At 46.7% G+C, this 72,089-nt stretch overlaps 1 protein-coding gene across 1 annotated transcript; it reads right to left on the reverse strand.

Annotated features, from left to right (window-relative positions):
- Positions 1-14,620: 14,620 nt before the first annotated feature.
- Positions 14,621-28,782, reverse strand: EREG (epiregulin). Its single transcript, XM_084857455.1, has 5 exons — positions 28,597-28,782; positions 21,492-21,578; positions 17,708-17,831; positions 16,381-16,533; positions 14,621-15,069 (listed from the first exon to the last, which is right to left on the reverse strand). The coding sequence occupies exons 1-5, from the start codon at positions 28,643-28,645 to the stop codon at positions 14,976-14,978; spliced, it is 507 nt and encodes a 168-aa protein (XP_084713581.1). The 5' UTR covers positions 28,646-28,782; the 3' UTR covers positions 14,621-14,975.
- Between the last annotated feature and the right edge of the window lie 43,307 nt (positions 28,783-72,089).

Here is a 72,089-nt window from a genome sequence, read left to right on the forward strand (position 1 = left end):
TTTTGGAGAACTGAAAGAAATTTGTAGCTTCATGTCTATGAACTTTCTATAAGGTTGCCTATTTGACATGCATTCCTATGATGCAGGAGTTTTCAGGCTAATATATCCTTGCTGTCAAAACTATTTAATATTATATACAGAAAATTAAGATCTCATTAATCATTCAGTTTGCTCTTGGAATGCGTGAAATGTATGAACTGAAAGGAAGTGAAACAAGTGCTTACAGATAGAGTACTCTAGCTGTACAGATGAGAACTGGAGTTCCTCGGGTGTGGCAGATGACTGACCTGGGTATTCAAACATGATTTATCCTTCCTCACCATCCCAATTAAGGGCTCATGACACAGAGGAAACCTGCTAACAACCGTGACTCAGAATCAGAGCTTGTCTGGGTGCTGTTTTAGACTTTCACTTAATTTTCCATTTCTTCCATCGTTTCCCATTTCTACCATCACATCTTAGGTAAAATAGCTTGTGCTCCTAATTTTCGGCTGCACAGGACGGCCCCCACCTGCAGCAGTCCGTGTGAGGAGGGGGAAGATGGCCAGGCCAAGAGTGGGCGTGGTGCCGCCTCCCCCACCCACCACTCCCTTTGAAAATGGCCAAGGTGTGCAGTGCCCAGGGAGCATTCTGGGTGTTGCAGGCCTGAAAGAGATCGCACAGTGACTGAGAACTTCCAGTCATCACAAGAGGAGTGTGGGATTTGGGAAATCTCACAAGGCACAAGATTTCCTAGCCTCCTGAGATGTGGAACATGATTTGGCAAGGTCTATATGAAGCCTCCTCACTCGTTGCCAGGCAGATTGGGCCTATAGTCTAAGTACAGCAGGGGTCCCCAATGTAGCACTTGCTGGTGCTCCAGCACCCCAGGGGGACACCCCATGGCACCCATGAGACTTTCCACTCCCTGCCCCCTTTCTCTGCTCCAGCCTCTTTCCACGCTATTTCTCTCCCCTGTCCCATGCCTTTTCTTTCTCCTCGCCCAGCCTCTAGTCTTGCTTTTTCTCTCCCCTCTACCTCTTTGCCTTGCTATTTCCGCCTCCCTCCCATCCTCTAGCCTCACTGTTTCTCCCCCCCACACTTCTTAACTCATTGTTTCTCCCCCTCCTAGCCTCTAGCCTTGCTCTTTGCCTTGCTGTTTCCCCCATCCCAGCCTCTAGCCTCACTATTTCTCTGCCCCACTCCCACCTCTTTAGCTTACTTTTTACTAGCCAGGCCCCCACAGCAGCCATTATGTGATTAGCCATATCTTCCATGGGAGCCATTTTGTGGTGGTGCCCACAGCAGTTTCTCAAATTCCCAAATGTGCTCACTAGTCCAGAAAGGTTGGGGACCCCTGAAGTACAATGGTCATCTTTCCTTTGCCAATGGCAACTTCCTTCAGATGCTGAAAAGGGGAGCGGTCAGTTGGACACGACTTAACGACTGCACAACAACAACAACAACACCTCCAAAATCTGGAACACTTGGCTGCATCATGATAACTTTTCACATGCTGTCATGTATAAGGGGTGTAGGGGGAGAGTGTGATTGTGGTGGGAAACCCCACCTCCTGCCTTTCATGCAGTAGACTGTATGTACAATTCCTCCATGTGTACGAAACGCCAATATATCTTGGAGACTATCCTGTTGGAGGAAAATTACGTAGATTACGTAGACTACGGCGAAAATAAGGGCAACGCTATTTGCGTTGCCCTTATTTTTGCCGTAGTCTATGTAAAGATTTACGTAGACTACAGCGACCAAATAAGGAACGCGAATGGCGGCTCCCTATGGGGGCCGCCATTTGTGTACGCGTTTTTTTTTTTAAGTCACCCGTGATAGGCTATGTGACGATTTACGTAGCCTATCACAGCTGACTTTGCAGATCTAGCCGTGATAGGCTACGTTAATCGTCACGTAGCCTATCACGGGGGCGGTGTTTTTTTTTTTAACTTTTAAATTCGCGGCCGGGCGAGGCGCCTCCTCCCCGGCCTGAATTTCGGCCGGGTGAGGCGGGAAGCCTCCCCCCCAGCCTGAATTTTGGCCGGGCGAGGCGGGAAGCCTCCCCCCCCGGCCTGAACTTCGGGGGGAGAGCAGCGAAGCGCCTCCCCCCCACCGCGAAAAGCTGCGAGACCAGGTAAGTGACTTTCGTGCACCCCTACAACACACCCATTGTAAGATGCAAAGTCCGTTCATGGAAAAAACGGCCCGCAACCCGCAGCAAAACCAAAAGATCACAGTAAAACGACTCCTTGGAACTCTGCTTTTTCCGGGCAAAAACCGCAGATGTCTGTGAAGTCGCAACTGCGTCATCTATCATGACAGACCTTGACTCACACCCGCCCCAGAGAAAAACCCAGTGTAGATGGGACCTCAATATCATGAAAATCCATATTTAAACAGACCCACCTCAAAACCTGTTTTTATGTAGATTGGCTCACACATGCAATGAATCTTGCTTCTTGCCTTCCCTTCCTGGGCAAGGTGCTTGAGCGGGTGGTTGCAGGACAGCTCCAGGCCCTCTTGAGTGAAACGGATTCTCTAGATCCATTTCAATCGGGCTTCAGGCCTGGTTTTGAAACCGAAACTGCCTTGGTCGCCCTGTGGGATGACCTCTGCCAGGAGAGGGATAGGGGAAGTGCAACCCTGTTGATTCTCCTGGACCTCTCAGCGGCTTTCGATACCATCGACCATGGTATCCTTCTGGATAGGTTGTCTGGGTTGGGAGTTGGAGGCACTGCACCACAGTGGTTCCGCTCCTACTTGGATGGCCGATTCCAGAAGGTGGTGCTGGGGGATTATTGCTCTGTGCCATGGCAATTGTGCCATGGGGTTCTACAGGGCTCTATTTTATCCCCCATGCTGTTTAAAATCTACATGAAACCGCTGGGGGAGGTTATCCAGAGGTGTGGGCTAAGGTGCAATCAATATGCAGATGACACCCAGCTCTACCTCTCTCATCAAAACCAGGTGAGGCAGTGGCTGCTCTGAATCAGTGCCTGGGCATGGTAATGGACTGGATGAGGGCCAATAAACTGAAACTCCATCCAGACAAGATGGAGGTACTGTTAGTGGGTGGCTTGTCTGCCCGGCTAGGTGATGTTCAACTTGTTCTGGAGGGGGTAGCACTCCAGAAGGATCACGTTTGTAGTTTGGGGGTACTCTTGGACCCAGAACTGTCACTTGAGGCACAGGTGAACCCAGTGACACGGAGCACCTTTTAACTTTTATCAGCTTAGGCTGGTATACCAACTATGCCCTCATCTGGACAAAGACAGCCTAGCTACGGTGATCCATGCTCTGATAACTTCTCATCTGGATTACTGCAGTGCAGTACGTGAGGCTGCCTTTGAAAACAGTCTGGGAACTTCAGCTGGTCCAAAATAGGGCAGCAAGATTGTTAACAGGGACTGGCCAACGAGCTCGTATTACGCCAGTTCATTTCCACCTGCACTGGCTGCCAGTCCATTTCTGGGCCTGATTCAAAGTCCTGGTATTAACATTCAAAGCCCTTAACGGCTTGGGGCCAGGTTATCTGAAGGATCGCCTCCTTCCATATGTGCCTGCCGGGACCTTAAGATCATCCTCAGCGGCCCTTCTCCATGAGCCCCTGCTAAAGGAATTGAGGCGGGTAGCTAGTAGGAGGAGGGCTTTTTCTGCTGTGGCACCCCAGCTGTGGAATGAGCTCCCTAGTGAGGTTCACCTGGCACCTACATTGTATTCTTTCTGGCGCCAGGTGAAGACCTTTTTATTTTCCCAGGCATTTTAGCTTTTTAGACTTTTAACTTTGCTGTTTTAAATCTATTTTAAATCCCTGCATTGCTGCTAGGTTTTATTCTGGTTTTATTATGGTTGTATTGTTATACTGTGGTTTTAATGTTTCATATATTTTATATTGTTTTATTTTGTGTTCTTTGGTTTTAATTTTTGTGAACTGCCCAGAGAGCTTCGGCTACTGGGTGGTATAGAAATAAATAAAATGCACACCTTTATTTTATTTCTGTTTTCCAGCTAAATGTAGTTTTTCTTCTGTAGAACACGCAAAGTTTATCTTTTTTTTAATCTGATTTTTAAAATCCCATGTTGTTAACTCACATTTTTGCCAAAATCCAGACAAATTGTCTGAAAAAAACTGGTTTTGAATTCTCGTTAGAATTCAGTAAGTTTTTTTTAATTGAATGCTGACTTTTCTGAATAAAGTTGAAAAGGCAGCACTTACATATCTATTCCTAAGAAATAATCCTTTTAGAATTACACTGTGGGTGCTTTTCCAGTTGCAATTTCTTGATTTGACTCAGCTGAATAACTGATTTCTGGTCTTTGTCTACCCTCCACCCATACATTGTATAAATAGGCTCTCGGCATGCCTGAGAACAATCAATGCCATGCCCTTTCCTCTATTTCATAGCAGATGCTGGCAACATACGGTATTACACCAAAATTGCACCAAAAACCTACTTTGACAGCCCTTTCATCAGCCCTACCCAGGAAACAAAGTCTCTTAAGGTCAATTCCAAGGCTGACCATTGAGAACGTCATACGCTAAACGGAGAAAGGATTCATTGAGAGAAATCCCCAAAGAAGTATGGACATGTTGTTTATGAGGGTTTCACAATAAATTATAAACAGAGCATTGTGTTTAAATGAAGAGGAAACTATTAAAAAGGCACTGCAATGGTGAAGCACCTGTTTTGTTTTTCCCAACAGGACAAATACCACCTTTAAGTGTCTGTTGAGATTTAGGGCTCCTTCACATGGAGCTTTTATCCTGCTATTGAGATTGCTCACTCACAGAAGTTTGCCAGCCCTTTAGATGACATTGTAATCCTCCAGAGCATCTCCTGCATGAAATAATCTTTATTCCATTTTTAAATAAATCAAAGATAATGAATTATCAAATTACTCTGCTTGTGTTCTGCTTGAGTTCCCTCCTGGAAAAGAGGCAAAAAGAGGAGCTAGATCAATTAAACATATGGAAGACTCAAATAAGGGGGAGAGGGGAGGGGGGAAAGGAAGCATGTGTAAAGGGAGCCCGTTGTGACCCTGTGGAAGCAGAAAGCCCCATTTTAAATGTGGGATTTTAGGCTGGTGTAGAGATGCTCTTAGATTGGGAAAATGGCATGAGAGGAAGAGGTTACAACAACATCCCTCACCTGTGCTATGCCCCCTATCCAATTTGTCCCCCTGCCCCCAGCCTCCTTAAGGCAAAGGATCCTGTCACTGATCTCCCTTGTCTCATCTCATCTAGCCCCTAGTGACATATGAAGCCCAAAGCTAGACTTTAAAGAGCCACGAATGTGCTCAAAGTTCATTTGAAATGGAGAGGATTTTCAAAAGCAGCCTGTGATGAGGGTGGCATGGGAGGCAGTGGGATCAGTCATTCAAACGAAAAAGTCAGAAGTGGCCCTGGGCAAGCCGAGCACCTTGTATGAACCTGGGCAACAACTCTTCGGTTTCCAGCCCTGTTCATCAATATATAACAGCTGAGCACTCAATTCAGGATAGATTGGTTAAACTTGAGTTACGCAAAGCTTTGCATAACTTCTCTACTCAGAAGTACGCCCCACTAAGTTCAATGGGACCGTGCATAGGAGGATTGCAGCCTGAGTCAGGCTGTCTGGGTCACTGCAAACGGTCAACTGAATGGCTGGGAACCTTAACAATTAACAGTGCAATCTGTGCCTATAGCCTATTTACTCAAAGTGTAGAACTGCAGCCTAAAGAAGCTGAATGGTCCTTTATTTATCATTGATGTAGTTATATGCTGAAAATGAATCTCCTGTAAATGAGTTTTGGCCCGATATGATTATAAAAACTCTCAATATTTTTTAAAGCAATATACTTGAAATTGTAGCTCACATGGCTGATTTTAATACCTAGTTTGGTAGATTTTTTGTGTGACCTTGGATAGCTCCTTTAGAGTTCTGCCTGGTTCTAACTGAAACCTGGAGCGGATTCACTGCTCCACTGACATCGGAGCCACCAGCCTCTACTGCAGAAATCCAGATATTGCCCTAAGTGAATGCAGCTTAATGCAAGCTTGCAAATGGTCATTCTCTCCTGGTCACTATGGTCACCAAGAACCACCTCCAGACAAACAGGAAGAACACCTTTACAAAAGTTGACTATTTGTTCTTTTAGCCGCAAATGATTACAGAAGAATATTTGGGCAGGTGGACCACTAAAATATGATAGGCTAGTGACTTTTCTGGCTTTATTTGCAAGGCTGGTTTAATACCATTGGAAGCAAAGGAATTGACCAATGTAAAACTATCTGATAGGCCCATGGAAGAACAAATCAGAACAACTCTGTGCATTAATAAACAGATTCTGATTTTCCTTTTACACAGGCCAGTTGTATGAGTACTATTTGTCCTTTGACTTCAGTGAAATTACTTCTGGTTCACATTGCTTCATGTGAGAGCCAGATCAGGATTAGTGCTGCAGAGCCACCTTATGACCACCTGGATGCTACACTTGAATAATGGAGGACTGTTGTTATCGCGAATGGAAAACAATTGTAAACCAATAGTCACAAGAAAATTATGGCTCCATTGATGACTAGTATATGCCACTTGAACATTCCAGGATGTGATAAATCTGAATGGGTTGGATGCAGGATCTGTCTTGTGTGGACAGAATGGCTACACTCTCAGAAGGTGCCTCCACCCAATTTGGGGGGGATTGCTCCTCACCCCCACCCCACAGCTCACCCCATTCAGCAGGTCCCCCGACCCTCTGTGTTGCATTTTCAGGGGGGCAGGATGGGCTTCCCTGGGGAGGAAGGGGCACGGAAGTCTCCTTCCACCAGCTCTTCTGCATGTGTCTGAATCTGGATCCAACCCCACTGGTGTTTTTAAGTTGATGTTTAAATGTGATACACACTTTCCTTTTTGAAAACACACACACAGACACATATTCAGACTTAATTTTAACCTGCTGAATTTTATGTGCACAGAAACTATGTCGCACAAAAGGAAGCCTTGAACAAATACAAATTCCTTTCCTCCCTGCTCTTTGCCAAAAGAGATTTTTGTACCAGGTCTTGCAATGTGCAAGCCTCTGTAGAACAAAGCCCAGCCAAGTCTGTAGGCATAATGATTACACACATCTTAGAGGAGGTTCTCCTCCTCTAAACAATGAATAAATGAAGAAACCCGTTAATAGGTTTTATTTTTTTGGTTGCTGGCATGTTTGTTATGCCTCCTCGGAAATCCTATTGTTTGCTGGGAACACCTGATATTGCTGTTGCTCTCATGATGTCAGCAGCCTTGAAACAATTTTGCCACAGCAGTAGGAAATGTTCCACAATGGGAGGTCCTGCACCCTGGTGAGTTTCTGCCCAGCATGAAGCCAGGTTAACCTTATTTCTTTTATTTGAAATATGGAGGGAGCAATCCTATGGCCGCTAGGCAGCGGCTAGATGGCCACAGGATATGGTGTTTTCCAGGAACCGACCTCGGAGCCCACACTCCGAGGTCAGTTCCCAGAGAACCAACCTCCCCCCACTTCCGCGCTGCCTCATGTTCTCTGCACTCACAAGGGGAGTGCAGAGGGGCCGAAAAAGGCCGTGGCTGGGGGCATTCCAGGGCGGGGAGGGCAGAACTGCCTGTACGACACATCCTATGTGTCGTAGAGCAGCTTCCTTCCCTGCTCCATGCTCCCGCAGCTAGGCAGCCACAATCGGCTGTCTAGCCAAACATCCAGGGCAGGAGGAGCGCGGAGGGAAGGATCCCTTCTGTGCTTCTCCTGCCCTGCTTTGGATAGGTGGTCGCCTCCGAGTTCAGAGGTGGCCGCCTATCTCGATGGGATTGCGCCTGTAGTTGCTTTCTACTATGTACCCAAGGGGCTTACAACATATAAGAACATAAGAAGAGCCATGCTGGATCATACCAAAGGTCCAATACTAGTCCAGCATTCTGTTCACACAGTGGCCAACCAAGCTGCCCATTGGGAAACCTCTAGGATAAGCAGGACATGAGTGCAAGAGCACCCTCCTGCCCATGTTCCCCAGCCACTGGTGTACATAGGCAAACTCTCTCTGATACTGGAGATAGCATATAGCCATCAGGACTAGTAGCCATCGATAGCCTTCTTCAGGAATTTGTCTAACCTCCTTTTAAAGCCATCCAAACTGGTGGCCATTGCTACATCCTGTGGTAGCGAATCTCATAGTTTAAATCTGTGCTGTGTGAAGAAGTTCTTTTATCTGTCCTGAATCTCCCACCAATCAGCTTCATGGGATGACCCCGTTGGGTTCTACTCTTATGAGAGAGGGAGAGAAGTGCCTCCCTATCCACTTTCTCTACACCGTGCAAAATTTTGCACACCTGTAGCATGTCTCCACTCTCACCTTTTGTGTAAGCTGAACAGTTTCAGATATTGTAACCTTTCTCATAGGGGAGTTGCTCTAGCTGATTGATCGTTTTAGTTGCCTTTTTCTTCACTTTTTCCAGCTCCACAATATCCTATTTTAGGTGCAGTGACCAGAACTGTACACAGTATTGCAAATGTGGTCGTACCATAGATTTGTATAGGGCAGTAGGATATTAGCAGTTTTGTTTTTGATTCCTTTTCTCATTACATGGAATTTGCCTTTTCGTAGCAGCCGCACACTGGGTCAACATTTTCATATAACTGTTCACCACAGCCCCAGGATCTCTTTCTTGGTCAGTCACCACTAGCTCAGATCCCATCGACATTTACGTGAAGTTGGGATTTTTTGCCCCAGTGTGCATCACTTTACATTTGCTTACTTTGAACAGCATTTGCCATTTGGATGACCATTCTCCCAGTTTAGAGAGGTCCTTTTGGAGCTCTTTGCAACCCCTTTTGTTTTAACTGCCTTAGATAATTTGGTGTCATCAGCAAACTAGGCTACTTCACTGTTCACTCCTAATTCCAGAATCTATGAATAAATTGAAAAACATTGGTCCCAATACAGCTCCCTGTGGGACCCTACTGTTTACATCCCTCTGTTGGGAGAATTTATCATTTATTCCTACTCTCTGCTTTCTGTTCTTTAATCAGTTACTGATCCCTAAGAGGACCTCTCTGATTTCATCACCTCTAGGTTTGCTCAGGAATTTTTGGTGAGGGATTTTATCAAATGCCTTTTGGAAGTCCAAGTAAACCATGTCTACCAGATCACCCCTGTCCACATGATTAGTGACATTCTCAAAGAACTCTAAAAGGTTAGTGAGACAGGACTTACCTTTGCAGAAACCACATTGATACTTTGTCATCAGGGCTTGTGTATTGGCCCCAGGAGCGTAGCCAAGTCATTTATAGTGTTAGAGGGGCCTAGAGATCCATAATGCTTGCTTAAGTTCATTATTGGTGCAATTCCCAAGCTAGTAAGCCTCTGAGCATGTGCAGATGAGTCAAAAGGCTGACAACTTCCTTCTCAGTGCATTCCTTATCTGCCTGGGAAGCAAAGTTTGTTTACAGGTAGGGAAGGCGGAGAATTCCACCACTGACCCCAATGAGGCTGGATTCTAAAAAATTTGGCCCCCGGGAGTCCGTGTAGGGATGTACGAAAGTCACTTACCTTTTCGCAGGGGTGCTTCGCGGTGGGGGGGAAGCGCTTCGCTTCTCCCCCCAAAGTTCAGGCGAGGGGGGGGAGCCGTCCCGCCTCGCCCAGCCGAAATTCAGGCCGGCGGGGGGAGGCTTCCCACCTCGCCCGGCCGAAATTCAGGCCGGGGAGAAGCGCCCCGTCTCCCCGGCCGCAAAACAAAGTCTAAAAAAAAACAACAACCCCGTGATAGGCTACGTAACGATTAACGTAGCCTATCACGGCTAGATTTCCAAAGTCAGCCGTGATAGGCTATGTAAATCGTTACGTAGCCTATCACGGGTGACTTTGGAAAAAAAAAAAGCACGTACGCAAATGGCGGCGGCCTATGGGCGCCGCCATTTGCGTTCCTTATTTGGTCCCGGTAGTCTACGTAAAGATTTACGTAGACTATGCTGTAGTCTACTTATTTGGTCCCAGCGAAAATAAGGGAACGCTATTTGCATTGCCCTTATTTTCGCCGTAGTCTACGTAAATCTTTACGTAGACTAGATGTGCCAAAATAAGGAACACAAATGGCGGTCCCCATGGGAGCCGCCATTTGCGTACGCGCTTTTTTTTTTTCAAAGTCACCTGTGATAGGCTACATGACGATTTACATAGCCTATCATGGCTGACCTTGGAAATCTAGCCGTGATAGGCTACGTAAATCGTTACGTAGCCTATCACGGGTGTGTGTTTGTTTGATTTTTTACTTTTCGCGGCCGGGTAGACAGGGCACTCCTACCCGGCCTGAATTTCGGCTGGGCGAGGCGGGGCGCCTCCTCCCCCTCGCCTGAACTTCGGGGGGAGAACCGAAGCGCCTCCCCGCCACTGCGAAGCAAGCTGCGGGACGAGGTAAGTCCCTTTCGTCCATCCCTAAGAAAGCGAAGAGGATCTAAAGAGCCTCTTGTTGAGGGTGAAACAGGAGAATGCAAAAGCTGGTTTGAAACTCAACATTAAAAAAACGAAGATCATGGCATCTGGCCCCATCACTTCCTGGCATATAAAAGGGGAAGAAATGGAAGCAGTGACAGATTTTATTTTCTTGGGCTGCAAGATCACCGCAGACGGTGACTGTAGCCATGAAATTAAGAGACGCTTGTTCCTTGGGAGGAAAGCCATGGCAAACCCGGACAGCATAGTAAGAAGCAGAGACATCACCTTGCTGACAAAGGTCCGTCTAATCAAAGCTATGGTTTTCCCAGTAGTAATGTATGGCTGTGAGAGCTGGACTATAAGGAAGGCTGAGGCTGAGTGCCGAAGAATTGATGCTTTTGAACTGTGGTGCTGGAGAAGACTCTGGACTGCAAGGAGGTCAAATCAGTCCATCCTAAAGGAAATCAACCCTGACTGCTCATTGGAAGGACAGATACTGAAGCTGAAGCTGAAATATTTTGGCCACCTAATGCGAAGAGAAAACTCACTGGAAAAGACTCTGATGCTGGGAAAGACTGAAGGCAAAAGGAGAAGGGGACGGCAGAGGATGAGATGGCTAGATAGCATTACCGATGCAATGAATATGAACTTGAGCACACTCCGGGAGAGAGTGGAGGACAGGAAGGCCTGGCGTGCTATGGCCCATGGGGTCATAAAGAGTTGGACACGACTTAACGACTGAACAACAACATTTAGTTTAGAAAAACGTCACCTGTTGATTTCATAAGAGCAGGCAGTCTAGGCCAATTTCTTTTCCAATCAGTTGGCAATCCTAGAATACACTTGAAGGTGCATCTATTTTCAGATCACCTGTCCTTAAGAGCTGAAATATGCATGCTCTATAAATACAAACAAAGCAAAAATTATAGGTCCCTACTAAATATGCTGACTCACAAAATGTGAATGGAGGAAGGGGGAAGCATCATGAAACTGTTGTGGACTGGGTAGGTTGCAAACCAGATGATACATCTCTAATAGTGAGTGCTTGAATCCTTTCATTTCACAATCATTCACACTCAATCATTCTGAGCCTTATGTGGCGCAGAGTGGTAGGTGGCAGTATTGCAGCCGAAACTCTCCCCACGACCTGAGTTCGATCCTAGCGGAAGCTGGGTCCCAGGTAGCTGGCTCAGGTTGACTCAGCCTTCCATCCTTCCGAGGTCGATAAAATGAGTACCCAGCTTGCTGGGGGAAAGGTAGTCATGACTGGGGAAGGCAATGGCAAACCACCCCGCTATAGTCTGCCATGAAAACGCCAGTGAAAGCAGCGTCCCTCTAGGAGTCAGCAATGCTTGCACAGGAGGAACCGTTCCTTTCCAATCATTCTAGCTCTAATCCATTTTTATTTTGTCTGTTCTTGCTCTGATGTTGCAGCAGCCTCTAGTGGAGACATTGCAGGCTGGCTTCTCTTTCAAGCCTCTTTTCTGCTGCAGTCTGCGAATGGTCCTCAGTAATGCCAAAGTGTGACTGTGAGATGGTCACTAAGCTCACGGGACGTGGTGCAGGTACAGTAGCAGAGAGGAAAGTCGAACTTACCTACCTCACAGGGCTGTTGTGATAAAATGAGAAAGGCTTCGTGTATGGCAATGTGAGCTCCTTAAAGGAAGGGTGGGGCACAAATGAGATAAATACTGGGACTCAACACTATGAAATGGTGTTATATGAAGCACAGTCCTCTTAGTTTAAGGAGCAGGGGAGTGTAGCATATTATCTGTGATTTGTCTCCAGTCACATATTATATGGACGAGTTGTAGTAAGCCCTGCACTGTGGTTGTTCCTACTGTACTACCACCGTATATGGCACCAGCAGGTAGTGCCTTTCTTTGGCTCTAAGATGCAAGACAGCCCATGTACAAGACACGCAAGGGGGTGACATTCCGCAGAGGAAGAAGCTCTTGAACCATGTGAAACCTTCCCTCCTCTTAACCCCCAACAGCTGAAGTTTGGGATTGCAGATCACATCCTTTGAGCCCACTACTTCCCATCATCCTACACTGATCTGGGAAGAAAAAACGGGATTTAGGACAAGCTACTGTTTTGTCCCAATGAGGTTGCCCTATGTGTGATTTAGGAGCAGGTCAGAAATTCCCTGTTCTTTTCCTCTTCTAATTGTGCTGTGGCATTAGTGGTTCAGTCCACAGATCCAAGCATGCTATTACATCATGTAAGCATATCCACATACCCTGTGGAACAGGTGGCTGGTGTTGCATCGGGCACCTCAGAAGAAGCATCTCTTTAGAAGTACCCTCCCCGCAAATTCAGTTAATCTGAGAAATACACTGTTAAGCAGTCATTGTAGTTAGGCATCAGATTAAGAGAGAGGATAATACATAAAAAGTTGCAAGACACCATATGCCAGAGAAACAGATCAGGGTGTCAGAAAAATGGCACCATTTCCAGAGCAATCTTTAATTCACAAATTCTTGTATTAAGGGATATCCAATGTGGTGTTCGGTTATGGAGAATAAAGGATTTCAACAAAGGTGTAATGTTCTTCTGTTGGACCATCTTCCATTGATATACGTTGGAGTTCTACATAATATGTAATCAAGAATTCCCCCACCACACAAATAACTGTCAACACAATCATGTATGTAAAGCACTGAAATTTAAGTCCTATTGAGTTCTATGGGCCCTTCTCCCAGGTATTAAGAGTGCTATTTGCATCACATATAAGAATATAATGGACCATATAAAAGTATCAAAGTAACTTTAGGGGACACTCTCTCCTGCTTGACATGCTTTATGTCCAAGGTCTCTGAAATTCTGTCCTCGGATTGTTCTGCCTAATTGCTCTTCCAATGTTTCTATAAGAAGCTCTTCCTCTGTCTCTCCGCTGCTTTCTCCTGTGGTTCTGTCCTTGACCCTCTGGTCTGCACAGTGTCCCTGGGTGACCTCATCAAATCCCATAGCTTTCAGTACCACCTGTACACAGATGACACCCAGCTCTACTCTCTACTTCCAAACGTTCTCCCCATCCCCTCCCACATCTCCAGTTGCCTCTCTAATATTTCCACTTGGGTGATTCATCATTGCTTCAAACTAGGGACGTACGAAACACCTACCTGGCTCTGCGCCGGGCAATCCGCGGTGGGGGGGAGGCACTCCGTCCCTCCCCCCGGAATCCTTGATGGGGGGGGAGGCAATCCGGTCCTCCCCGCCGGAATCCTGCCCGGCCGGCTCCGCTCTGCAGCCAAGCCGCAGAGCCGCCAGCCGGCTCCAGCCGCCTGCAGCCGGACATCCGGCCGCTGGGCAGCCCTGCAGGGACGCAAATGGCGGCTGTCATAGCTGCCACCATTTGCGTCCCTGTATTGAGCCGTGATAGGCTATGTAAATATTTATATAGGCTATCACGGCAGGGAGAAAAACCCCAGCGTACGCAAATGGCGGTAGCTGCTGCCATTTGCGTACACTGGGTTCCCCCCCCCCCCGCCGTGATAGGCTACGTAAATACTTACGTAGCCTATCACGGCCTCCGCAGGGACGCAAATGGCGTCCGTGCATTAGCCGTAATAGGCTACGTAAGTATTTACGTAGCCTATCACGGCTATGAAGACGAAGCGAATGGCGGCCGCAGGACGGCCGCCATTCGCAAAGCAGTGCGGACGGGAGCAGGTAAGCGCTCCGTTTTGCGCGCCTTTTGTGGGTTGGGGGCGGCGGGGACTTCGTTCCGCGATGGATTTTGGGGGGCCGAATGCACTGGCATTTGGCCTCACCGAGATCCGTCACAGAATTCTCTGACATCCCTACTTCAAACACAATGCATCTAACTTCTCATCCTTCCTCCAAAGCTATCCTCTCCTTGTACAATTTACTTAACTATTGACAATGCCCCCAGCCATCCTGTTCAGCTGGCTTTACCTTTGACTGCTCTCTCTCCTTTGAATATGCGGAACAATCTATTGCCATGTGTTTGCCGGTTTTGCCACCTTTCCCTGTACAACACTGCAAAAATAAGGATCTGATTCTTTGCTCATTCAGCAAAAACTCTGATTCATGCCCCAGTCATGAATGCCTTGGTTATGCGTTGTCACCTTGACTACTACAATCTTGGGCCCCATACATCTATCCAGCATTCTAGATTTAAATGCACAGGTTAATGATATGCCACTTGCTGCATCCAGTTATAAGGAAAAACAACATAATTAGAATGTTAGGAATATTTAATCCTTACACAAGTACTGAGACTTTCTTCAAGTGAACAAAATACAAAAGTATGTATTTCACAGTGCATCAAGTACAAGCGGTGAGAAAACCACATTCATATACATGAATGCAAGACTTCACTACATTACATTATCAAAATGTTGCACAGAAATAAAATAGAATAAAAAATAAAATAAAATAAAAATAAAAATATTATGTATAAAAAAAATAGCCCCTTTGACCTGTACACGTAATCTGATCAGCATCATCTTGACATTCTTTTGCTTTGAACATAAATATTATTCATAAAATAAGTATTTAATATTAAATAAATGGGTTCTAGAAGACTCTTAATTCACACATGAAGCAGCGTAGGGTCTTTTTCAGTATCTGTAGCAACTTCTTCATAGTTTCTGCTTGCAGCAAGTCTCCGCCTCTCGTTCAAGTACCTGTGAAGTTTACAGAGAGAAGGAGCATCTTTAGGAGAGTATAAGATACATTATAGGCAATGGGATCTACCAGTATCCACTGAACTAATACCTCTTGTTTCTTCAGACCATTAAGCTGGTAGAAGAACTCCATGGAGAAAGGCAGAGGAGAGACCATGGATGAGTGGGGTCCCCTGTTCTGTCATTGCTCCGTGGTTTTGCCTCTGCTCCATTTTCCATCCTGCTTGCCTTGTTTAAGTTGGAGAATTTTTAAAATTCATGCTGGCATTGGGGCATGCAATGTTTGTGGCAGTTTGGGGTGTTTTTTTTGTTTTACCAATGTGCATTGATAATATCCAGTTGTACCAAGATTTCATTTCATGCAGTGTTTTAATGAATGCACATATGCATTCACATACATTATAATAGTAACATGTTAAAAAAGGATAGATGTGAACTGAAAACTGTGGCAAATTGCACATGTGTAGTGGGCTGAATAGAAATAAAAAACAAACTCATCCAGCAATGCTATTCTTCTAGTAAGAAGTTCAAATGGGAAGAATTCCGTAAGCACCCTTGGGGAGAGTTACTACAGTAAAGACCTGTAGTAACCCTCCACATAGGAGTGCCACTTTTTAAAAGCTGACTTTGCTGCTGTCCATTTAACAGCATCTTAACATGCAGATAGCAGGTGACGCTTTTGTGATTTTATGTTCATACCAGGAAAGGTTTCACCTAGTTACTTTCTGCAGGTCACACTGCTGATAAAGACACAAAAGCAAAGGCAGGGCAGATAAAACTGTGTTTCAGGACAAAGAGATGCAATGTTTTTATGAACATTTAGGGTTGGATCCAAATTTAGAAATACATCGAGCAGACCCATTGAAATCAATGGGACTTCAGTCAGTCATGTCTAATTTAAGTTCCACTGATTTCAACGGGTCTACAGTTAAGTATGACTGGATCTCACCCTCAGTTGCAGAGCTGGTCATATTTCAAAAGTATAAGCTCTTCACAGGCTTATGGGTTATGTTTCCCTGCAGGGTCACTGCATACATTACAGAGCAACAAACCCAGGTTTGCAGTACAGTTTAGACACCACAAGGAGCTACTGCTGATCCCAGATCCCTCAGAATTATGCCCATATGATACATACGTTTGCTGCATTCACCTTTATGATTATTTTGGCGAACAATTAAAAATATAGCGTGAAATTCCCTAATAGGATCTGCAAAAGTAACACAGCTGTGTTACATGAGCTACGGTTGCACTAACGCTCTGGAGGAATAATATGAAAACAGAGGGGGGAGGGCAGTGGTAGTGTGTGCTTACCATGCATAGGAGAAGTAGATGGCAACTGAAACTGCAACGAAGCAAATCAGACCCATGAGAACGGTCAGTGCCAAGTATTCATTGCTCAGGGGCTGTTGGACAAGCTCCAAATTGGAATGCTCACACCGGGCACCAAAATAGCCTCTATCACACCTGCAATGGGGAAGCAGGGAAAGAGAACGTGTTAGACACATTCCTATATTCTGGCCTCAAACAGACTGCAAGCTGAGAAAGCACCAGAAGAGGAAGGGTTACACAAGCTGTGTTTGCACTACTGACTTATACAGGTTTATGGTAATTCCCCAGGGAATCTTGAGATTCCCAGGAGTCTTTGAGGAATACCATAACAATTAAATTGAAACAGGTTTGTCGTGCAGATTCACCCGCAGTGCTCAGAAGGTGAATGTAAGAGTTACATTCCTATATGGTTATCCCCCAAACACAACATGGTTATTATACTCCAAACTAATTATAGTTTCTTTTATTTGGAAAGAAAAACAGAGACTACGTCTTCCATGCAGTTACTGCTGGGCTGTTTGTCCAGGTTATGTGACATAGGGCACAATCCTATGCATGTTTAGACAGAAAAAAGTCCTACACTTCCCAGTATTCCGCAGCCTGCACAGTGGACTTTGTAGGATTTAAAACAAAACCACTCCTTATAAAAAAACAGAACTTTGAACAGATATACAATCTCCTTAACTAAATAAAGAAGCACAGCAATCCTGCAACAACACAGGCAGGGGTAGATCGTCACTTGTAACAACAGATCCAGTCAGTACAAGGGATGGAGCAATAGCAGCAACTACAGAAGAGGTCAAAGCCAGCCAGAGTTGTCTGTATTGCTTTGCTTTACCATTTAAGACACGGGTGGGCAACTTGTGGCCCTACAGATGTCTTGGCCCACAACTCCAATCATCTTCACCATTGGCTATGCTGGCTAGGGCCAATGGGAGTTGTAGGCCAAACATCTGGAGGGTCTCATGTTGCCCACCCCTGATTTAAGGAACAGGCAAACTCCCGCACATTTCCTACGTGGTAAGTTGTTCGTCTGTATTTGCTCAGTGAAGAGAAAATTTAAAATCAGCACCGAACTTGAAGACGCTAGCCCTGCTCCTATTGTCCTGGACAGCAGCCTAACAGGCAGAAATTAACCAGGTGAAGCCTTCCTTGGTATAGAGACAAGAAGAACATCACCTCTGTACTTTCTGCGCGCCAGTCTGCCATTTAAAGCACAGCAGAAGTGGCAATCAAAAAGATGGCCACCTTACTTGGACAACTGTGCAAAGAAATGAATTATTTTATTATTCCACAGCTTCTTTCTTACTTGCAGGAGTTCTTCTTCAGATCCACGAGGTACATACACTGCCCATTCAAGCAGTAGTTTTGCATGTCAGACTTGCAGCTTGTGATCACAACTTGAGCCACACGTGGGCTATTTTCTGTTCGAACTACAATAAAAAGAAAGAAAGAGTAAAATTGTGGTACTGGCTTTGGGGAGGGACCACAGCTCAGTGGTCCAGCCCATCCTTGGCATGCTGAAGGCCTCACGTTCCATCCCAAGAATCTCTAGATGGGGCTGTGAAAGAACCCTGCCTGGGAGCCTGGAGGACAGCCACTGCCAGTTGGTCAGGAGGAGGCACTATTGAGCCAGATGGACCAATGGTTAGAGAAGGCAACATCTTGTGTTCTCATTTACCGCTTGCTTATCTCCGTTTAGGGCCAGCTTGTTTTTAGAGCTAAGGATGAGCCTTTCTCTTACTTACATGAATTGGAAGAAAGCCAGAAAGGTGCAGTGGATAGAGCTGGGTTAGGCCTGGGGAGGCCAAGGCTTAGCCACAAAGGCTCATGCGGGGCTTTGGGCCAGTCACTCTCTTCATCTCAATCCAACCTACTGGGAGCAGGGGGAGAGCATTTGTGTGCTACTCTGAGCTTCTTGGTGGAAGAGTGGAATATTTTAAAAACATAACACCGAATAATCTAAAAAGCTAACTATTTTCGGATGTTCAGTTGCCAGGATATGACCTTGAGAAGCCAAAGGATTTTTTTCACTGAGAATACTGAAGACCAGATAAAATGGGAAACCATGTTAATTTCTTAACAAGATTTGTTTCAGCTACAAATTCACTATGAATAGGTGACCACTTCAAAAACCGCTCTCATCTCAAGACCAGGGGAGTGTCTCCGTGACAACAGAAGGAGACGGAAGGAGAAGCCAATCGTGGCTTACTTTTCAAGGAGCCGGCTTTGGTCTGCGCAGGGCTCCATGAGCACGTTTATCACAGTCACTTCACAGAATATACTTCTGGGTGGGGAGGGGGGTCGGAGTGAACATCATCTGACTGGCAGGGGCTGCTCAACCAATAAGAGAGGCTCCCCCCCTCCAGGTGCTCCCTCTTTCTCCTTTGAGAATAAGAGGGGCTCCCGCACATTCAGGGGACAAGCCTCATTGATCACAATGGGAGTTACTTCTGAGTAGATACTAATTGTTTTGTACTGGGAAACACCGAGGCAGGGGACAGGAGCAACCTCCTTCTCTCTCTCTCTCTCTCCCCCCTACTTCCTTAAATAAACAATCCTTTCCAGACCACAGTGTTCTCGCTGCCCTGCTGCAATTAATCAAAGCTTCGAAGCTTCGACATCAAGGCTCTCTAAATGTGTTATTTCAGTTCATGGGAATCTCAGTGCATATTTCAGGAACAAGCCTCATTGACCACATAGGGAGTTACTTCTGAGTAGACACACATATGTTTGTGCTGGGAAAGAGGGAGGGGAAACCAGTCCCCTTTCTAACCCGATGCTGCGCAGGAACGAAGGTCTGAATTAGTTACTTCTGACGGCAATAAACCAAACAACACAGAATCGCAGTTTGGGGAAAACGCTTTACAGCCTTTAGGGAATTAGTGCTTTAAAATGGGTTATTTCAATTGTGGGGCATCTCCGGTGTGCACATTCAGGGGATAAGCCTCATTGAGCACAATGGGAGTTACTTCTAAGTAGATACTAATTGGTTTGTGTTAGGAAACACAGGGGAGAGGAAACACCCCTTGACTGGGGTCACAGTGAAAGGCACACCCCTGGGCAGGGCTAGCATACCCAAGGTCAGTGCAGGGGTTGGGGGACACAACAGCCATACCGGGGAAAACCTGACTTAAAGAAAAGAATTGGACTTTAAGTAGACTCAGGAAATCCGTTTTTTCCCTGATAAGCCCTGGGGTGGCTGCTCGATGTCCACAACGTCATGTATCCCTAATGACCTCCAAACACAGCCAGCTCAGAGTAAATTGCTCATGGACAATGCCCCCTGGATCTGACCAGATGTTCACAATTTTGGTACCGCTATACCAGGGATGCAGATTTTCCGACTAGGGATGGAGGAGAATTTCTCCACGAATCTCCGGGAGGCCGAATGCCAACGCATTCGCCCCCCCGAAATTGGTGGGGAAATTCTCCGCCGGCCCCCCTCGGGATGGGACTTACCGTGGCCGAATGTCCCTCTCGGCGGCGGGTCCCGGCGGCGTTTCGGCGGGAGCGGCGGCCGGTCTCCCGACCGGCTGCCGCCGGCACCATTGCAAAAAAAAAAAGTAAAGTAAAAAAAACACACACACACACCCGTGATAGGCTACATAACGATTTACGTAGCCTATCACGGCTAGATTTCCAAAGTCAGCCGTGATAGGCTACGTAAATCGTCACATAGCCTATCACAGGTGACTTTGAAAAAAAAAAAAAGTGCGTATGCAAATGGCGGCGCCCATGGGGCGCCGCCATCTGCATTCCTTAGTTTGGCACGTCTAGTCTACGTAAAGAGTTACGCAGACTACGGCGAAAATAAGGGCAACGCAAATAGCTCTTTACGTAGACTAGACGTGCCAAACTAAGGAACACAAATGGCGGCGCCCCATGGGCGCCACCATTTGCATACGCGCTTTTTTTTTTTTTCAAAGTCACCCATGATAGGCTATGTGACGATTTATGTAGCCTATCACGGCTGACTTTGGAAATCTAGCCGTGATAGGCTACGTAAATCGTTACGTAGCCTATCACGGGTGTGTGGTTTTTTTTTTACTTTACTTTTTTTTTCCACGGCCGGGGAGCCGGGGCACTCCTCCCTGGCCTGAATTTCGCCGGCGAGGGATGGGGCGCCTCCCTCCGGGCCTGAATTTCGGCCGGGCGAGGTGGGGCGCCTCCCCCCCTCGCCTGAACTTTGGGAGGAGAAGCGAAGCGCCTCCCCCCCACCGCGAAGCAAGCTGCAGGACCAGGTAAGTCCCTTTCGTCCTTCCCTGTTTCCGACCCACAGGCCTAATCCGGCCTGCAGAGGTTCTGCATCCAGCCTGCAGAGCCTCCTTAAATCCCCACTGGAGGAATCCCCACTGTTATCGCCAGTCAGATCTTAGGCAATAGCGGAACTGAAGCCAGCCAAGTCCTTTTGTGTGGTGTGGGCTGCCTCCGTAGGAACAACACACACTGTGGCACCTGGAGGAGCTTCTGCTTCTCCCAGTGCCAGCTACGTCTTTCTCCATGCTGAGAGAGGCACGGAATTCCTTGCCTTTCCCAGCAGGGAGGATGGCAAAATGGATGGGGCAGGGCGAGGATATCAGTGGGTGTGGCCTTTCATCCAGCACACAGAAGGCCTAGTGGTGGGCCCGCCATAACATGATTCTGTACCCCTGGGTACAGAATAATAAATTGTGCTATACAATAATGAAACCTGTTATTTAGGGCACAATCCAGCTGAAACGTTTCCTGAACAAATTGTATTGGAAGGAAGGAATGGGAGCTCCCCAAGAATACTGTAATGCTCAGGAGATCTTCCAGGGATGTCTTTAAGCAGTTAATGATGTTATGCTTAAAGCATATAGTGCCATCAACATACATGGCACATTCCAGAGTAATTTCATCAAAAAGAGCCCCTGCCCCAAGGAACACACAATCTAAATTTTGACAAGAGGGAGGGGTGGTCAAGGGAGTAAGGTGTAAGAAGGGACACAAATGTCATTCAACATACTGACCCTAATGGTCCATTTGAGCCAAGCAGGCAGAGACAGACACCTGTGGACATTCTGATAATGTTTTCAGTATCTTATTAAATGTTAGAGAATCAAACTCACCCAGAGCAGTTGTACAGTTATCAGTTTCATTTAATCCACATAATGGGATCACTGTTGTACCAAGAACAGCTTGAAATAGGTGCAAGCCTGCAAAGAAAAAAGGTGTCCAGTTAATATAGAGACATGGGGAGGGGAGAAGCTTCCCGAATTCTTTCCAGCATTGAAAAATGTGATCATTTTGCTCTGGCAGAACTCATGCCATCCTGCTTTTAGAACTGAACAGTTCGCAAAACATGAGGCTCCACCTGTGCCAATACCACTCCTGCCTGTGCTTAAAATGCCAACGCTACCCCAGCTCTGGTTGAGAAATGATTCACTCTCAATATCATTTGCAATATGCGTGCGTGCGTGCGTGTCTGTTTGTGAAATGCAAGTGGAAAGCAGAAATGCCACACAGTGGGCATGCCCAAGGGAACGATGGCCGATCAGGATTCCCTGGCGTATGTCCACTGCACCTTTCCACAGGTTTACAGCCATGCATTTTCACTTCACACTTGTTTGTTGCACAACCATAGGTGCTTGAAGCAGCAGACACCCTTGCCATGTAAAGTGTGAGAGACGGCTGATCTTTGAGAAACACACATAATTCATTTCAACATGAACATAATTAATGCCGATTAGATTTAATGGGAATTATGGCACTGGAATGTATTGACGACCATCTTTATTATCCCAGGATATATCCACAAATCAGAACATAGGTTGGAAAAACTTTTTTTATATACGAGTCTAGACTTTTCGAGGTACATAGAGATATTATCCTCAGTGGAAGGAGCCATGCTTCAGTAAATCTTGAGTACAGATATACAGCAAATCGACTCTAGTGGGACTTCAACACATCTGCAGAGCCATCTCGGATCCAGTCTAGGAATTCACATATCAATCCAATTAAAAGCCACAGTAAAAAAATGGAAAAAAGTATGTCATATTGGTTCATGTAATGTGATAGGTCTATTATATTCATGTGAAAGAAAATCTTACATATATCTGTCAATTACCTATTTTGAAATAAAAGGGTTATTTGCATTCTTAAAGACTGCATGTGCTATGCATTAAATATTGTTTGAACTGTGGGGCTATAGTGGCATGGTTCATTGACAACCGTAAAGACTTAACAGGAAGATCATATGGAGGTTGAAAATTGAAACAAAGGCAGCAGCAACTCTTGTTCGTAAATGAATAAGAATTTTCCAAGTTTCAAGGGAATCCAAGTCACTGCTGGAAATAATGACTTGGCAGCTAAAATGCTTTTGCTGACTCAGCACAAGCCATCACCCTGCAACTGAATAAAATCGACACCACACAATACCAAAGGTGGCTTTTGTGGAAGGGTATTACTACAAGCAGCAAGGAGGGTACCCTGCAAGAGAATGCTGTACGGAAAAGTCCTTTCAATATGGAACTGAGGACTAGTTTGCGCATCATTTGCTTTCTCTACACATTATGGCTAGCGGATTAATGTGTGTGAACTGAATCAACTGAAAAGCATTTTGCCTTTGAAACAATCCATATGTATTAATGGAAGTTCTGTGTGTGGTGTATGGTTGGTGATGGGCTGATCGCACATGTGAAACATCACTTGATGCCTCAGACATCAGCTGATGAACAAGACTGTGGAAGGATGGAGCTGACTGATTTTTTATCCTGATGCAATCATCACAAAAGGGGCCATGCTGGAACCTTCAGGGATGCTGGTGCCGTGGGGGGATGCGCTGCTGGGAATGTTTGCTCAGTGGTAGAGCACCTGCTTTGTATGCAGAAAGTCCCAGGTTCAATTCTGGGCATCTCCGGCTAGAGCTAGGAAAGAAACCTGCCTGAAAGCCTGTAGACACTGCGGCCGGTCAGTGTCGACAATACTGGGCTGGATGTACCAATGGTCTGCCTCAGTATGAGGCAGCTTCCTATGTTCCCAGAGGAGGGGGAGCAGGGAAGGGAAGGCACAGATACTGAAAGTCATTCCAGTTCACAGCAGGTTCTTTCCAGTAACAACTGCAGCCAAACAGGCAGTCACTGAAATGCCAAGTGTCCAAGGGTGCTTGGTGTGAACACTTTCCCACATTCTCCTCTCTACATTTCCTGGCTCTAACCCAAAGCCGCCTTCCTAATCCACACTGCTTTCCACTTATGTCCCAGTGACGTCAATGAGAGGGCAAAGGAGATCCTGGGTATGGATATTGTACTGTGGAGCAGAAAGGACAGTCATCCCTTTAATCATTACCCGTTTGGAAGTTTAACCCGCCCGTGTCTTTCATTGCTCTCAAGTGCATCAAAAGCCAAGACTGAAGAAGGTGGGGCTATATTTGCATTAATACTGCTACTTGGGTCATTAAACAAATACTGTTATCTTTTATAAGTGAGATGGTGGATACTTCTTATGGCCTTACTGGAATGTGATGGTTATTGTTATTGCTGTGCCAGTGGAATGTTAGTGCAACACATATTCCTGCTTTACAGGAAAGTTAACATTGCTCTGTAGGCTACCTGTGCTGGAATGCAAGCACGCTTGCTCATTTGTGTCTTTATTAAGGAAAAAAAACCCTGTCAAACAGGGGAGCATGGTGGGATTTGGGGTTACAGACTTTCCGCTTCACTCAAGATTCGATGCTAGTCAAAGCCAAGAATGTCCTTGGGCAGGGGTTCCACTAAAAACGCTAGATGCCTGCAGGCAAAGAATTGGCTGTTTAGTTCACCAATGCGTGATTCAGCCCTATGCCACTGCCTCTTAGATCACACTTAGGATTGCCAGAACACAGTTGCCTCCTTTCTGTGCTACTCTTACAGGCACCCTTTCAAAGTCTTGACCTGGTGACCCCATATCCGTTTTAGCTTTTGTTCACACTCTCTTTCCTTAGGCCTCTGTCTCTTCTACGGAAGTTCTACCTGCTCTCCCCTCAGGTTCCTGCACCTCACTCCACTGCTTACTTGGTCCCTTCCCTTACGCCTCCCTGTCTGAATTTTCTATTCTTTGGGTCCCCTCAGTTTTAAGATGTCCTCTCAATCAGATTTCCAGTCCTTAATCTGCCACACACAGCTCCTCCTTCTATAGAACCTATGTGAGGTTTTAATCCCAGCCAACAACTTTTTCTTCCCTTAGCTGCACTGTGAATATTTGGTTGCCAACATCTTTATTTCTTGAGAAGTTGGAATGTTTGTGGATATAACACACCAGCTCAACCAACCAGTATGCCAGGCTGCAATGTCCCAAGCCCAATACAGTATACCTAAGTTTATGGCCCCACATACACAACTTTTTCCTGACAGCATGAGAGAGCATTTACATGTGACTAAGCTCCACAGAAGTTTTTAGGTAGTAATTGGGACTCAAGAAATCCAGAGTGGATTGTATCGATGACCAAGCCTGATCACCTACAAAAGATAATAACTGAATATATCACTCCTTTCAATAGGAAACTCAGCTGCTGAGTGCTGGCAGGATTGTATGCAAATAGAGCCATTGAGAAGCATGAGGGAGATATTAGCATGCCCAGTGGAACTCAAAGGTTTGCAAAACTACAAGCAATCTTTAGGGGGGGAAACCCCAAGGGGGGGGGACACAACAATAACAAAAAAAACAGCCAATGAGGACCGAGTATGTTCAGTTGCTGCAGAATACTGAATCTCTGCTGAGGTGTAGTGGAAAACTAGGGAGAGGAGGGACATAATGGAGTAGCTTGGAAGATAGCCTGGCTGGCTGGCTGGCTAAACAGTGCAACGTTTTCTGGCAGATCCCACTTTTATGCAGGTAAACATCACCTCAATTGGTCAGATGGGGGTTTCCCTCTGGAGTGTATAGATGCTATACTATGGAGAGTATAGATTCTATACCAATATTTGGTCATATATATGGGGCATATATTTGTAATAGAATTTTTACCCATGTACATTTGAACAGAGTCCATAGGATTGCTCTGGAGGGAGGGATGACAGGGGTGGGGTGGCAAGGGGAACTGCAAAATGAAGGAGTGGAAGACAGTTGGTCCACCATTCCCCCTTCTCATTGTCAAACTGGTGTATGTGGTTGGGGTGACAATGAGAAGGAGGAATGGTGGACCAACTCTCTTCCACTCCTTTGTTTTGCAGAGTGTGGCATTCAGTGAGTAGTATGGTGGGAGCTGCAGCCAGCAAATAGAACTCAACAGACCAGGAACTCTCTGGCCCAAGAGAGCTTGTTGTATGAGCAAACAATGTAGGCAAAGTTCTCCCAACTTATGTCAAGCATGATGACCCACATTCCTTGAATTTACATTTGGCTATAAGATGTGCCAAAAATATTCCCAGTAGCTGCACACCATGATCATAGCACCCAAACTGTCTAATCAAGAGTCTTTTCATCTCCTGTCTACATTTCATGCGTTGGCTCAGAATGTTGTATAACGGCTGGAATGTAAGGTGGTGGGGAATTACCTGGCTTGGCATAAAAAAACAGAAACTGAGCAGCTCCTGTTGAAATAGGTCTGGCAAGTGAAGAAACACCTGCCCTGTAATTAGGAGGTGCAGTTGAGTGGCTGTGTTTCCTTGAGAAAATCTCAGAATCACTAGGCAGAGGGTGACTGACACTGCAACTCTTGGGCCATTTAATAATAACTCAATTAACTAACTATTTGGGGGAAAGGCAGAGGTGGAGACCTGTGCAATACCCATTTCTGACATGTCACGGCAACTTCCAGAAGGCCCATCACTTCCCTAACTTATATTATATTTAAGACTGAATGTATATACTACAGTCAAATTACAAAATTGGGCTTGAACTTCCAGATAAAACAACAACAACATGGCACACAACAATAAACCTGTTAGCTAAGTTTCTGCTGCAGACAAACATCGGGGACATATTTATATAGTAGCCAGCTTCCAATGTTTTAGCATGGCCAAGGAAGAAGACTGGGCAGAGGGAGGCTGACTTGATTCTTAATAGACCAGAGTAGCTCTAGAGCACATCTCAGTGGTGGCCTGGGGAGCATCCTTTTACTTTCTCCCATAGAAGAGAATGGTTGCTATTCACTCCTATGGAGAAAAGAGGGAAACACACAGGCCTCTCATTACAGTGAGGGTCACTGTGGTGAGGCAAAGCCTGCCCTACATAGTACGTGGAACTCCCAGGGGTCCTGGCAATCTCCCTCCACCCATACGCCACCCATCAGAAGGACACACCTCTTGCTGGCCTGAAGTAATGATAATGGGCACAACCCAGCAGGAGGCTCTCCTGTGCAAGTCCCATTGAAATGAATGGTAACTGCACAAGAGCGTTGCTCATGTGCATTCATGCTTAACCAAATCTGCAGGCATTATAATTGTTACTGCAAGTAGAGACAGATTTGTGAATGGAATGCATGAAACTTCAATTGAGGCCAAATTTGTTCTCCTACAAGCTGTCAAACTTTCAGAGAAGAGACTACGAATTCATCTCTCTCTCAAGATACTAGCAAGAGAATCCTATATGCAAGGCAAAAACCATTTTATTAGTAGGAAACACATACGCATATGTCTTTCTGCTCACACAAACTTCGCTCTAAGGGGTCAATGCTTAACTGTACAATAACTATTACAAAGCATCCAAAGGTCCTGTAACTTTGGGCTGAAAAATTCCAGGGGGAGCGATTCTGTGATTCTGTGTAACCTCAGCAAATGTGATTTTTAAAACAAAACCAAGCCGTAGCAAGGGCTTAAAAGTGATCCTGGCTTCAGCTGCTATGCTGGCTGCAATCCTATCTAGATATTGCAGATATTGCCACAGTTAAGCCTGCCCTCATTACATCCAGACTAGACTATCATAATGTGCTACATGTGGGGCTGCCCTTGAAGACAGCTTAGAAGCTTCAGCGAATGCAGAAAGCAGACACCTGGATGCTGATGGGAAATAAGACCATATTACACCAATCCTGCACTGGCTGCCTATTTGCTTCCTGGCCCAATTCAAGGTGCTGGTATTGACCTTTAAAACCCTTAATGGTTTGAGAAAATATTGAATTTTGAAAGATAGCTTATAAATCACTTCAATACATACATGCAATGTAAAGACATTATTGTCTGGATTGAACAATTAAAGCATTAACCGTTTCCAAAGAAACACAGACTGTGTCTGAACATGGACCTGAACTTTGCCCAGCAGCTGCAAAATCCAGTTCTCTGGGTCAGTTTTGGAATGAGTGGAGCACCTGCTCCTCTGTCACTCCCGATTTTTCTGTCCAATGTCCTGCTGAAAGCTCCTGTCCCATCATCCTCGGGACAGCTGTCAGCTACATCTTACAGCAGCCTAGCCCACCTCTTTCTTATTCCAATAACAAGGTATTCCTGTGAGGCTGCAAATAACTATGCACACTTAAGAGGTTTTGTTTTGTCAGACCCAGTGGGACTTGCTACTGAGTAGGCATGCTTAGCGGGTTTCCTCTGTCTTTAGTAACCCAGCCAGTCAAATGGACCCCTGAACCCAGAACTGAGATCGAAGTCCATTTCAGTTCCGGATCGGAGGAAACCGATCAAATTCAGTTCAAGATCAGGATCAGGCACCGTATGGAGTTCTTGTCCATTCTGGAGCGGTGGGCGGAAAGCCCTTCGGCCCTGCCCCGTTGACACCTGCGTGTTTCCCGCTGTCAAAGGCAGAGCAGAGCCCGGCCAGAAGAGAGGCGGCCCCTGCCGGGATGCCATCGGCGGGTGAGGGCAGGGCGGAGAGCAAGCCGGCCAGCAAGCCGGGGCTTGCAGCTGCCAGCTTCCCGTCCGGGTCCCGGTTCGCTACGAGGGACGAGTCTGAGTCTCCCTCTCAGGGGAAGGCAGCGAGGCGGGTGGCGCCGATGTCGGCGCGGCGGTGCATCCGCTCGGGGTTTCGGCCAGGACCAGCCACAGCTCTGAAGGAGCTGTGCAAGGGGCTGGGCCCATGGGGGCCCGGGGCAGCACCCTGGATCGCGCCTTTATTGTTCCGACTGAAACCCAGCGCGGACGCAGCGCCCCGCGGACATCGGACGAAGGCGCGCCGGCGGCGGCGCCAGGTTCCCCGACAGTCCGCGCCTCTCCCCTGCCGGCGGAGGCCCTGGCCCGCCCGCTCTGCCGGACGGCGCGGCCGCGGAGCTGAGCCAGCCAGGGCGGGGCGCGCAGGGGCCGGCGGGCTTACCCAGGAACAGGAGGACGCGCTCGCTCTTCGGGGCGCTCCCGCGGGCCATCCTCGGTCCACCCGGCTGCCGCCGAACGCCGCGCACCGGAACTCGACGGGGGCGCGGAGAAGGCGAGCTGGCGGGGCGAGCGCGGCGGTCTCTGGCTGCGCCCGGCGGCCGTCTGAGGAGCGCCCCGGCCTTTCTCCTCCCGACCGGCGCGCCCTCAAGCTTTATACTTCTCCCGGTGGGGGCGGAGGCCGGGCCGCGGCGGAAGCTGACCCGCGCCCATTGACATGCAAAGGCCGCGAATTTCCATGCTGACGCAATCGGGTCCCCGCGGGCGGGGAACCCCTTCACCTAGCTGGCTGGCCTGGCGGCCCGGCGGCCCGGGCTCGGGCGCGCGCGCCGCTCTCTCCACCTGCCGCGCCGCCGCCGCACGCGTCGCGCTCGGCCAAGGGTCTCGCAGGGGAGGTGGGGCTGGGGGCTGCTAACGCCGATGCCGCCACGCAGAGCGAGCCTCCGTCTCCGGAGGCACAGTAGCTCCACTTTTCTAGACCCTGGACAAAGAGCGGGTGTGTGTGTGTGTGGGGGGTCCCCCATAATGTCCCGCCTGCAAGCTTCCCAGGTCACTGGGAACAGGGGGAACTTGGCCTGATCCTGCAGCGTTGCAGCGTTGTTCTTCTGATAATTTGTTGCCGAAGCTGGCCTTTGACTTCAGGAAGGCTTTTTGCTGATTGACCGTCTTGAGATGTGATTCTGCCCCAGCTCCTGTTTTCAGTGCCTCAACATTCAGCCCTGAAACATGGGAAGGATTGAGGCAAGAATGCCTCTGAGCCTGTGCAGTGTGCATTTTCTCGCCACTAGGGAATCACACCTATGGATTGGCACACGTGGTGGCTTTGAGGCCGACTCTCTTTTAAGAAATCATCTACTGTTTTCGTGGTGAACAAGGTCAGCCAGACAATCTGGAACATCTGGAAGTCTTTGGATGGAGAAGGAACTTCACAAGTGGCCATTAAAGTGGCCCTCTGTCAGCTGTCAGTGGGAAACATCTGGCTATTGGAAATGCCATGCAGAAAGCAGGAATGGCCGTTTAAAAATCAAATGTAGCATGTCTGATCAATATGTCATTTCATTTACAGAATGGAGAATCAAAAGCAATCTGTGTATCCCAGTCCTAAACAGAAGTAAGTGTCACTGTGTTGAGTGGGGCTTGCCTTTGTAACTCTGCAGGGGACGCAAGGCCCATAGCCAGCCTAAAAAAGTAGGGGGGGGCAGTTCATCTGGTTTGCAGGTTTTTTTAAGATAAAATTGTAAGCTGTTTTTTAATTATTTGTTTGTAAAAACATTTAAGGGGTAGAGAAAATTTAGGGAGGGCCAGCACACACACCCCGCCCCTACTCCTGGCTACAGGCCAGATGGGACTGCAAGACTTAGGTAAAGAAGAGCTGTCTGTCAATGGATTCAAGCCTCTGTTTCTTTCTTTAGCACAGGATGGGGAACCATAGTTGCCCTGAAGGTCGGATTGCCCCCCTGGCACTCCCCTCACCCCTGCTCAGGCCTCACCCCTTGACATAGAATCATAGAATAGTAGGGTTGGAAGGGGCCTACAAGGCCATCGAGTCCAACCCCCTGCTCAGTGCAGGAATCCAAGTCAGAGCATCCCTGACAGATGGCTGTCCAGGCTCATCTTGAACGCCTCCAGTGTGGGAGAGCCCACCACCTCCCTAGGTCATTGGTTCCATTGTCGTATTGCTCTAACAGTCAGGAAGTTTTTCCTGATGTTCAGCCGGAATCTGGCTTCCTGTCACTTGACCCCATGATTCTGCATCCTGCACCCTGGGATGATCAAGAAGAGATGCTGGCCTTCCTCTCTGTCACAACCTTTCAAGTACTTGAAGAGCGCCATCATATCTCCCCTCAGTCTTCTCTTCTCAAGGCTAAACATGCCCAGTTCTTTCAGTCTCTTCATAGGGCTTTGTTTCCAGTCCCCTGATCATCTTTCTTGCCCTCCTCTAAACCCTCTCCAGTTTGTCTGCCTCCTTCTTAAAGTGTGGTGCCCAGAACCGGACACAGTACTCCAGATGAGGCCTAACCAGTGCTGAGTAGAGGGGAACTAGGACTTCCCGGGATTTGGAAGCTATGCTTCTTTTAATGCAGCCCAAAAGAGCATTTGCCTTTTTTGCAGCCACATCACATTGTTGGCTCATATTCAGCTTGTGATTGACAACGATTCCAAGATCCTTCTCGCTTGTAGTGTTGTTGAGCCACGTATCCCCCATCTTGTAACTGTGCATTTGGTTTCTTTTTCCTAGGTGCAGAACTTGGCATTGATCCCTATTAAATGTCATTCTGTTGTTTTCTGCCCAGCGCTCCAGTCTATCCAGATCACTTTGAATTTTGTTTCTGTCTTCCAAAGTATTAGCTATCCCGGCCAATGCTGTGTCATCTGCAAATTTGATCAGCATTCCCTGCACCTCCTGCTCCAAGTCATTAATAAAAATGTTGAAGAGCACTGGGCCCAGGACTGAGCCCTGCGGGACCCCACTCGTTACCTCTCCCCAGTTTGAGAAGGTCCCATTGATAAGCACTCTTTGAGTCCGATTCTGTAGCCAACTGTGGATCTACCGGATCGTTGTTTCATCTAGCCCACTTTGAGCTAGTTTGCTCATCAGGATATCATGGGGCACTTTGTCGAAAGCTTTGCTGAAGTCGAGGTATATGATGTCTACAGCATTCCCACGGTCCACATGGGAGGTTACTTGATCAGATTCGTCTTTTTGACAAATCCCTGTTGGCTTCGAGTAATCACTGCATTGTTTTCAAGGTGCTTGCTTTATCATCTGCTCCAGAATTTTCCCAGGGATTGATGTCAGACTGACTGGTCTGTAGTTCCCAGGTACCTCCTTTTCACCCTTTTTGAAGATAGGGACAACATTAGGCCTCCTCCAGTCATCTGGCACTTCCCCCGTCCTCCATGATTTCTCAAAGAGAATAGACAGTGGTTCTGAGAGTTCTTCTGCCAGTTCCTTTATTACTCTAGGATGCAGTTCATCTGGCCCTGGAGATTTGAACTCATTCAAAGTAATGAGGTTCCTTGACCATATGCCTATCGATCTCAAGCTGCAGTCTGCCCCTTCAGCCTGTACTTTGCCTTTGCCAGGGGGGTCATAGACCCTCTTTCGGGAGAAGACTGAGCCAAAGTAGGAATTGAGCACCTCTGCCTTTTCTTTGTCATCTGTTATCGTTTTGCCATCCTTATTTAATAGCTGAACAACCATTTCTTTCCTCTGCCTTTTACTATGCACGTAGCTGAAGAAAGCCTTTTTGTTGTTTTTAGCATCCCTCGCTAACCTCAGCTCGTTCTCAGCTTTAGCCTTCCTGACACCATCCCTGCAATTCTGTGCTACCTGCCTGTACTCTTCCTTTGTTACTTGGCCTTCTTTCCACTTCCTATTTGTGTCCTTTTTTGTTTTCAGGTCATCCCTAAGCCACATTGGCTTCTTCTGTTGTCTTCCACCTTTTCTTCTTGTTGGAATTGTTTGTGATTGTGCCTTGAGAATTTCCTTTTTTAAGCTCCCACCCATCTTGGACTCCTTTTCTCGTTAGCGTCGCTTGCCATGGGACCTTCCTGATCATTGTTCTGAGTTTATTAAAATCAGCTTTCCTAAAATCCAGGGTACGCGTTTGACTACACTCGGCTTTTGCTTCTCTTGGAACCAAGAACTCAAGTACAACATAGTCGCTTTCCCCCAGAGTTCCTGTAACTGCTACTTGATCCACTAAGTCATCTTTGTTGGTTAGGTTCAAGTCAAGGATAGCCGATCCTCTAGTTCCTTCCTCTACTTTCTGTAGGAGGAAGTTATCCACCACACAAATCAGGAATTTCCTGGAGGGGCCATGTTTTGCAGAATTTGCCTCCCAACAAATATCGGGGAAATTGAAGTCCCCCATTACTACTACATCATGCTTCCTTGAAACACTGGCAATTTGCTTTTCAAAAGTTTCATCCTCATCTTCTCCTTGATTGGGTGGCCAGTAGTAGACTCCGACCACCAGGTTCCTTTTATTCTTTGCTCCATTTATTTTGATCCAGATGCTCTCGATGGGGCTACCAAGCTCATCCTCCTGTATTTCTGTGCAGAGATATGTATTTTTCACATACAGTGCAACCCCACCTCCCTTTCTGTTCCTCCTGCTCTTTTTGAACAAGTTATATCCTTCAATTGCTGTATTCCAGTCATGAGAGTCATCCCACCAAGTCTCAGTTATACCTATCAAGTCATAATTTCCCTCCTGCATTAAGAGTTCAAGTTCGTTCTGTTTGTTTCCCATACTCTGGGCATTAGTATATAGACATCAAAGACCATGTGCTTCATAGTCTGGCTTTCTTCCTACATGTGTCTGAAGACTGTTATTGGGCGCTGTCAGAGCTGTTCTCTCCGTTGCAGTGCATGCACCTACGTCCATTGTTACCCCCAACATTACATCTCCCTTCCCCGTAGGATTCAGTTTAAAGGCCTCCTGATGAAGTTCTTCATGCTGTGGCCAAACACATTTTTCCCAGCCTTTGTGAGGTGCAACCCATCCCTTGCCAACAGCCCATCTTCCAGGAAGTATAGCCCGTAGTCCCAGAATCCAAATCTCTCTCGTTGGCACCACCTTCGTAGCCAGTCATTCACCCAGAGTATTTTTCGTTCCCTTTCTGTCCGTCTTCTAACTACTGGAAGGATGGATGAGAAAACTATCTGGGCCCCAAAGTTCTTGACTTTCCTTCCCAAAGCTTCAAAGTCTGACGTGATTTCTTCGTAGCTCCGCTTGGCGGTATCATTTGTTCCCACATGGATGAGAAGAAAGGGATACCTGTCAGTGGGCTTTATGAGTGCAGGCAACCTTTCAGTCACGTCTCTAATCTGTCCTCCCGGGAGACAACATACCTGGCGAGTCCACGGGTCTTCGCGACATACTTGGGTCTCGTTCCCACGCAGCAAGGAGTCTCCCACTACTACCACTCTTCTCTTCTTCTTGTTGTAGGCCTGGGTTTCGTTGCCTCTGTTTGACTGACCTTCAGCCTCTTGCTCACTCATGTAAGTTCCCCTGTGATTCTTCCTCTGCAGGCTGTCCTCCAGTCTCATCTGCAAGTACCTGGAATTGGTTCCACAGCTCCACTGCTTCCACTGGTGCAGAGTGGCGTCTAGTTCTTCTTCTCCTAACTGTCACCCTTTTCCAAGGAGTATCCTCTACTCCATTTTTCCTCACCTCAGCATTTCCCACTGCCTCATCTTGTTGTTGCTCTTCAAGCTTCTGGTCTTCCCTTTGCTGCTGTAGTTCCCGCATTCTGTCCAAGAACTCTTCGTGTTCTCTTATTCCCTGGAGGGTCGACAGTCGCCACTCCAGTCCACTTACTTTTTCTTCCAGAAAAAGTAACATCATTGTGTCCCTGGCTGAAGTCAGGAGCTCCTCCAGCAGGCCCTTCAGCAGGGGAGCTGGCCTCACTTAGCTCTTGCCTTCTCTGCACGGGGAAGGTGAAGGACAAGGAGGGCACAATTGGCCAGCACCCCCAGGAGCCCCGTGGTCAGGACTCGGCCAGCTCCTGGAAGTGCTGGCTGAGTGCACAGGTCGAGGTATATGATGTCTACAGCATTCCCACGGTCTACAAGGGAGGTTAAAAAAAGGTAAAGGTGTCCCCAACCAGTCGTGTCCAACTCTAGGTTGCGGTGCTCATCCCCGTTTCTAAGCCGAAGAGCCAGCGCTGTCCGAAGACGCTTCCGTGGTCATGTGGCCGGCATGACTGATCACCGAGGTGCACGGAACGCTGTTACCTTTCCTGCCGAGGCGGTACCTATTTATCTACTTGCAATTTCTTGCTTTCAAACTGCTAGGTTGGCAGGAGCTGGGACTGAAGACGGGAGCTCAGTCCGTCACGCAGCACTCGGGTCTTGAACTGCTGTACTGCTGACCTTCCGGTCTGCAGTTCAGCGTCTTAACCACTAATTGATCCAAAAATGAGATCAGATTTGTCTGGCAGGACTTGTTTTTGACAAATCCATTCGTGTTCCAAATTGGCTTGCAAATAAATGACTGACTGCACTCCATTCCTTTGACCCACAAACCTGCATATACAAGTACAAATCTATATCTTAGTTACTACAGATCAGGGAGTTTAAGAACAAACTCTAAAACTGGACAGCAGACCTGTACGAAGACCTGCTAAAAGGCAACCATGGACACTCTTATTTTACAGGAGAACACTGAAGCTGAGAGAGAAGTGATTAGAGGAAGGACAGCCATGGCAAAGAATTATTTTTACTTGCAATTGTTAAAGTGGGGTTTAGGGAGGTGGGGTTGCACTGTATGTGAAAAATACATATCTCTGCACAGAAGTACAGGAAGATGAGCTTGGTAGTCCCATCGAGAGCATCTGGATCAAAATAAATGGAGCAAAGAATACAAGGAACCTGGTGGTCGGAGTCTACTACTGGCCACCCAACCAAGGAGAAGATGAGGATGAAACTTTTGAAAAGCAAATAGCCGATGTTTTAAGGGAGCAAATAGCCAGTGTTCCAACCCTACTATTCTATGATTCTATGAAAGTACTGTGAGTCAGAAACCAATGGAGACCTGCTGCAAATCCCCCAGGGACCTACCAGTACAACCCAATCTACCTCCTGCCCACTCCTGAATTAGAAAGTCCCCAGCTGGAATCTCACTGCTTCCATGAACACACTAGGAGCCTTAGTCTCTCTCATTCTCAGTTCTCCCATCTGCAATATGGGGATAATAATACTAACCTGCCATAAATGGTTATTCCAAGAATTACAAGGTAACGTAAATGTAGTGCTTTGAACATTCCACACTACTATATAAATGCTAGGACATATAATTTAGCACATCCTTACAAGAAAAAATGCATGTGATTGGGCTGTGTCCAATTTATTGTCATATGGATTTCCACAGTCCTCCCGAGCCTTACTTTTTCAGTAGCAGCCATCAACTCTGAAAGGGGTTTTCGTGGAACTGATGTTGTTGTAAATCTGCCCTTTTCATGCAGACAATGTATTTGTGGTGACTTTCCAAATAATCTGCCTGTATTGATTTCTTTAATGTCCTTACAATGACTGCAATTAATTTTCTACTGGTGAATGGCTTCATTTTAGCAGGTTTGGTTTGCAGGGTATTGAGATAATGTAACATTTAAATAGTGAGTTAATAACATAGCAAGAGGGTTCATCTGCTAAAGCAGGAACAGGGAGCCCCCACCCATGAGCCAAGCTGGCTCACCCAGCCCATGGGGCCTTGGGTGATACTCCCCCCTCCCCAAAGCCCCACCCCCTCAAAAGGGAGCAGGGGAGGAGAGCAATGGAGTGCTCAGTTGCTTTGCACTCAGCCAGCACTTCACAGGCAACCGTCTGAGACCCAACCACAGAAGGTCCGGCTGAGTGCACTTCACTCGTCCTTCACTTTCCCCATGCGGGAAGGTGAAGGACAAGCAAAGCCCGCTGCGCACTCAGCCAGCACTTCCAGGAGCTGGCCGAGTCCTGACCACGGGGCTCCTGGGGGTGCTGGCCAATTGTGCCCTCCTTGTCCTTCACCTTCCCCGTGCAGAGAAGGCAAGAGCTAAGTGAGGCCAGCTCCCCTGCTGAAGGGCCTGCTGGAGGAGCTCCTGACTTCAGCCAGGGACACAATGATGTTACTTTTTCTGGAAGAAAAAGTAAGTGGACTGGAGTGGCGACTGTCGACCCTCCAGGGAATAAGAGAACACGAAGAGTTCTTGGACAGAATGGGGGAACTACAGCAGCAAAGGGAAGACCAGAAGCTTGAAGAGCAACAGCAAGATGAGGCAGTGGGAAATGCTGAGGTGAGGAAAAATGGAGTAGAGGATACTCCTTGGAAAAGGGTGACAATTAGGAGAAGAAGAACTAGACGCCACTCTGCACCAGTGGAAGCAGTGGAGCTGTGGAACCAATTCCAGGTACTTGCAGATGAGACTGGAGGACAGCCTGCAGAGGAAGAATCACAGGGGAACTTACATGAGTGAGCAAGAGGCTGAAGGTCAGTCAAACAGAGGCGACGAAACCCAGGCCTACAACAAGAAGAAGAGAAGAGTGGTAGTAGTGGGAGACTCCTTGCTGCGTGGGATCGAGACCCAAGTATGTCGCGAAGACCCGTGGACTCGCCAGGTATGTTGTCTCCCGGGAGGACAGATTAGAGACGTGACTGAAAGGTTGCCTGCACTCATAAAGCCCACTGACAGGTATCCCTTTCTTCTCATCCATGTGGGAACAAATGATACCGCCAAGCGGAGCTACGAAGAAATCACGTCAGACTTTGAAGCTTTGGAAAGGAAAGTCAAGAACTTTGGGGCCCAGATAGTTTTCTCATCCATCCTTCCAGTAGTTAGAAGACGGACAGAAAGGGAACGAAAAATACTCTGGGTGAATGACTGGCTACGAAGGTGGTGCCAACGAGAGAGATTTGGATTCTGGGACTACGGGCTATACTTCCTGGAAGATGGGCTGTTGGCAAGGGATGGGTTGCACCTCACAAAGGCTGGGAAAAATGTGTTTGGCCACAGCATGAAGAACTTCATCAGGAGGCCTTTAAACTGAATCCTACGGGGAAGGGAGATGTAATGTTGGGGGTAACAATGGACGTAGGTGCATGCACTGCAACAGAGAGAACAGCTCTGACAGCGCCCAATAACAGTCTTCAGACACATGTAGGAAGAAAGCCAGACTATGAAGCACATGGTCTTTGATGTCTATATACTAATGCCCAGAGTATGGGAAACAACCAGAACAAACTTGAACTCTTAATACAGGAGGGAAATTATGACTTGATAGGTATATCTGAGACTTGGTGGGATGACTCTCATGACTGGAATACAGCAATTGAAGGATATAACTTGTTCAAAAAGAACAGGACGAACAGAAAGGGAAGTGGGGTTGCACTATATGTTAAAAATACATATCTCTACACAGAAATACAGGAGGATGAGCTTGGTAGCCCCATTGAGAGCATCCGGGTTAAAATAAATGGAGCAAAGAATAAAAGGAACATGGTGGTCAGAGTCTACTACCAGCCACCCAATCAAGGAGAAGACGAGGATGAAACTTTTGAAAAGCAAATAGCCGATGTTTCAAGGAAGCATGATGTAGTAGTAATGGGGGACTTCAATTTCCCCGATATTTGTTGGGAGGCAAATTCTGCAAAACATGGCCCCTCCAGGAAATTCCTGATTTGTGTGGTGGATAACTTCCTCCTACAGAAAGTAGAGGAAGGAACTAGAGGATCGGCTATCCTTGACTTGAACCTAACCAACAAAGATGACTTAGTGGATCAAGTAGCAGTTACAGGAACTCTGGGGGAAAGCGACTATGTTGTACTTGAGTTCTTGGTTCCAAGAGAAGCAAAAGCCGAGTGTAGTCAAACGCGTACCCTGGATTTTAGGAAAGCTGATTTTAATAAACTCAGAACAATGATCAGGAAGGTCCCATGGCAAGCGACGCTAACGAGAAAAGGAGTCCAAGATGGGTGGGAGCTTAAAAAAGGAAATTCTCAAGGCACAATCACAAACAATTCCAACAAGAAGAAAAGGTGGAAGACAACAGAAGAAGCCAATGTGGCTTAGGGATGACCTGAAAACAAAAAAGGACACAAATAGGAAGTGGAAAGAAGGCCAAGTAACAAAGGAAGAGTACAGGCAGGTAGCACAGAATTGCAGGGATGGTGTCAGGAAGGCTAAAGCTGAGAACGAGCTGAGGTTAGCGAGGGATGCTAAAAACAACAAAAAGGCTTTCTTCAGCTACGTGCATAGTAAAAGGCAGAGGAAAGAAATGGTTGTTCAGCTATTAAATAAGGATGGCAAAACGATAACAGATGACAAAGAAAAGGCAGAGGTGCTCAATTCCTACTTTGGCTCAGTCTTCTCCCGAAAGAGGGTCTATGACCCCCCTGGCAAAGGCAAAGTACAGGCTGAAGGGGCAGACTGCAGCTTGAGATCGATAGGCATATGGTCAAGGAACCTCATTACTTTGAATGAGTTCAAATCTCCAGGGCCAGATGAACTGCATCCTAGAGTAATAAAGGAACTGGCAGAAGAACTCTCAGAACCACTGTCTATTCTCTTTGAGAAATCATGGAGGACGGGGGAAGTGCCAGATGACTGGAGGAGGCCTAATGTTGTCCCTATCTTCAAAAAGGGTGAAAAGGAGGTACCTGGGAACTACAGACCAGTCAGTCTGACATCAATCCCTGGGAAAATTCTGGAGCAGATGATAAAGCAAGCACCTTGAAAACAATGCAGTGATTACTCGAAGCCAACAGGGATTTGTCAAAAAGACGAATCTGATCAAGTAACCTCCCATGTGGACCGTGGGAATGCTGTAGACATCATATACCTCGACTTCAGCAAAGCTTTCGACAAAGTGCCCCATGATATCCTGATGAGCAAACTAGCTCAAAGTGGGCTAGATGAAACAACGATCCGGTAGATCCACAGTTGGCTACAGAATCGGACTCAAAGAGTGCTTATCAATGGGACCTTCTCAAACTGGGGAGAGGTAACGAGTGGGGTCCCGCAGGGCTCAGTCCTGGGCCCAGTGCTCTTCAACATTTTTATTAATGACTTGGAGCAGGAGGTGCAGGGAATGCTGATCAAATTTGCAGATGACACAGCATTGGCCGGGATAGCTAATACTTTGGAAGACAGAAACAAAATTCAAAGTGATCTGGATAGACTGGCGCGCTGGGCAGAAAACAACAGAATGACATTTAATAGGGATCAATGCCAAGTTCTGCACCTAGGAAGAAGAAACCAAATGCACAGTTACAAGATGGGGGATACGTGGCTCAACAACACTACAAGCGAGAAGGATCTTGGAATCGTTGTCAATCACAAGCTGAATATGAGCCAACAATGTGATGTGGCTGCAAAAAAGGCAAATGCTCTTTTGGGCTGCATTAAAAGAAGCATAGCTTCCAAATCCTGGGAAGTCCTAGTTCCCCTCTACTCAGCACTGGTTAGGCCTCATCTGGAGTACTGTGTCCGGTTCTGGGCACCACACTTTAAGAAGGATGCAGACAAGCTGGAGAGGGTTCAGAGGAGGGCAAGAAAGATGATCAGGGGACTGGAAACAAAGCCATGTGAAGAGAGACTGAAAGAACTGGGCCTGTTTAGCCTTGAGAAGAGAAGACTGAGGGGAGATATGATAGCGCTCTTCAAGTACTTGAAAGGTTGTCACAGAGAGGAAGGCCAGCATCTCTTCTTGATCCTCCCAGAGTGCAGGACACAGAATAATGGGGTCAAGTGACAGGAAGCCAGATTTTGGCTGAACATCCGGAAAAACTTCCTGACTGTTGGAGCAATACATCAATGGAACCAATGACCTAGGGAGGTGGTGGGCTCTCCCACACTGGAGGCCTTCAAGACGAGGCCGGACAGCCATCTGTCGGGGATGCTCTGACTTGGATTCCTGCACTGAGCAGGGGTTGGACTCGATGGCCTTGCAGGCCCCTCCCCGCCCTACTGTTCTGTGATTCTAAGCTGCCTTACACTGAATCAGACCCTTGGTCCTCGTAGCTTGGGATTGCTGACACTGGCTGGTAGCAAGGGCTCTCCGGAGTTTCAGGCAGGATTCCTTCTTAGCCCTAGCTGGAGATACCGGGGATCAAACTGGGGACCATCTGCAGGCAAAGCAGGGGCTCTCTCACTGAACTCCCTCTGCCTTCTCTCTTTTCTGGAAATGGCATCCACCGATTTGCACTGGTTAATAAGACCTATACAACGTTAACAGAAATAAAACAACGAGGCAATTAAACCATAAAAAGGAGAGCTTGGTGAGTCTAAACTAGAGCAAAGAGTCATATTTACACCGAAGAGTCATGTTTACAGTTAACCGTGATGGCCGTTAGGGCTTTAGCACAGATTTTGTAAACAGCCGGGACAAGAAGCATAACTTGCTGGGTCACTTAGCTGTCTTGGCCAGAGAGCAGGCAGTATGCATTTCTGAAGGTATCTTTAGGTTGCAAACCGGATCCACTGTTCCAAGAAATTTTGAACATGGTAATGCATGTAAAGGACACACCCGTAGAGAGTGTTTCAGAGCTTCAGTTTCTGTGGATCCACAAATACGGAGCTGTTGGTCATCTGGGATCTGAGGTGGGGTGCAGGCTCCACCCCCGAGTCACCATTTCTCATCTGGCTCCACACTCCTCAGCCACCATTTTGCTCTTCTCTGACTGTAGACCTCTGGGTTCTGGTAAAAAAACACACAAAGTAGATCCCACAAGCCTGAGATCAGCCCACCCGGTCCTAAATCCGAGCACTCTCTTAGCCACTATAGGACACCAGCTCATTCAGTGGGAATTTCTCCCCAAAATGTGCTTAGGTCAGATAGTAGCCACAGACAAAATGACTTGGGAATAAGTCCAACAGAACACAGTGGAACTGACTTCTTCATAAACACATTTGGATTCATGCTTCAAGTCTCTAAGGCCCCAGACAGATGCGGCACAGGAGATCTGTGATTTGATTGCCCAGTGTTTTTTTTAATTTTTTTTTTTTTTTACTTTAATGGAACTGCAGGGGAAGGAAGCTCAGATTCTGATTGGAGCACCAGCACTGGAAGTAGGAATTTTAAAAACACTTTCCCTTGCACCTTTTCCCGGATCTATACGCCCACCCCAATGCTATAGACTCCACAGCAGAAAAAAACATGCAGGTCCCAGGGCATAGTCTGAAGGCACATGAGGCAGCCACCTTGCTGAAGCTATGCAGGTCTGGGTTTGGTCAGCACTTGGAGGGGAGACTACCTGGAAGCCCACGTAGCCACCTTAAGTTCCATGTTGGAAGAAAGGTGGGATATAAAGGTAATAAATAAATATATTGTTCCTGCCTTTTTTTTCCTGGGGGCAGGGTGTTGAAGGGGTAATTTAGATCCAGTGCAGGGGAGAGGATCTAAAAAAAAGAAAACACCTTCCCTAGTACTCCTGCTGCAATAAAAAGCAGAGCCCCTCCCCCTCAAAGTAAAAAAATTTTTTTTTGAAAAGGGAAGTTGGAAGATCCAGTCATGGGCCTCCCATATCACATCTGTTTTGTCTGTAAAGTGTAGCTGCTTTTGTATATTTAACCTGTGATTAATGTGTTTATTTACTGATTATTCAGTTATTCCTATTAAAACCTCTTGCAAAACCAGAACAAGCTTTACGCTTATTTTCCCAAAGCTTTGCAAAGATAAGTAGTGTATTGTTCATCCCTGGCCATTGGACAAGACCTCCAGAAATGTACAAAAAAGGCAGATTTATAGCTGGGATGTGCCCTGTTTTGGAGGCAGGGCACCTCTTACTGATATTCAGAGAAATGTATGTTGGTGGTGTTATATCACAATGAAATACAGGAAGGTTCTTAGATTTATGGGGCTATCTACACCATAAATGTAAGGTGGTTTAATAGGCATTCCCTCTCCCTATGGAACCCTGGGAACTGTAGTTCTGAAAAGGAGGTGGGGGCTTGAGATCTCTAACAAAAATCTCTGCACCCACACCAAACTACAGCTTCCAGAATGCTTTGGGAGAAGCTATGAAACCATGATAATTAAAACTGGTGTAAAATGTGTATAAGTTGATAGTATAGGTTTGCCCTATGAAAATGAGTAGAAAGGACTCTATATAATGCCAGGATACATCTGAACTGAAGTGCCAGAGAAAATGTTCAAAAATGTGAAGAAGATGGCACATTTCCAGTGTTTCTCATGCCATGTTCTCCACAGGCTATAGAGCTGTGGAGACTGAGCTGTGATGCGCACTCTTTGAAAATAACAGACAGGGACTAACAGATTAATGGCCCCCACCATCGGCATATTTCAGGTTAGCAAAATCAGCAGCATCTTTTCATAAGCAGTTTGTGCATGTGTGTGCGTGTGTGTTGTGTGCCTTAAGAGCATTAAGAAGAGCCAGGCTTCTACACCAAAGCATAGCTTCTATGCGCATAGCTTGGGACGTTGCCTCTGTCACAGTGCCCAGTTCTGGATGCTTTGCAGTTGATGTACTGGAAACAAGGCCCTCATGGAATGTTCCATGCCCAGCTGTTTGTTCTTGGAATGTGGATGCTGCCAGAGATCCAATCATTTCGTTTCCCAAAGAGCAGGTATCTGAGCTATCCATTGGCCCTCCCAGAAAGCTAGCACAGGCAACCCTTGTAGCTCAGGTAATTGTTTCTGGTCCTTAAAAGAAGTGTTCTAGAGTTCAGACTCTACAGCGTATCCAGGTACATGACATGACTGTGACTCTTTAGGGTCTGCTAAAGAAACTACCTGAAAGACTGTCTTTCCATGACAGTCTTCTTGATCTTGGTGATGATCAACAGCGAAACCCAGATCTCTTACTAGACGCTCACTTCTACCTTTAGTAGTAGTTGGCTAGTAGCCCAACGCCTCGAGTTTCATTCCCCTTACACTAGCAAGAGTAATTTTAAGCGTTGTTATCGGTCATAAAAACCAGCCTGCCGATTGAAAGAATTATATCACACTGGCTGGCTCCAGCTCTTCCATCAGCATAGATCTCCCTGGCTGGCTGTGTACTGTGCAAAGAGTTTCCTTTTTATCTGCGCTAAATATCGGCAATTAATGGCATGAAACCTCATTCCAACAGAAAGGACCAATTGCTGAACATCCTACACTGGTCATGCGTAGGAGGTTCCAATTCACAGGTGACTTGCCAAGACCCTCCTGTCACGTCTAGCATATTCTGAAAGGAATGCAGTGATCGCTGCCAGACTGGCAGTGTTGAATCGAATCTCAGACATTGTACTGTGGTCAAAAGGACATTTCTGCTGTTCCTATCGATGTGACATCTCTACTCAAAACTGAAGGAAGTGCATTCCAAAGCTACAGGTGAGCTCAGACTAGCACCACCCCACGTATAGAGAGAGGATTTCTGGGGCTCTGAGGTAGTTCACCTTGGCAAGAATTGCAGTCAAGACCTAGGAGGCTAGAAACAGAAATCCAGAAGACAGACAGAAAGTTCCCGCCTCTCCCTTGCCCCACAGACAGAAACGACAGACTATAGAATACATTCCACGAGATCCAGTGTGGATAGCATCATGGATTTATTATTTGTTGTACATACTTCCCTCCTTGCTGCTTGTAATATATACACAAAAAGAACCTCAATGAAATGTAAACACTATATATAATATGTCAGTGATTTTGGCTGGGGTGAGGGCGAGAGGCCAAAAAGCATGACACACGTGAAAAATATTTAAGTCAATTATGGGGGCAGTGTCAGGAAAGCCAGAGAGAGGCATTGGCTTACAAGCATGAGAGAGAAATCCTAGGTTCGTATCCTGCAGAAGTCCGTCTTCCCTGGGGGTGCTTCCAGGTGAGCCTTTTACTGGCAATTGCCCTGCCGCATTCACAGAATGTTAGTGTGTGTGTGTGGGGGGGGGGGAGTGCCACTCCAGACATCGCCATCTTCAATTTGTAACCCTCCTGTGTTTTCCACTGCTGCTTCTGTTTTTGTTTTGTTTTTCTTACCAGAAAAAAAATCCGTTGAGGAGGGGAAGATGGAATGCCTGTTGATTGGTATTGCTATGAATTGCACACCTGAAAGCACCCAGGCTGAGCAGTGGGAAGGAAGGCCTACACTTTAGGGGGGCGGGCAGGGGGGAGGTGGATCTGGATCTGCTGGTGATCTGCAGTAAAATAGGGAGGATTTCTGAGTCCCATTTGTTTAGTAGCAGCAACAAAATAACTCTCCCTCCCAATTATATTGCCAAAATGAAGAAAGTTTGGGGAAACACGGAATGGATGTTTGTGTGGAAGGCTTACAACCAATTCTGGTACTCAAAACCAGTGAAGGATGGTGGCTCCAGTGTCCTGCTTCAGGTTTCAGTCAGAACTAGGGATGTCAGAGAATTTCTCCACGAATCTCGGGGAGGCCGAATGCCAACGCATTTGGCCCCCCAAAATTGGTGGAGAAACGGTCTGCCCCCCCCGGGACGGGACTTACCTTGTGTGAATGTCCCTGGTGGCGGCGGCACCGGCAGCGGTTCGGCGGCGGCCGGTCTTCCGACCAGCTGCCACCACCGCCATTTCCAAGTTAAAAAACAAAAACAAACGTGATAGGCTACGTAAAGATTTTACGTGATAGGCTACGTAAAGATAGGCTACGTAAAGATAAATGTTTACGTAGCCTATCACAGCTGAGTTAAAAACAACAACAACGTGTGTACGCAAATGGCGGCGCCCATGGGCACCGCCATTTGCGTTCCTTATTTTGGCACGTGTAGTCTACGTAAACATTTACGTAGACTACAGCGAAAATAAGGGGAACGCAAATAGCGTTCCCCTTATTTTCGCCATAGTCTATGTAAATGTTTATGTAGACTACACTTGCCAAAATAAGGAACGCAAATGGCGGCGCCCATGGGCGCCGCCATTTGTGTACGCGCGGTTCCCCCCCCCCCACTCAGCCGTGATAGGCTACGTAAACATTTACATAGCCTATCACAGCTGACTGCAGGGACGCAAACGGCGGCGGCTATGGCCGCCGCCATTTGCGTCCCAGCAGGACAGGATTCGCGGCGGGAGGGACGGGGTGCCTCCCCCCCGGCCAGAATTGGGGGGGAGGAGGGATGGGGCGCCTCCCCCACAGCCAGAATTTCAGGGGGGAGGGACAGGGCGCCTCCCCCCCGGCCAGAATTTTGGGGGGAGGGACGGAGCACCTCCCCCCCACCGTGAATCAACTTTCAGGTTCAGGTAAGTGACTTTCGTACATCCCTAGTCAGAACTCTAAAGGGGCTATCTAAGGTGCTGGGCAGCTCCTTTAGAGTTCTGAGTGGGCCTGACTGAAACCCGAAGTGGATTTACTGGCCCACTGGCATTGGAGCCACCAGCTTCCGCTGCTCAAATTCCTGGGCCCAGAATTCTTTAATTCTAAGTGTATGTCTTTTGCACCAGGCTCCGGTTGATGGATCTCACGGCTCTAGAAAAAGCAAAGTAGATCCCACAAGCCTGAAGTCTGCCCTCCAAGCCTGATTTAGATAATTTTTAAAATGGACCATAACTTAGTCATAGCAGAGCATGTGTTTTGTATATAGAAAATGGCAGTTCAATCCCGGACCTGCAATTCTAGTTAAAACTTAGGTTGCAGGTCTGGTAAAAATCTCTGTTGGAGACTGTACAGAATGTCTTCCAGTCAGCACTGACTGAACAGGGCCAGCTGGATCAATGGTTTGAATCAATACAAGGCAGCTCCTTAAATAAGAAGACCTTGTTTCAATATTATATTGGCTTCATCATCCCCATGTCTGCATTGTAACCTGTGAATCTAAAAAAAAGATACTGTAGAGCTGGGAAAAGTTCAGAAAAGGGCAACTAAAATGATCAAGGGGCTGGAGCATCTCCCCTATGAGACAAGGTTACAACAGCTGGGATTGTTTAGCTTGGAAAAAAGGAGGGTCAGGGGAGACATGATACAGGTCTACAAAATTATGTGTGGTGTGGAGAATGTGGATAGGGAGACATTTTTCTCCCTCGCTCAAACTGCTAGAACCCAATGGGGTCATCCCATGAAGCTGATTGGTGGGAGATTCAGGACAGATGAAAGGAAGTACTTATAGAATCATAGAATCATAGAATAGTAGGGTTGGAAGGGGCCTACAAGGCCATCGAGTCCAACCCCCCGCTCAATGCAGGAACCCAAGTCAGAGCATCCCTGACAAATGGCTGTCCAGCCTCGTCTTGAAGGCCTCCAGTGTGGGAGAGCCCACCACCTCCCCAGGTAATTGGTTCCATTGCCGTATTGCTCTGACACTCAGGAAGTTTTTCCTGATGTTCAGTCGGAATCTGGCTTCCTGTAACTTGAGCCCATTATTCCGTGTCCTGCACTCTGGGATGATCGAGAAGAGATCCTGGCCTTCTTCTCTGTGACAACCTTTCAAGTACTTGAAGAGTGCTATCATATCTCCCCTCAGTCTTCTCTTCTCAAGGCTAAACATGCCCAGTTCTTTCAGTCTCTCTTCATAGGGCTTTGTTTCCAGTCCCCTGCTCATCTTTGTTGCCCTCCTTTGAACCCTCTCCAGTTTGTCTGCATCCTTCTTAAAGTGTGGTGCCCAGAACTGGACACAGTACTCCAGATGAGGCCTAACCAGTGCTGAGTAGAGGGGAACTAGTACTTCCCGGGATTTGGAAGCGATGCTTCTATGAATGCAGCCCAAAATAGCATTTGCCTTTTTTGCAGCCACATCACATTGTTGGCTCATATTCAGCTTGTGATCGACGACAATTCCAAGATCCTTCTCGCTCGTAGTGTGGTTGAGCCACGTATCCCCCATCTTGTAACTGTGCATTTGGTTTCTTTTTCCTAGGTGCAGAACTTGGCATTTGTCCCTATTAAATGCCATTCTGTTGTTTTCTGCCCAGCACTCCAGTCTATCCAGATCACTTTGAATTTTGTTTCTGTCTTCCAAAGTATTAGCTATCCCTCCCAATTTTGTGTCATCTGCAAATTTGATCAGCATTCCCTGCACCTGCTCCTCCAAGTCATTAATAAAAATGTTGAAGAGCACTGGGCCCAGGACTGAGCCCTGCGGTACCCCACTCGTTACCTCTCCCCAGCTTGAGAAGGTCCCATTGATTCGGAACTCCGTGGCAGAACGGCCTGCCACCCCCCCGCGGATCCCCCCCAGGACGAGACTTACCTGGGGCGGATGTTCCGGACGGCTGCGGCTCCGGCAGTGGCTTCGGCAGCGGCTGGTCTTCCGACCGGCTGCCAACGCTGCCATTTGCAGTCTGTGTTCCCCCCCCCCCAATAGACGTGATAGGCTACGTAAAGACTTACGTAGCCTATCACGTCTGGGTAAAAAAAAAAGCGTACACAAATGGTGGTGGCTACGGCCACCGCCATTTGTGTTCCTTATTTTTCTTTGTCTTAGTCTACGTCAATATTTACGTAAACTAAGACAAAGAAAAGAAAAGGGAATGCAAACAGCACCCACTATGCTATTTGCGTTCCCCTTTCTTTTCTTCGTCTTAGTCTACGTAAATATTGACGTAGACTAAGACAAAGAAAAATAAGGAATGCAAATGGCGGCGGCCGTAGCCTCCACCATTTGCATATGCGTTTTGTTTTTGTTTTTTTACCCAGAGCCCTCCGCGGCTGGAAATCCAGCTGCGGACGGCCCTGGCCTGGGCCTGGCCGGGCCGGCTAGGGATGTACAAAACCCCTCTTACCTGGCTCTGCCGGGTTCCGCTGGGGGGGGGGAGATGCTCTGTCCCTCCCCCCAGAATCCTGGCCGGCCAGCTCCAATCCGCAGGGATTCCGCGGAGCCGCCAGCCGGCTCCGCCAGCAGCTGGGCATCCGGCCGCTGGCTAGCAGGGACACAAATAGTGGCAGCAGTACCCGCCGCCGTTTGCGTCCCTGTATTCAGCTGTGATAGGCTACGTAAAGACTGGGTTAAAAAAAAACACGTGTACGCAAATGGCGGCGGCTATGGCCGCCGCCATTTGCATTCCCTATTTTGGGCCATCTTAGTCTACGTAAATATTTACGTAGACTAAGACAGCGAAACTAAGGGGGAACGCAAATAGCGTAGCGGACGCTATTTGCGTTCCCCTTTATTTTTACTGTCTTAGTCTATGTAAATATTTACGTAGACTAAGACGGCGAAAATAAGGGGGAACACAAATAGCGTCCACTACGCTAGTTGCGTTCCCCCTTAGTTTCGCCATCTTAGTCTACGTAAATATTTACGTAGACTAAGACAACCAAAAATAGGGAACACAAATGGCGGCGGCCATAGCCGCCGCCATTTGCATACGCTTTTTTTTTTTAACCTAGACATGATAGGCTATGTAAGTCTTTACGTGGCCTATCACGAATGGTGGGGGGAATACTGCAAATGGCGGTGGTGGCAGCCGGTCGGAAGACCAGCCGCCGCCGCCGCCGCCGCCTCCACCGAAGCTGCCACTGGAGACACCGCCATCCGGAACATCCGCCCCAGGTACGTCTCGTCCCAGGGGGGATCCGCGGGGGGCAGGGGGGTGGCAGGCCGTTCCGCCACGGAGTTCGGGGGGCTGAATGCACAGGCATTTGGCCTCACTGAGATCCGTGGCAGAATTCTCTGACATCCCTATGGCTGGCTGCTCCGTGGAGCCGCCGAGCACAGCCGGCTGTCGAAGATTCCGTGGGGGAGGACCGGATTGCCTCCTCCCCCTTCGAGGATTCTGGGGGGAGGGACAGGACACCCCCCCCCGAACAGAATCCACGGAAAGGTAAGTGACTTTCGTACATCCCTAATTTGGAAAATGCATTTTTGTGTGTGTGGAGAATGTGCACTTTAAAATGCACATTTAAAAAATACACATTTTCATGTTTTAGTCAATGGGGAAAAGCTGGGAGAAGGACACGGGGAATGCAATTCTGTTAATTCTCCTGGATGTTCTAGTGCCATTCAGTGCCATTGACCAAAGTGTCCTGCTGGAGCAGCTGGCTGGAGCAGCTGATCAGGGGCACTGTGACAAAGTGGTTCTGCTCCTACTTGGATATCGGCTTCCAGAAGGTGCTGGTGGTGGTGGGAAACTGTTGTCCTGGCCCAGGACACTTGTGCTGTGGTGTTCTGCACGGCTCTGGTTTTGTCTCTTATGCGGTTTAACATCTATATGAAAATGCAGCATGAGAGTAAGCGAGGCGCCATCAGTACACTAATGATACCCTGGAAAGAAGCCCTCCTGAATGCACTGGGACTTACTCTTGAGTAGGCATGTAAAGGATTCCACTGTTAGCCTTTTTCAGTTCAGTGGGACTTCCTTCTGAGGAAGCATGTTTAGGAGTGGGATACAGTCCAAGTAACCACCCTGGCAGCAAAACAATTAGACTTGGAATAACAGAGTAAAGTGTGCTTGCTGGTGATTCATTCAGCTTCCCTGCAGTTTAAAGGAAGGTCAAGAGAGATGACACTGGGCAAAATGCAGGGTGTTGCTACATGCTCCAGTGATATCACTGCATATTATTCACCAAGGATGTTGTCTGAATTTTGAGAAAAGCAGCATGATAAGCATCATAGCTCCATGGGTTCGGATGACTGGAAGGCCACTTGTCAGCTCACGTTTGCAGGATATTACATAGCCCATACCTTTCTCACAAGGAGGGGTCATTTATGGGTTTTACTGGAGTAGTTTCTTGCTTTACTTCCATTAAAGGGTAGCTTTTCAGCTCTCTGCCCTGGATCTTTGAACTTGTTCTGAAGTGCAGCAAAGGGCAACTAAAATGATCAAGGGGCTGGAGCATCTCCCCTGTGAGGGAAAGCTACAGCAGCGGGGCTTGTCCAGCCTGGAAAAAAGGAGGGTCAGGGGAGGCATGAGAGAGGTCTACAAAATGATGCATGGTGTGGAGAATGTGGATAGGGAGACTTTTTTCTCCCTCTCTCAAAATACTAGAACCCATGGTGTCATCCCATGAAGCTGATAGGTGGGAGATTCAGGACAGATGAAAGGAAGGACATCTTCACACAGCACAGAGTTAAACTATGGAATTCGCTACCACAGGATGTAGTGATGGCCACCAGTTTGGATTAGGGATGGATGAAAGGGACTTACCTTGTCCCGCAGCTTGCTTCGCGGTGGGGGGGAGGCGCTTCGGTTCTCCCCCCGAAGTTCAGGCGAGGGGGGGAGGCGCCCCACCTCGCCCGGCTGAAATTCAGGCTGAGGGAGGAGGCGCCCCATCCCTCGCCGGCGAAATTCAGGCCAGGAGGAGCGTCCCGTCTCCCCGGCCACGAAAAAAAAAGTACAATAAAAACACACACACACACACCCATGATAGGCTACGTAACGATTTACGTAGCCTATCACGGCTAGATTTCCAAAGTCAGCCGTGATAGGCTACGTAAATCGTCACGTAGCCTATCACAGGTGACTTTGGGAAAAAAAAAAAGCACATACGCAAATGGCGGCGCCCCATGGGCACCGCCATTTGCGTTCCTTATTTGGACAGGGGTAGTCTACGTAAAGATTTACGTAGACTACGGCGAAAATAAGGGCAATGCAAATAGCGTTCCCTTATTTTCGCCATAGTCTACGTAAATCTTTACGTAGACTACCCCTGTCCAAATAAGGAACGCAAATGGCGGCGCCCATGGGGCGCCGCCATTTGGGTACACGTTTTTTTTTTCCCCAAAGTTACCCGTGATAGGCTATGTGACGATTTACGTAGCCTATCATGGCTGATTTGGGAAATCTAGCTGTGATAGGCTATGTAAATCGTCACGTAGCCTATCACGGGTGTGTGTGTGGTTTTTTTTACTGTACTTTTTTTTTTTGTAATGGCAGTGGCGGCAGCCGGTCGGGAGACCGGCTGCCGCCCCGGCCACCAATGAACCGCCACCGGGACCCGCCGCTGAGAGGGACATTTACCGAAGATAAGTCCCATCCCTGGGGGGGAGGGCGGGGGGCCGGCGGAGAATTTCCCCACTAATTTCGGGGGGCCGAATGCGTCGGCACTTGGGCTCCCGAAGATTCGTGGAGAAATTCTCCGCCATCCCTGGTTTGGATGGCTTTAAAAGGAGGTCAGACAAATTCCTGCAGGAGAAATCTATCAATGGCTACTGGTCCTGATGGCTGTGTGCTGCCTTCAGTATCAGAGGCAGTAAGCTATGTACACCAGTTGCAATGCTGCGGAACATGAGTGGGAACGTGCTGTTGCGTTCATGTCTTCCTTGCTTGCGGGTTCCTGGTCGACAGCTGGTTGGCCACTGTGTGAACAGAATGCTGGACTAGATGGACCCTTGGTCTGATCCAGCAGGGCTCTTCAGATCAGCATGGTTTATCTGCTTCATTATGTGCTAATTGCAGGAGTTTTTTGGGTTTTGTCAAGTATCACATTGTGTAAAACATGAGATATGAAAGTATTACTAAAGCCACTATTCATAGGGGATTTTTCGTGCTACTTGAAGGGCAGGTTCACCCAAACACTTCTACTGACTCCTGTAATTGAGTTCCCTTCTAGATCCACTTAATGCTGAGCAGAGCAGAGCAGAGGAAGATGCTCTAGCTGGTCTTGGGACTATAGAAGCAAGCAAGCTCTCAGAGAGCGAACAGGGGGAGCGAACATGAGTTGGCCAGGGGAGTTGCAGTTGCAGAGGAGACAAAGGAGACAAAGGCAAAGAGGTAAGTAGGCTGGAGGAAGCCCAGAGGGCTGTCCTTTTGCTGCTGAGTGGCTGTGAGCTCACCAGGTGCTCCTGGGAGCTCCAAATGAATTGGGGGTACCTGAGTACTCCCAGCAGCTGTGTGGGCAGGAAGCTGTTTTCCGCCTCCCAGCTGAGCAGAGCAGAGCAGAGCAGAGGAAGCTGCTTAAGCTGGTCTTGTGACTATAGAAGCAAGCAAGCTCCCAGAGAGCAAGCGATCAGAGTGAGCAAACAGGGGAGCAAACAGGAGTTGGCCAGGGGAATTCGGCAGGGGAGGTCAAGGGGGAGGCCCCTAACATTTTTTCAATTTTTTTTTAAATATTTGTCTTGGTACACACACTTCCATACCAGTGGAACTCTGTTTTTAACCTGCAGTGAGTAGAGGACCAGGTACAGGCTACTCTAGAACTACCAGAAAGTGAGACACAAAAAGAAGCTATGGACAAGACTCCAGTGGTGGTGACCTGCAAGGTGTGTGCAATGTTTGTTTTCTTGCCTGAGAACAACATGGCCTACACCTGCAACAAGTGCAAGTTGATCATACTGCTGGAAGAAAAAGTAAGAGGACTGGAGCGGCAACTGTTGACCCTCCGGAGAATAAGAGAACATGAAGAGTTCTTGGATAGAACGGTGGAACTACAGCAGCAAAGCGAAGTACAGGAGTTAGAAGAGCAACAGTAAGATGAAGCAGAAGAGGGAAATACTGAGGTGAGGAAAAATGACGTAGAGGATACTCCTTGGAAAAGGGTGACAGGAGCAGAAGAATTAGAAGACACTCAGCACCAGCGGAGGCAGTGGAACTAGGGAACCGTTTCCAAGTACTTGAGGATGAGACTGGAGGACAGCCTGCAGAGGAAGAATTACAGGGGAACCTGCATGAGAGCGAGCAAGAGGCTGAAGGTCAGTCAAGCAGAGGCAATGAAACCAAGGCCTACAACAACAAGAAGAGTAGTAGTAGTGAGAGACTCCTTGCTGCATGGGATCAAAACCCAAGTATGTCGCAAAGACCGATGGACACGCCAGGTATGCTGTCTCCCAGGAGAATGGATTAGAGATGTCACTGAAGGGTTGCCTGCACTCATAAACCCACTGACAGTTATCCCTTTCTTCTCATCCATGTGGGAACAAATGATACTGCCAAGTGGAGCTATGAAGAAATCACATCAGTCTTTGAAGCTTTGGGAAGGAAAGTCAAGAACTTTGGGGCCCAGATAGTTTTCTCATCCATCCTTCCAGTAGTTAGAAGAGGGATAGAAAGGGAACGAAAAATACTCCGGGTGAATGACTGGCTACGAAGGTGGTGCCGACGTGAGAGATGTGGATTCTGGGACCACGGGCTATACTTCCTGGAAAATGGACTGTTGGCAAGGGATGGGTTGCACCTCACAAAGACAAAGGCTGGGAAGAATGTGTTTGGCCACAGCATGAAGAACTCCATCAAGAGGCCTTTAAACTGAATCCTACGTGGAAGGGAGATGTAAAGTTTGGGGTAACAATGGACGAAAGCTCACGCACCGCAACGGAGAGAACAGCTCTAATAGCACCCAATAATAGTCTTCACAAACATGTAGGGAGAAAGCCAGACCACGAAGCATATGCTCTTCGATATCTATATACTAATGCCCAGAGTATGGGAAACAACCAGAACAAACTTGAACTCTTAATACAGGAGGGAAATTATGACTTGATAGGTATATCTGAGACTTGGTGGGATGACTCTCATGACTGGAATACAGCAATTGAAGGATATAACTTGTTCAAAAAGAACAGGACGAACAGAAAGGGAAGTGGGGTTGCACTATATGTTAAAAATACATATCTCTACACAGAAATACAGGAGGATGAGCTTGGTAGCCCCATTGAGAGCATCCGGGTTAAAATAAATGGAGCAAAGAATAAAAGGAACATGGTGGTCAGAGTCTACTACCAGCCACCCAATCAAGGAGAAGACGAGGATGAAACTTTTGAAAAGCAAATAGCCGATGTTTCAACGAAGCAAGATGTAGTAGTAATGGGGGAGTTCAATCTCCCTGATATTTGTTGGGAGACAAATCCTGCAAAACATGGCTCCTCCAAGAAATTCCTGACTTGTGTGGCAGATAACTTCCTCAAAGCAAAGGAAGGAACTAGAGGATCAGCTATCCTTGACTTGATCCTAACCAACAGAGATGACTTAGTAGCAGTTACGGGAAGTCTGGGGGAAAGTGACCCTGCTATACTTGAGTTCTTGTTTCTAAAAGAAGCAAAAGCCAAGTGTAGCCAAATGTGTACTCTGGATTTTAGGAAAGCTGATTTTAATAAACTCAGAACAATGATCAGTAAGGTCCCATGGCAAGCGACGCTAACAAGAAAAGGAGTCCAAGATGACCTATGACCCCCCTGGCAAAGGCAAAGTACAGGCTGAAGGGGCAGGATTGGAGCTTGAGATCGATAGGTCAAGGAACACCTAATTACTCTGAATGAGTTCAAATCTGGAGGGCCAGATGAACTGCATCCTAGAGGAATAAAGGAACCGGCAGAAGAGCTCTCAGAACCACAGTCTATTCTCTTTGAGAAATCATGGAGGACAGGGGAAGTGCCAGATGACTGGAGGAGGGCTAATGTTGTCCCTATCTTCAAAAAGGGTAAAAAGAAGGAACCTGGGAACTACAGAACAGTTAGTCTGACATCAATCCCTGGGAACATTCTGGAGCAGATTATACAGCAATCCATCTGGAAGCACCTTGAAAACAATGCAGTGACTACTCGAAGCCAACATGGATTTGTCAAGAACAAATTCTGCCAGATGAATCTGATTTCATTTTTTGATCAAGTAACCTGCCTTGTGGACCATGGGAATGCTGTGGACATAATATACCTCGACTTCAGCAGAGCTTTCGACAAAATACCCCAGGATCTCCTGATGAGCAAACTAGCTCAAAGTGGGCTAGATGAAACAATGATCAGGTGGATCCACAGTTGGCTACACAATTGAACTCAAAGAGTGCTTATCAATGGGATCTTCTCAAACTGGGGAGAGGTAACAAGCAGGGTACCGCAGGGCTCAGTCAGGCTCAGTCAGGGCTTCAACATTGTTATTAATGACTTGGAGGAGGAGGTGCAGGGAATGCTGATCAGATTCGCAGATGACACAAAATTGGGTGGGATAGCTAATACTTTGGAAGACAGAAACAAAATTCAAAGTGATCTGGATAGACTGGAGTGTGGGCACAAAAAAGCAGAATGAAATTTAATAGGGATCAATGCCAAGTTCTGCACCTAGGAAAAAGAAACTAAATGCAGTTACAAGATGGGGGATACGTGGCTCAACAACACTACAAGCAATAAGGATCTTGGAATTGTTGTCGATCACAAGCTGAATATGAGCCAACAATGTGATGTGGCTGCAAAAAAAGCAAATGCTCTTTTGGGCTGCATTAATAGAAGCATAGCTTCCAAATCCCGGGAAGTGCTAGTTCCCCTCTACTCAGCACTGGTTAGGCCTCATCTGGAGTACTATGTCCAGTTCTGGGCACCACAGTTTAAGAAGGATGCAGATAGGGATGGCGGAGAATTTCTCCCCGAATCTTCGGGAGGCCGAGCGCCGAGGCATTCGGCCCCCCGAAAGTGTTGGGGAAATTCTCTGCTGGCCCCCCCCCCCCCCGGGATGGGACTTACCTTCAGCGAATGTCCCTCTCGGCAGCAGGTCCCGGCGGCAGTTCGGTGACGTTTCGTGGGGGGCGGGGGCAGCAGCCAGTCTCCCAACCGGCTGCCGCCGCCGCCATTACAAAATAAAAAAGTAAGTAAAAAAACAACAACACACACCCGTGATAGGCTACGTGACGATTTACGTAGCCTATCACGGCTAGATTTCCAAAGTCAGCCATGATAGGCTACGTACATCGTCACGTAGCCTATCACGGGTGACTTTTGGAAAAAAAAAAAGGCGCATACGCAAATGGCGGCAGCCCATGGGCGCCGTCATTTGCGTTCCTTATTTTGGCACGTCTAGTCTACGTAAAGATTTACGTAGACTACGGCGAAAATAAGGGAACACTATTTATCTGTCGGGGATGCTCTGACTTGGATTACTGCATTGAGCAGGGTGTTGGACTCGATGGTTTTGTAGGCCCCTTCCAACCCTACTGTATGATTCTATGACTGGAGCAATTATGTGGCATTTCCTCTTTCATAATCTAGTAGGGATGTACGAATTTCTTACCTGGTTCCAGTCAGGGCATCCGCTGGTGAGGGGGAGGCATTCCATTCCTCCCACTGGAATCCTCGACGGGGGGGAGGCGATCTGGTCCTCCCCCCCCGGAATCCTGCCTGGCCGGCTCAGCTCCGCGGCCATGCCAATCTGCAGCAGGGCCTCCAGCCGCTGCTGGGCTGGAGCAGACGCAAATGGCGTCCTGCGTAGGGGACGCCATTTGCGTCCCTACGGTAGCCCATGATAAGCACCTGCTGTTTGCCGTGATAGGCTATGTAAATACTTACGCAGCCTATCACGGCTGCCTGCAAGTACGCAAATGGCAGCCGCTACGACGGCCGCTATTTGCGGCCGCAGCAGCCTGGCAGCAGCTGGCCAGGAGGCCAGCCGGAGCTGCCGCCGCCACCACCGGAGCCACCGCTGGAGCCGCCACCGCATCTGCCCCAGGTAAGCTCCATCCCGGGGGTATTCCGTGGGGTGGGGTGGGCTGGGGTGGGGCAGCACGCCGTTCCGCCACGGATTCTAGGTGGCCGGATTCTAAAGAATCCAGCCTCACTGGAGTCCGTGGCGGAATTCTCTGACTTCCCTATAATCTAATTAGGGATGTTGGAGAATTCTGCCACGGACTCCAGTGAGGCTGGATTCTTTAGAATCCACCCCCCCCCCGGAATCTGTGGCAGAACGGCCTCCCCACCGCCACCCACCGCCATCCCCCCCTGGAACGGACCTACCTGGTGGTGGAGGTGGCGGCGGCAGCTCTGGCTCGTCTTCCAGCTGCTGCCGGGCTGCTGCGGCCGCAAATGGCAGCTGTCGTAGCGGCTGCCATTTGCGTGCCTGCATTGGGCCGTGATAGGCTACGTAAATACTTACGTAGCCTATCACGGTAAAGAGCAGGGGCGCAAATGGTGGCCGCTATGCCATTTGCGCCCCTGCTCTTTGCCATAATAGGCTACGTAAGTATTTACGTAGCCTATCATGGCAAAAGGCAGGGACGTAAGGCTCCTTACGTAGCCTATCACAGGTTAATGCAAGGATGCAAATGGTGGCCGCTACGACGGCCACCATTTGCGGCCGCAGCAGCCCAGTAGCAGCTGGAAGTCTGGCTGCAGCTGGCCCTGGCCGGTGGCTCTGCAGCCTTGCCACAGAGCAGAGCAGGCTGGAGAGGATTCCAAGGGGAAGGACAGATTGCCTCCCCGCCACCGCTGAAGCCCCAGACCGGAACCAGGTAACAGATTCGTACATCCCTAAATCTAATATAATGAAAACTATTATCACCATATAAACATCTCGTTTCATTGTCTTGCCATTTTCTCCTTTAGAATCTTCTGATACACTGCTGAATTCAATGTCAATGATGGCAAGCCATCCAGGTTGTGTCAATGATGGGAAGCCATCCAGGTCCTGAGGCAGCAAAGCAGGCCCAAACCATCACACCACCAACCACGCTTGATGGTTGAGATGAGATGGTTGGGATGAGAGTTCTTCTGTTAGAACTCTGTTCTGTTGTTGCGACCAAAAAGTTCTGCCTTTGACTCATCTGTCCAGAGAACATTGTTCCAGAAGTCTTGGGGATCATCTATGTTATCTTTAGCGAACTTCAGATGGGCAGCATATTCTTTTTAGAGAGCAGTGGTTTCCTCCTGGCTATCCTCTCATGAACACCATTCTTGTTCAGTCTTTTTCTGATTGTTGAGTCATGAACACTCAAGAACACTCAAGCCAAGGCAAGAGTGGCCTGCAGATCCTTGGATGTTACTCTGGGGTTCACTTTGACTTCCTAAATGATGCACTGATTTGTTCTTGGAGAAATTTTGGCAGGATGACAGCTCCTGGATATAGTGACTGTGCTCTTGAACCTTTTCCATTTGTAGACTATCTGTCTGACAGTGGATTGGTGGAGCCCCAAATCCTTAGAAATGGTTTTGTAACCCTTTCTAGACTGATGAGCAGCAATAACTGTTTTTCTGAGGTCCTCAGAAAATAATCTTAATTTTAATCGTGGCATGACGTGTTTCCACACAACCATATGGTGAGGACCAAACTCACAAAGTCTCTGATCCTTTTACATGGTGGGGCCTCCCAAACTCATCCCTGAAGATCTACCTAATTACTTAAACACCTGATTCTAATTATTCCCTTTAATTGAGCTGATGCAACCAGGGGTTCACTTACTTTTGCACATACCCTGACTCGTAAGGACTCATCATTTGCCTAATTTATGGATCGTTTTATTTCACAAAAGACAGAATTGGTTAATATAAACCCTATTGGATATTTAGAAAAGGACTGATTTTGATTCACAAAGGCTGTTATAGTAAAACTATGGAATTTCCCTAATTATCATTAGGGTTCACAAACTTTTTCTCACCACTGTACATGCAAACAACCCCCCTCCCCTGTGTGTGTGTGTGAGAGAGAGAGAGAGAGAGAGAGAGTGAGAGAGACAGAGAGAGAGAGAGAATTATCAGAAACTTTGTGTATGTGTGTGAAATTGAAGAACATGTGGGTGGGTGGTAGGCTTACCTTTAAAGGTGAGGTGGATGAGGTGGTTTAACCCCCCCCCCCAAAAAAAAACTCTTCTTTTTAACAACAGCAGCAGCAGCTACCACACTGCCCCAAGTGCTGGCTTGCCTGTGCTCAGCAGTCAGGCTGTCATCTCTTTTGAAAAAAGAGGCGGGAATGCCCCATGGGAACAGCACTACATGATGACATGGCATTGTTCCTAGGGGTATCCTTGTGGGGGAAATGATGGCATCCTAATTGGCCAGTGAAGGCAACCATCTTTTCCCCATCACAAGAATGTCCCTGGGAGTGATGCTACATCATGATTCACAGCTTTTCTACATGAGGCTGTTTCATCGTAAAATTGAGATGTGAGTGGTGCACTACACAAAGAGCGTGTCTTTTCCTGCTTTTCAACTACATAACCTCTAGGTGGCACTCTGTTATAGCAGAATAGCACAATTAAAGGTGTTTTCTTCTGCTTTCACAAATAATGCAGGATTTTCCATGCTGTAAAAAAAGTTGCTGAAAATGCAGTTTAAAAACAGAAGTGAAACTGGAGGGTCACGACATTGTCTAAAGAGCCCATAAACAGTGAGTAAGGAATGACAAGTGCACAATAAATGCCTTGTGTAGAAAAGCTCATAGTGTGTTCCCATGGGGCATTCTGTCCTGAATTGCAAAGGAAATGCTGCTGAGCTGATGAAGGCAGCCAACCTGCTGCTTGAAGCCATGGCAAAGCTTTTTTTTTCTGTTAGAAAGAAATAAAGAAAACCCTCATCCCACCCCCACCCCAAAGCTCTTTGATTTCACTCACCCCGGAAGAGTAATTCCGAGTAAGAGTAATCCCGACCCAGTCCCGAAACACTGGAAAACGCTGGCCTGAATAGTTCAGCCTAGTACTAGCACGCAAACATGCATTTGCGGGTCTTTCACAGAATGGCGGTTCATTCTCCAATCCTCTCTCCACCCTCCTTGCCAACTGCCTCCCGACCTGGTCCTGTGATGGAATCTAGGCATTTGAACCAGCTGATCTGGGCAGAACTACAGAGTTCTCGGTAATCAGGCTCCTGCAACATTCCCTAAAAGGGGGGAATTCAGTGGAAAAGGAGAAAATGAGGAAGGGAGGGGAATCTCTGATATCATTTGACTGACTGCAAGCCAAGAAGCAGAGAGTTCTTGTTGGAATTATTTCTTCCATTGCCAGCATTCAAAAGTGTGGCCTGATGACAAAGGGGTTGCATTCTCAATGCAAAGACAGGTTGGGCGCAGACAAGTGGATTAACCCTAAGAGTGCTAATAAAACATTTTCTGATCCTCTCTTCCTACATCAGATTGATGGCATGGAAAGCCATGTAAGCTTCTGATGAGCTTACAAACCCTGATAAACTTTGAAGTCAGTGAACCTGGTGGTTATTTTTAGTATTTGTGCTGTTCCACTATACCATAGCACCAACTTGAGGTTATATAGCAGAGAAGCAGGAAAGGAAATGCTTTTTATGTAGTGCTCAGATCTCCATCTCTGTGACAAAACCAAAAGAAGATACAGTGGATTAACAGCCAATCAACAGCCTCGTATAGAAAAGCTCTGAGACTGTAGCATCAGGGACAAGCAGGCATGACAGGAAGAGACACCTGCTTTGCTTGCCAAGATTTGTATTTTTATTGCTCTTTGTCATGCATTATGATTCACCTTTATACTGTATGTAGCTCTCAAACTCCTGGAGAAGATCCCAACTACTGGAGTGAGCCCGGGAAGGTTGGTCCATGGTCCAGTGAAACTGGGCCATGAACTTCCATCTTTAGGGATATCTCCTTTAGGTTATTTGAGGCATTTAGTCAAGACTTTGAAATGCAGGTTGTGAATGTGATTAGTCTCATGACTGAGAGCTTTTTAAAATAGCAGTCAACCATACATATTATATAAGGGAGGCCAAGAAGAGTGAGGATGGCCTGAGTGAAGTGAAATGCCAGGAATTCTGGATGAGTAAATGGTAATTTCCCTTGGAACTGGCTTCACCAGTTTGTTGAGTAGTTTTCACCATGACTGAGAGAATACTCTTGCTGAGCTTTCCCACAATATCTTCTGATTTCCTTGGTTGGGCATCTTTCACAGTGCAGAGCAGGATCCTCCAGAGCTGGACTTTGGGCTTCTGCGCGGTATTTGTGCATTAGGCAAATCTCCCGTCTCACAAAGGGCCAAACTAGCTGTGCCACGGGGGACAGTTAAGCCTTCTTACATTACAAGAGTGATACGGTTGTGCCTATGAGCTTCAGTTGGTTTATGAGGTAAACAAATTGTTCAGTTCAGAGGATAGGGTTGTGTGGGTGCAAAAGGGCAGCCATACCCAAATCCAAACCTGGAAATGTTTCTGCTGGCCACCCCAGGGTCCCAGACCTAGACAGATGGCACCACTCTGTTGACCAGGCAATGAGAGAACACCAATCTCCTAATTCCAGACCTCATGACTAGCACACCTGTGGCAGAAACGGAGGATGGCTATGGCCTGGGTCATGCAAGAACCCCAAAACAGCATCTACACCAGGGGTGGAGAACTTGTAGCCCTCCAGATGTTTTGGCCTACAACTCCCATCAGACCTAGCTAGCATCGCCAATTGAGGGATCATTTGATTTCTGGGCAAAGGTATATTTGGAGGATGTGGCGCAGCTCAAATATGCCTTTTATTCAACAGCTGAAAGGATAAATGGAATCCCTCCTAAAGCCCGGAAAGGAAGAACACCAACATACCTCATCAGTTCATCCATTCATTGCGTTCCTATACCGCCCCATAGCCGAGCTCTCTGGGCTGCTCATAAAACCTAAAACCAAGCAGCGCAGGATAAAACAGTGTAAAATATAAAAGCGTGAAAACCACAATAGAACAACAGAAGCTGAATAAAACCCAGCAGCAATGCAGAGGTTAAAATACAGATTTAAAACACCAGAGCTAAAAGACCAGGAAGCTAAATGCCCGGGAGAATAAGAACGTCTTCACCTGGCGCCGGAAGGAGCACAATGTAGGCGCCAGGTGAACCTCTCTAGGGAGCTCATTCCGCGGCCAGGTGCCACAGCAGAAAAGGCCCTCCTCCTGGCAGCCTAGGAGGCTCTTCCAGAGTGGAGGGGGGGGGGCGGCTACCACAGTAAGGGCTCTGCATCTAGCTGTGGCTGTCCTCCTAACTCCATGTAGCAATGGCCCAGGAAACAGGGCTCCAAGAGCCAGAGCTCACAGGGGAAAAGGCAGTCAAGCTATGTAGGCCCTAAGCCATGTACCAAGACACATGTTGTATTTGTTTTGCTTGGTAACAGGCAGCTAGACGTGAAAACAATTCTGCCAGTTAGTGGAATTATCCTGTCCACATCTGTCTAATTGAACATGCCCCATGTTATTACAATTATTGCTAATTATGTATACGCTGACAGTGGCAACACCTAAAGTTAAAATCGGGACTAGGCCCTGAGGATGCAAGAGCTGTTTTGGTACCAAGAAAAACCTGAAGAAAACCCATTTTCACAAACCTTATCAATCTGTTTGTCAATGTAGAATATTTATTTTGCACTTTTTGATTAGCATCTGCCACCCCCCTCAGCATTCCTTGTTCGCTCTGAGCCTAACTGCAATCCTCACAGTAGCTGGGGGGAAATGAATTTTTCTCAGCAACATATATTGCTCCCTGTTGCAATGCAAACTATTTTGGGTGGCTTGGTCTTGAATGGCCAATTAAGACCCATGAGCTTTACCAAAGATTTGCTCCTGGTGGAGATTAAAACTGCTAGAACTGGTTTATTGATATGGATCAACACAGCTGCCTGCAATATTGGGCGTGGCTCTGGGGATTGTCATGATTAGCGCCTGCATTTCCAAATTTACCACTGCACCACTGATGAAAAGAGGAAAGTGCTCCAGTCTGGAAACTATATTTCTTCCCCTCTGGAAGTGCAGGGTTAGTTCTCTTTCAGCCCCTGCCCTCTCAGATCTGGTTACCATCTGGATCATGGTCATAAAAGTGCTTTAAATGGATGCCAGTGGTGTGCAAGCAACTTTAAAGTGGTCACAACATGTTGGAATTTGTCACAGCAGAGGCTTCGATGTAGGTGGTTGTTATTCATATTAGACAGGTGAGGTCCTGAGGTGGACAGACACCATTACGGGCGGCAGTGTGGAAGAAAGATTCAACATATAGGGCACAAACCATCTCCTGAGCAAACTAATGGTAATGAACATTCATCTCAGTAAGGACTGTGTAGGAGAACATCCTGGTGAATTGTACACAATATGAACTAGTGGAAGAAGAAGGTGACATTTCAATTTTCCTCAGGCACTGTACTATCATAGGCCAGCTCTACCCTCATAGACAGTAAACATCAACCCATTAACTGATGAAGTCAGTGGAATTCCTAAGTAGCTGAGAATTAAAGCACAGATGTTAGGTTGATGCTCCAGTCCTAAAGCAATGAGGTCACCCCAGGTGGCATGTGCCAACATCCCCTCAGCAGAATCCTGCACAAGTTGGGTGGAAATGGTCAGCCCCCATATGAAGCATGGCTGTTCCAGTTCCATAGCTATCAGCTTACTGTTATCTATCAAGTCAGTCTTTGCACCAACTTAGATGGCTCTGCGGTGGTTGAAATGTCCTTATGTAGATTGTGAAGGTGATTCTTACCTTCATCACATTAGGACAAGCCCACATTGTATTTTATTTTCTACTGCATAACTGAATGCATAAGCTGAAATAAATATTTGTACAGCTTCAGACTTTGCAAAATTTTCCAATTTCTCCATTCAAAATATAGAATGAGAAATTGAAAGCAAGATTCAAATTTCGAACGTAGGACTCTGCCTTCTACCAATCAGTCTATGTGTCCATCTAGCCCGGTGATGTCTTCTCTGACTGGCAGTGAGACTCTCAGGAACGAAGGGCTACCTGGCCTTTTCTTCAGGGATTAAACATGGGACCTTCCGTATGCAAAGCTTATGCTCTACCAGTGAGCTATGATCCCTCCCCAAAAGTGATTCTTGTGAACTCAAACCTATAACCTTTGAGGGGGCATGCTGACCTGCCTTCCTAGACATCCAACGCACTATCTACTGTGCTCCAAAGAGCTCCCACTAATTTGCATTTTGAGTGTGACAATTTGACCCAAACTTAGATTAGACTGCTGTAACACTCTGCATGAGGATGTCTTTGAATATGGTTCAGAAACTAGTTAGTTCAACATGCAGCCACCAAATAAATAACTAGTCTGCACAGTTTGGTCAATTATTTTTTACCTTGAAAGACCTAAACAGTCTAGGACAGAGATATGTTAAGACCTACCTCCTCTTATACATGAATTTATCTGAACACTGAAATCAGAGGCCATGTGCCAGGTGCATATGAAAGGAAGTTGTGATGCTGAGGTTCTTGAAGGAGGTCTCTATTATTCACCTTTTGTCAGGCAGTGAAAACACTTTGGAAGCTTGAGCCTAGTAAACTGCATTGTTATTTCGAACATTTTTCAACATATTGCAAAGCATGATACTGCTTTTGCTATAGTTTGTACAATGTTCGATCTACTTTTTTTAATGCAGTGCTTTGTGTAGTTTTGGATTGTCCTTGACACTTTTTGATTCTGCTTTGAATGAGATTGAGTATCCTCATATAGAAAAATCGATTATAAATGTGTGGAAATAAATAATTACATTCTCTCTCTCTCTCTCTCTCTCTCTCTCTCTCTCTCACACACACACACACACACACACACTCATAACCCAAAACTGAGACACATTTATGAATTGTTGTGTAGAAACAAATATACAGATATGTAAAGTTGCTCAGCAAAAAGGTTAGATTGTAAACTCTCTGGGGAAAGGAATAATCCACGCCCTTGGATTACTTTGTAAAGCACCATGTAACTTCATGGTGCTGTACAAATTACAGTTATGACACATGATGATCATGATGATGATGATGAGTACATAAACCGCATCAGCAAACTCCCCATCATCACCAACATCCACTGTTACACTGGAAGTAAATCATGGTTTAAGTCACACACTAAGAGCTTCTGAAGTTTACAGCCTTTCCTTTCAAAATGCATCCGTTTAATGAGCATGGAGATATAATTGCCTTGAAATGCAGCCTTTAAAGAAATCTGATTCCATGTGCCTTACGCACTGTTCTTAGGCAACAGAGCGCAAATTATAGCATTCCCTTGTTTACCGCTTACATCACCACTATCATAGAGTTTGAGCCTCTATCTGCATTGCAAATGCTGGAAGTTTATGTGTACTCCAAGAGGACCTAAATAGAAGGGAAACTGTAGGAGTTTGGACCTGCACTGTTTGCACCAATTTGTAAACAGGATATTAAGACATAAATATCCTGTTAGAAATCTTTCCAGCACCAATTTGCAGAGTAAAAAAAGAAAAATCTGTTTATAAATACTTGTAGCTTGGTTAAAATTGCCTAATTGATGGAAGTGACGATGTCTATCTTAAAATTCAGTTTTTCATTTCCTGTATTTCAAAAGTTTGCTCTTATATCAGCCAAATGTGGGGCCTTTACAACGTTGCATTCTTACTTAAGAATATTTTTAGATGTTGGCAGAATTAGTTCAGCATTGCTTAAATTTGGTAGGTCGGATCTTTTCGATGGCAAAGATTGGGGGTCCTTTTCATCTCCACCAAGGCAAAAAACGTATTCATCTACCTGCACTGCACCTAACACACCCGACCCACAATCAAGTGGCTATGCTTCACCTGTCCTTGACTCCTTGCCCATGCCGCTTCCTAAGGCAAGGAGGGCACTGGCTCTACACTGTAGCACAGCAAGGAGAAAGGGCATATCACAGAAGTCGTGTTGCCAAGGGACAGGGAAACATAACTTGTGAATGAATCCTGGCTTTCTCTTCTGATATTACGACCACCGCTACTATTATGCATAACAATAATGGTAATATCCAGCATTCCACCTCTTTGCTAGGACAAATTACCAACCAGCAGCATCACCATCTTATCTGGATTGAGCTTCAACTCACTGGCACTTATCCAGCCCATACCTAAGCTCAGATACATCTGCTGCCTCACCTTCATTTGGCGAAAGGGAGAAACGGAGCTCATGACACCTCCTTTCAAATCCCCAGATGATCTTACTCAGTGGTTTCATATAGATTGCAGTGGGGGCAGGGGGGGGAATAGAGCCTGGCTGGACTCCATAGTATAAATGCCACTGGGGCAGAGCCAGAGTCCCCTGGCACAGTACCATCTTCTGGAACAACTGGAGCGCGGTACTGCCAAGACCTGCTCTTCGCAGCTGGGCAAGGTTATCGTGGTCAACGGCATCGAAAGCCACTTGGCGTTTCAGATGAATTAGCAGGGTTGGCACTCTGTGTCTTTCTCTTGCTGTAGGTCATCCAGTAGGACAACCAAGGTGGTTCAGTGCCAAACCAGAGGAAAAACTAGATTCAAATGGTTGCAAGTAATCAGAAAGCCTGGAATTGTACAGCCATCCCCCACTGGTCATTTTGACAACAGAGGGAAGATCTTTAACCAGCCGCTAGAGCAATCTTAGGGGTCCAAGGAGGGTTTCTTTTGAGTGGTCTCATGACTACCTCCTTCAAGATGGTTGGGACCACTCCTTCTCATAACGAGACATTAATCATCTCCTAGAGCTGGGCAGTCAACCTTCTCTTGCTTGATGTTATAGGATAAGAGGGGTGGGAGCTGAGCAAAGCAAACATATAGAAGGTTGTATCCCTCTTTGTCCACATACTCAGTTCACAACAACAGAAATCCATCCCTGAAGCCAGATTGAGATTTGGTCAGTCAAGACTAGAACCAGCACAGCATCTAGTGGGTCATGGGCAGAGCCTGGAAGACTCTAGATTTTACTCACTTTGCAGACCTCAATCTACATAATATTATAGTTTGACTAGTCAGAGGAATAAAATGCTGGCTGGTGGTAACCTGAACTTGGGAGTAAATGTGAGCTTTTTTGGATAGGGGGGATGCATGGCTTTTTATTTATATATTATTAAAGCCAGTGCTAATTGCTCGATGGAATTTTGTTAATGTGGATAAAAAGATGGTGGCCTTTAATAATAAAATTCACTGCCAGCACATATTTAAATGATTATACTAGAAGTCTCAGCACATTCCATGGGGCTGTATCATTCTGGGCCAGGACCATTACTTAAGGGCTCTTCGTCATCAATGGGAGGAGGCAGATTTCCTCTGGATTAAATTGTTTGCTTTATTTGGAACCCAGAGGGCTGGGCCGGGCCACAGTCAGGCCTGCACTCCTACATGTTTGTCCCATGCTGCTGCTGCTGCTCCTACTCTGCAGCGCAGCAGATTAGAAGCACAACCACATTAAGGCCCTGGAGGAGGCGTAGGGGTGGAGCTGTATTTGTTCTGTAGTGTGCACTGAAGTGGCAGCCTTGTACCATACTTTGGACTTGGCTTATGACACTGTTGCCCAAAAACTCTTGACCACCACTGGTTTAGAAGGATCCAATCAATGGGGTGAAAGGAGTAAGCAGGAGTACTGGTAGAAAGCATACAATTTTGGACCCACCGCAAGGTCACCAGTACGGTGATGAATCTAATGATCTGACTGTTTAGGTACCTTCTTGGGCTTTGCTTTACCTCTACAGTTTTAGTACAATGGAACAAACAATGGAGCAGAACAGTAGTTCTGTGTATGTGTGTGAGAGAAAGGGGTGGGGGAGGAAGACAGAGAGAGAAAGTGAACCTTCCACTGGGCTTCCTTTGCATTGTCTGTTGACAGAATCTGAATATGAAAGATTGACTCTTTTAGATCTGAAGGTGCATAGAAGGTGAGTGAGACTGCCAAGGGCAACTGTTTAGCCTTGCACAATAAGCCTCCTTCATTCTCTGTATTAACATGTTTCCTCCAGGATGATTTGATCATCATACACAAAAATGCAGACTCAAACACTCCCAGGGAGGGCGAGGCAGGATGGGGAATGAAGGGGTGTCTGTCCCACCAATCAGAAGTGTGAAGGTGGGAAAAGTCTTCCATTGCCTATCCAATAGAAAGGAATCTTCCTGCAGTCAGGTGGGCTAAGACGACACACCTTTGGGGCAGGGTTTTTGACACCTGAGGTTGGTTATGCTCTGCATGTTTGCATTTATTTTATATTTTTGACACATGGGAAACTGGCGGTTGGCCAGATACCTCAAAGTATCAAGGAAGGTAAGAAGATACTTCCAATTAGGGAAGGGTGAGAAATTTGTTGGGCTCACATTTTAATGCCAGATTACCCAGTTTGCAGCTCCTGGAACTGAATGTGGACCGAAATGCAATTTGTGGTTGGAAATCTATACATTTCTGAGCTTGTGATGCATTTCACAAAAGAAAAACATGTGTTTGACAAGATGTGCACATTTGAAAAACGCACAAGGAAAATGTGTACATTTGTAAATGGGTTCATGCATACAGAAATGCATACATTTGAAAAATAAATACAAAAATGCATGCAGTTTGAAAAATGTGCACAGAAATATGTACAAATTTGTGTGTATGTGTGTGTGGGGGGGGAGCTTTCATGGAACGAGCCTAGCAGTGGAAAACTGAGAACCTGAACAAGATTGAGCTTGACAGATTTGCCCAACCCTGCTTCCAATCTCTTCCCAGCAGACAGATCAATTAGGTGGCCGGTGGAGGATGCTTAAAACATCTGGGATGTGCTTAAGACAAGAGAGGTGAGTGGAGCAGGCAGAACATCTGATAGGAAAATGGGAGTTCTTGAAGTCTCCTGACCAGCCCACATTCTCCACAGTAACCTACTCTGAAAGCCCTCTGAAGGGTTAGTTTTGTCTATGGTTACCATCCTGTGTTTACAAAAGCTTTGGCATCTTGAGCTGTGTGCCTCTGAATGGCAAAGTTCCTTTCCTCGATGAATGGAATGTTTTGTGCAGGTGTGCTGCTGTGGAACCTCGTGTCCTGTGCCTCGCCCTCCACATGCCTGCCTAGGATGCCAGTGACCCCACTAACTGGCTGCTGGCTGCCTGAGGATGGCCTGTAATGCAACACCTGAGGGAAAGAGGTTGGTGTTCAATTTTGGACTGGCTTGCTCACTGGTACAGGGGCTGGGAGACCAACAGAATATGCCTTGCAAAATGGCGCCACCATGATCTTCATTAGAGGGCGGGGCACCATGTGGCAGCATAGTGTGCATGTGTTAGCATGCACAGCATAAAGCTGTGACAGCATGCGCGTGCATTTACACATGCGCGTGCGCGCACTCTGCTACAAATGCACCCACCATTTCCATATAATGCCTTATTGCACATGTGTGCTATAGCAGCTCACACATGCACACTGACAAGGCAACTTGGCTTTGTAGCCTCCAGTTCTGGCAACTAGCCAAATTCTAGTCCAGTAAGAGAAGAGGGTGAGGGAGGCTTCTAGATGTACTGGACTAACATTAGCTCAGGCTTCCCATAACAACCCGTAAGTATACTGCAGTCATTCTGTTCCAACATCCACTGATGGAAGAATAGCTTTATGCATGGCATATATAAACCCAGGGAGACACATTCAGGATCACAGAGCCATTAAAGCTAGGCTGACCATACGTACCATTTTAAACGGGACAGTACCGTTTTTTTCATATTTCCCGACCGTCCCATTTTAATATAAATGTCAATTTTGTCCCGTTTTTAATTTTTTGTAAAAAAACAACGCGTTTATCATAAGGCTCTATGCTAATCAATGTGTGCAGTAAAACTACTAGTGCGACAAAAGAGGGAGTTCCATGTACATTATCCAGCCAGGGCCAGGCTTCTTGAGCTAGCGACGATCAGACGCCGCCCCCTGGCTTGCCTGCAGTGGCGGGGAATTCAAGAGGCGGTCGCTAAGCCCCATTCAGCGTGTGGGAGCCAGGAGGGAGAGACTTACTGTTATTTCTACCATCATTCCGCCCATAGAGATTCTTTCTGCCCTACATTCAGTTTGATTCAGACTTTTCAGACTCGTATTTTGGTTCTACAGGCTGTTAGCTATTTTTTTATTACAGCGTAACTCTCCGTGAAATACAGTCCCCCTCTACATCTACCTAAATTTTTGTATGAGTTCTGTCACTGAAGAATAATGGTTAGCTCAATATGTTCATGTAATAAAATGTTTGTTATCATCTTACTTTTTCATGAATACAGAATATTACATAACCCTGTCCTGTTTTTGTCATCCCAATATCCCGTTTTTGTCTCAAGGAAATATGGTCAGCCTAATTAAAGCAAACATATTAATATATTCAGTCAAAATAATTGATCAAAGCAGTATGCACTATTAAACTTAAATAGTATATTTGAGTACAGGCACTATTAACCCCTGAATATTTAATTGTCTCTTCTTTTTTGCTCTGAAAAGTTGCCACTCCAGTGATGTGTACAGTGGTCTCAAGGGAACTTTACAGAGCTCACAGACAACTGTAATCTTTATACAGTATGTCAACTGTAAAGGAATGAGAGAACCAAATGCCCTCAAGGAGGAATGTGAGGTATTAAAGGAACAAAAGGTGCCTACCTTTCTGTCACAAATCAAAGGAAGATATATACATAAACCTTTCTGTTCAAATAATGTTTTAAAAGCATGATGCCAACCCACAGCAGGAAGGAAAATGAAAGTTTCCTTCTTAACCAGCCACACCAGGGATGGGGGGTGGGGAGTGCAACCAAAGGTAACATGGCTTCTAAACCGCACGCAAAGGCCAAGTGCTTTGTATCATCATAGCAAGCTTCAGATGCACTTTGACGGAAAACAGATAACCTGCCTGTTAACAGCATACTGCCATCAGCTGTGCAGCAACATTTGTCGCTGCAAATTTTGTAAATGATGCAGACAGCAGTTTGGAGTGTGAAATGCAAAGCAACTCTTAGAACAATATAAAGTGGCTGCTCTTCTAGATATTCATAGACTTTAAAAAAAAGTAACAACAATTCCATTGTTGGAAGGAGGGATGTGGAGAATGTTCACATTTTTAAGCAAACCTGTCTAATTTTGGTTCTAATTGGAACCAATCTGTACTAATATAGAGATCACAATAAGTTCTTGTTTGGAATGCGGACTTCTCCACATTTTGCGACGCAGTTCTTGGCTTTAAAAAAATGTACACAGGAATGCATATTTTTGGGGAAAATGCATACAAAATGCATACTTATTGGGGGGAAAGGTAGAATTTAAGTGCAACTTTTTCATGTGGTTTTTTTATGTGTGTGTATGCAGAATGGACATACAGAACTTACAGAAGAGACTTATAACTGAACATGTACGAAACTGAAACAGACCAGAAATAGCCAAATCTGTTCAACGTTTGGAAGACAGCACTTTCTGGTTACTTTTGATGCATTTTCACTCGACTTGCAGAGTAAAAGTGACAGCTGCCCTTAGGAAAGAAGCAACTGAAAAATGCAGAACTTCCATGTAGCTGTGACTCAACAGTAACATGTCCCTCCGCTTCTTCCCCAAATGGACTCGGTTTGTCCTCACTGACAGCATAACATTTATGATTGGCTAGGATCACCCACATAGCCAGTGCAGGAAGCATTGCCCTAACTCTAAATTAGCTTTGTTTCCATGTTTTTAATGATGTCCATACGTAGGCAAATCCAATTCTTCTTCACTATGGGCTTCTTCACATGGAGCTTTTATCCTGCTATTGAGATTGCTTACTCATGGAAGTTTGTGGATCCTTTTCATCATGTAGTCAACCTCCAGAGCACATCTAGAGGTATTTCCTGGTTACTCCATCTCAAAAAGATCTGGAAATAATGAACTATTTAAGTCAGATTGTTATGCTATTAAAACAGCCACTAGATGGTGCTGTTTCATTGATCTCTATGGAACCCTGAAAATTAAAAACTTCCCCTCTCAGCAATCATGTGGTCGCTGTCTGGGTGCCTGCTGTAAACCTGGAAAAGCTCCACAACAGGAGGACTGTGGGTTTTTTCTATAGTGTAAAGGCAGCCTAAGTGATCCCTGGTTGGCTGGGATTCTATGAACAAGAAAGAAGCCCTAGCCAAGAAGCAGCAGACAGGGGAAATGGTGGTTAAAAACCTCAAAGAAAGGTTAACATTTTCAATCATGAAGTGTTTGGGGGGAAATTATTCACCCTAATGCCCTTGAAGCTTTAGTTTTAGCTCAAAAGTTGAAATGGAATAACATTTGGTACAGCCTTGAAGGCAGGGGAATCATTTGCAATTTGGGAGAGAGTTGTGGCAAGGAGTTCCTTTCAGGTTACAAAAAAGCATGGTATATGTGGGCAGGTGGGCTAGTAAAATGTAATACTTTTTATTGGCTTGTTTGCAAGATTAAAATAAACCACCCAGATGCCCCGTGAATCATAGGACGCTTCCCTATCCTGAGTCAGACTAGCTCAGTGTTGTGTACACTGACTGGCAGGGTTTCAGAGACAGGCCTGTCTGGAGATACCAGGCTCTAGGGATGGAGCGTGGGACCTTGTGCATGAGAAGCCTGTGTTCTGCCGTTGTGCCTTTGCGCTGTGATCATACTGGCTAGGTTTATAGTGTTGGAGCTTAGTTCCAACATATTGCACTTCTGGCTACCAGTTGCATGTTGCTGGAGGAAGTTGCATTTATGTGGATGCTTGCAAATCACCTGGTAGACACTTTCACAC

The sequence above is a fragment of the Heloderma suspectum genome, chromosome 5, assembly GCF_057233095.1.
Source record: "Heloderma suspectum isolate Gila_16-S chromosome 5, 16-S_ref, whole genome shotgun sequence".
Classification (NCBI taxonomy): Eukaryota; Metazoa; Chordata; class Lepidosauria; order Squamata; family Helodermatidae; genus Heloderma; species Heloderma suspectum.

What these genes read in the sequence shown, in the direction of transcription:
- EREG (XM_084857455.1), bottom strand. Translation starts at nt 28,645, where the DNA reads ATGGCCCGCGGGAGCGCCCCGAAGAGCGAGCGCGTCCTCCTGTTCCTG. An exon ending in CTGAAGAAGAACTCCTGCAA is followed by an intron (nt 16,534 to 17,707) that starts GTAAGAAAGAAG and finishes TCCCCATTGCAG; the next exon opens with GTGTGATAGAGGCTATTTTG. An exon ending in ATCTACTTCTCCTATGCATG is followed by an intron (nt 15,070 to 16,380) that starts GTAAGCACACAC and finishes TAAACTTCACAG; the next exon opens with GTACTTGAACGAGAGGCGGA.